Here is a 71019-nt window from a genome sequence, read left to right as displayed (position 1 = left end):
TCAAGAGCACCTTGATCAAACAGAAAACCCCATGGAGAAACACCACTACGGTCAAAAATCTGAAAAGAGAATGCAGGAAAGCTGAACGTAAATGGAGGAAAACAAAGCTTCAGATTCACTATGAGCTATATAAAGAAAGCCTGCGTAGTTATAACAATGAGCTGTGCAAGGCCAGACAGCTGCATTTATCTGAAATGATTAATAAGAATGTCAACAATTCTCGAACTCTGTTTGCTATGGTTGAAAAACTCACAAATCCTCCTAAACAGTCAAACCCAGACCTCCTTTCCACTGAGAAATGCAACGAATTTGCCCACTTTTTCAGCCAAAAAATCAAAACAATTAGACAAAACATTCACGTAACACAGACAAACAAGAAAACTAATCTGTGTCTAAAACCTAGAAATAACTCTGACGTTATGTCACAATTTAATATTGTTAATTTAAAAATCCTAGAGGAAACAGTTCGGCATCTGAAATCAACAACTTGTTCTCTGGACATAATACCATCCGACTTTTTAAAAACTGTTTTTACCTCAGTAGAAAGTGATCTCCTACGAATAGTTAACAGCTCACTGGCATCAGGCATTTTTCCCAAGTCACTAAAGACAGCTGCCATTAAGCCACTCCTAAAGAAGAGAACTCTAGACGCCTCTATGATGAACAACTACAGACCTGTCTCTAACCTCTCTTTTATATCCAAGATTATTGAGAAAGTTGTATTTAACCAGCTCAACGACTTTCTGAAGGAAAGTGGAAGTCTTGATAACTTTCAATCAGGCTTCAGACGTCATCACAGCACTGAAACAGCTCCGGTCAAAGTGTTAAACGACATCAGGTTGAATACTGATTCTGGTAATGTTTCAGTCCTGGTTCTGTTGGACCTCAGCGCTGCGTTTGATACTGTAGATCACAGAATCCTGTTGCACAGGCTGGAAAACTGGGTTGGACTTTCTGGAGCGGTCCTTAACTGGTTCAGGTCCTACTTAGAAGGCCGGAGTTATTTTGTTACTATTGGCAGCTATGAATCTGAGCGAGTGGCCATGACTTGTGGAGTCCCCCAGGGGTCAATTCTTGGAGCTCTTCTGTTTAACTTGTATATGCTCCCTTTGGGTCAGATATTGCAGAATTTTAACATCAATTATCACAGTTATGCAGATAATACACAACTTTATGTGTCTCTGTCACCGGACGACTGCAGCCCAGCAGACGTACTGTGTCAGTGTCTGGAGGAAGTAAACACCTGGATGAGAGAGAATTTTCTACAATTAAATGAAGACAAAACTGAGATCATTCTGTTTGGTAGCAAAGAGAAGAGAACAGCGTTGGTAAATATCTTGAGACTCGGGCCCTTACAATCACTGACCAAGTTGGTAACCTCGGAGTGTTGATAGACTCAGATCTGACTTTCAGCAGCCACATCAAAGCTGTCACCAAGGCAGCTTTTTACCACCTCAGAAACATCAACAGAATTAAAGGTTTCCTCTCCCAAAAAGACCAGGAGAAACTCATCCATGCATTCATCTCCAGTAGACTCGATTACTGTAACGCTCTTTTAACTGGACTTCCCAAAAAGAGCATTAAACATCTGCAGCTCATCCAGAACGCTGCTGCTGGAGTTTTAACCCGGACTAAGAGATCTGAACACATCACAGCAGCTTTAACATCTTTACTCTGGCTTCCAGTCAGTCACAGAATAGATTTTAAAAGTCTGCTGATGGTTTACAATCTGTGATCTGTTCAGAGAATATAAAGCCAGCAGAGCTCTTAGATCCAAGGACTCAGGTCAGCTGGTCCAGTCCAGAGTCCAGACTAAACATGGAGAAGCAGCATTTAGCTGTTATGCTGCCAACAAGTGGAACAAACTGCCAGTGGAGATTAAACTTTCACCAAATGGAGACATTTTTAAATCCAGGTTAAAAACATTTCTGTTCTCATGTGTCTATGCATGAAATCTGCACGATATCTTTGAATTTATCTGGACTGTTGCTTGTTTTTAAATTCATTTAAATGATTTTATTTGTTTCTCTTTATATTATTTTATGTATTTTTGATGCTTCTTGCACTCCCTGCTGCAATGCTTTTATTTTATGTAAAGCTCTTTGAATTGTTTGTACATGAAATGTGCTATATAAATAAATTTGATTTGATGAGTGATGAATGATTGCATGTGCACTGTCCTGTCTGCCGCACATTCAGAGATGAGCTCTGCCCTAATGGGATGGGGTCGGCATCCACAGCATGAGCCGGGCCTTGCACGTAACAGCTGCTTGATCTGGAAGGTGAATAAAAACGAGCCTTTGTGAGTCAATGACACGGCAGCTCTTTACCAAACATGAATGCTTCTGCTAAACGTCTGTACATGGTTGACACGGTCCATCATGCCTCTCTGAGGTTCATCACTAACTGACTCAGTCATTGGTATACTTTTATATATATAAGGCATTACTTGGTCTACTGCCTTCCTATATGTGTTCCCTAATTGCACAGAGAGGTGCTGGTCCTTACTCCTTCTGTTCTCTAGACTACATGTTGCTTTCTGTTCCACGGTCCCATACTGAAGTGGGTAAAAAGGCTTTTGGCTGCTCTGCACCTCCAGCATGGAATATGTTGCAGAATAACTGGAAACTAACCTCTTTGAGCGCCTTCAAATCCAAACTGAGGACACTTGAGGCCGACTCCACTACATGTACTTCTTTTTCATGACCTGCTTGTAAATTCAATTTAATTTCTTTCATTTGTTTGTGTTTTTATCTGTGTAATTTGTATTTGCTGCTGCCTACCTTGGCCAGGTCTCCCTTGAAAAAGAGGTTCTTAATCTCAATGGGACCTTCCTGGTTAAATAAAGGTTATAATAATAATAATAATAATAATAATGATACCATTTTTAACTTTCACATGCTTGGTTGTGTGTACTGTGGTTGTCTTGTCTGTCAGGATGTATTTTACGGGTCATTTTGTCCTGGGATCGCTGAATCCACCAGCTCTGTGCTACGGTACGAATAAAGAAACCTTGAACCTTGAACTTGTAGTTGCTCTCATGGCCAGGAGACATTTTATTTGACCTAATTATCGGACTTCTTCTCTGCCTGAGGCACATTTGTGGAGGTGAGACGGTGTCTGATTAACGCAGGTGAAGTGTCCCTGAGTTCAGAGTAACTGCTCTGCATCCTAATTTAGAAAAACTTTATTTTGTTACCGTTGCACTGCGGACACTCTTCTGTTTTGAATACATTTTTGAGTTTGTGATTTTCTAGCCAAAGTAGAATAAAGAAAGAAAATCTTCTGGAAAAAGTTGCTTGGAGATCTGGGGACCAGCAGGGGAAACATTTTTCTGCAATGCATACTTCGGCAGACCTTTGCAGAAAAATGCATCCCCTGCTTTAAAGAGAGAATGGAATGATACAACTACATTATCATTTGTTTACCTGGTTGAATTAACAGATGTCTTTAAACTTAAAATAATCAAATTTCATTGTTTTAGGTTCATTTTTAGATGATTTAATCTGGGCTATAATACTGAGTAAAGATTGATATTCACAGAAAATGTCTCCAACCGTCTTTCCGGCTTACTATAAAAGTGTTATTCACTGCCTTTACTTTGGAATATTTGCACAATAATATAATAATAGGTGAAAGAGATGCTATAAAATGTGCAATTTGTTCGGATTATCACAAGTGTACATGTATTATTAATCCACATGAAAAAATGAGAAAAAAAGATTAACACCATCGTCAGCTCAATATTATCACTGTAACTTTATTGGATAAATGTAATAATCCACACCTGAAACGCTCCCGCGAATCAGGATGCTTTTCATCAGAAACTGATTATGCTGACTATGCAACAGTGTATCTGGGAATTTTTTTGGGTTAAATTACATGCTAATTCCACAATGTAGATTTAATCAAAAGTAAAAGTACATGACGTAAGAACTGCCGGACAGATACAGTTACATGCAGCAGAACGCTGCAATCAAACAGTGATAAGATGACACAGCTGCGTCACATGTTGTACTTTTTACATCAGTTTAAAATGACAGTTTCAGAGCAAGGACATCTGGTTTGGTTAAACGCCCGTCAGCTCACGTCTGTCCACGCTTTCTCTGCCCACGTCAGCTGGGAAACGAGAGGCCAGACTGCTATAAAGTCCAATCATGATAACATATGTGAGAAGAAGAAACCCCTGAATCTAATCACAAAGGAAAATGTTGATTTCATTGAAAGGTCAGAACAACTTGATAAAAAATGGGTTCAAAACAAGAAGTCTGTTTTTCTCATGAGCTCACAATGCTGATGATAATGTTGTAACACAGACCTCCGAGTGGAAACAGCTCAAATATAGAATAGAAAAATACTTTATTCATTCCCCAATGGGGGAAATTCAAATTAGTCAACTAGATAAAAATATTTACAATGATTGTATATTAACAACAACAATAATAATACCAATTCTAATAAAAATACTACTACTAACTAATAATAATAATAATAATGATAATAATAATAATAATAATAAATGACTAAAAAATAAATAAATAAATAAAAATATAGCTGCTTCTGTGAAAAAATCATTGATTTTTCTATATTTTATGATAAAAACTTCTCTCATGAGGTAATTACCTGGGATGTTTGTCAATTAACAGGTAATCTAAGTAAATTAGATCACCTTTACCTTCTTAATATGAGCGACTACGAGTTGCGCTGATGTACTGTTGGTGGTGCAGAATATGTGACCACATGTGATAATCCAACCAAAACATACGGACGGCTTATCAATGGAGGTTGTTATGTCACAGAGTTTTCTGACAATGTCATTCTTATCAGCCAGAGCCGAGAGGCGTTTCAAGAGAAGGGACATGACCACTTTTAAAAAGCTGAGAGAACAGAGCAGGATCCCTGATTTTCTTCTGCTTGGGTAGCATTCTTCCCCGGGAGCAGCGTCTGATCCAAACCTGCAGCAGCACTCTATGATGAGCCACAATCATGCTCAGCCCCCGCTTTCAACAAAGGAGCTGAGATGGTTGATGTACTTCAGTCACATCATCAGCATCCTCTCTCTGCTGCTTCTGCTGTGGAGCTACAGGTGGGTGAAATAACTCAGATCCAAACACACACACACACACACACACACACACACACACACACACACACACACACACACACACACACACACACACACACACAACCACCACCAAAGATAATGTAGACTTCCATATCAGACGAGGTTTGAACTGAATTTTTCAATGTTTTTGACAGGAAAATGCAGATTTTTCTCCAGAAATTAGGATTGATTTTTTTTTATTAATTGAATTAATTGGATTTTTTAAGTTTAATAGTTGATAAGTAGTATAACAAATGTGTGTAGCAATCAGCAACTAAAACAAGGACAGGGAGCAAAACTAAGGAGCAAGCTCTTACAAGAATAAGAAGTAAACTCAGACCACACAAACAAACAAACTAAGGAAACAAACCTAAAACCACAAACCATGATAACTTCTCAGAGGATTTTCTGACAAATACTGGGCGCTAATTTTGTGATATTTGTTATTAGCCTATCTTTAGCCGGCTCTATACAACCCTCTGTGTCTCCTGGAAGTAAGGATTATTAAAATAAAACTAAAGTTAGAAAACTTCAGCAAGTGGCAGGAGCTGTACGATGAAGTCCATCACTGGGATTGTCTGATGAGAATCAAATGACAAAGTTCACAACAAAACGCTGTAACTTCTTCTGTGACTAAAAGCTGCCAAACAAGAAAAGAAGGAAAATGTTAGTGTAATCTTATCTGTGCTGAGCTGCTCATTTCCTGCCAGCTGAAGGCAGTCTCAGACCATAACACCTAACAGCTCCACAGTACAAAACGGTTATATAATATATATATATTATACAGTTACAAAATAATTACCTACATATACTGTATTTTCAAATTCAAAATTTATTTATATAGCACATTAAAACAACCTCAGCTGACCAAAGTGCTTCACAATAGCAACTGCATCACATATTAAGAGAGTCATCAATAAAATAGCAATAAGAATAACTTCATCACAGATAAAAATAAAATTTGAGATAAAATTAGCAATAAAATAACAATAATAGTAACAACAAAAGTAGCAAGCCAAGGTAAACTCCATTTCAGCTGGTGGAAGGCCAGGGAAAAGAGATGTTTTCAGTCTGTATTTGCCTTCACAAATCTTGACATGTTTAGGGCCTGAAAGATGGGGAATAGGAGAAAAGATTTCATCCTTTTCCTCCTATTTTTATTTTACTTGAAATTTGTTATGACATCTCGCAAATCGAATAATTTGTTGCGGTTCTGCAGGCCCGACAGGAGCTTACAGCTTTGGACCCAGCGCAACCAAACACATGCAAATCTGCAAATCTCAGCCGAACCAACTACACAAATCTCAGCCGAACCAACTACACAAATCTCAGCCGAACCAACTACATTTCCCAAGAAATGTGATCAGGAACTTGCAGGTGGGCTGAGAGAAATGATCCTTTTGATGACCGTTTCCTCCTAAACCCTTAATCAGCTGAAGGGAAACTCTGCTTTATTGAATGTTTTTCACTCTTGCAGCTCTTCAGGAACAATCGGCTTCTCTGGTGAAAGTGAGGTGGACAAAAACACTTCTGGTGTCAGCTTTTCTGGAGCACCGCGGCGAAAGAAAGGTCAACACTGTTCAGTTTCCGCCCTTCAGTGTACGCTCAAAGCAGCTCAGGCAAATGCAACAGCAATGTAACAGACTAACTCTCGTTGGTATTTGAAAGAGGAAAAGCATCGTGTCTGGTCTTGAAGCTGAGTTTCCTATAATCGACAGATATCCTCTGCTTTCCTGACCAACACTATTGTTGAAGCATAAGGGACTGCAACTCTCTCGGATAACTCCTCTTTTCCACAGCTGGCAACACAAATAATGACGATATGTGTTACATGTTGCAGAAAACAACATTTCCAAACCGTTAACTTTAGACATTTTGCAGAATCATCTAATATTTATGTTTTTGCCTGTTAAAATCATCAACTAATTCCTTTTTACGGAAGCCCAGAGCGGCCTTTTTTTAATGTTTTTTTTCGAGATATGAGTTAATTTACCGATGGCTTTCGAGGCCACTTTTTCTCCCCAGTCCGCCCCTGTTTATATGTGTTTATATGTATTTCTGGCAAAGGTTTTTACCCATCTTTACCCCCCTTTCATTGAAAACTGAATAAAGTAGCCTATGAATCAAACATGGAATGTGGAGCGTTTGTGAAAATGCACAAAGAAAATCCTGCTGGTGTGACAAGCATTTAGTTATTTATCTCGTTATCTCGAGAAAACGATAACGGCACCTCTCGTGCATCATTCGGTAACCATGGAGACGGCCTGGTCCCCTCAGCTGGTCTCTGATGAAGTCGACTGTATCAGCAGGATCACTGAGGTGTAAACGCCTGCTGAGCTGCAGTCGAGCCGGCCGTCTGCTTAAAGAACGCGGGCTGATATGAAAGTTATCTCTACAAGACAAACAAACTGCGAACACATGAAACACATACAAACAGGGGCGGACTGGGGAGAAAAAGTGGCCTCGAAAACCATCAGTATATCAACTCGTTATCTCGAGAAAACGATCATTGTTTTCTCGGGATAACCAAATCAAATCAAATCAAATCAAATTTATTTGTACAGCTCATTTCATGTACAAACAGTTCAAAGTGCTTTATATAAAATAAAAGCATTGCAGCAGGGAGTGGAAGAAGCATTAAAATACATAAAAGAATATAAAGAAAAACAAATAAAATCCTTTAAATTAATTTAAAAACGACATCATTATCTCCTTATCTCGAGAAAACCATCAAAAAAAAGTTTATACGTACATGTCCGCTCTGGGCTTCCGTACCTTTTAACGCACAGAACTGTTTGATAATTATCATATAGGCCAGTAGAAAAAGTGTAACAATTCTTCTTTTGGCGGCAGGTTCACGTTCTTGGAATATCTCTGCGGAGTGAAAAGTTAGTCTATCAGTGCTGCTTACGCTGTCAAGGCGAGCTGCACATCACTGATGGTGTCCGGTGGATGCACACGGATCACTTCAACTTTCCCTACGGTACAGCTAGCATCATGTGTCCTATTCCCCAAGGCTGTGAGACGCCCTCTGAAATCACGGTGGCCTCTGCTGGAGATCACTCTGAAGGTAATAAAGGGCTCCACAGAGGTTTTATTCCATGGTGCCAGAAGGTTCTGGTAATATGAAGCGATGGTTGGTTGGGCCACCCCCCCTTTTCTGTTGTGTATTTATGGATTTATTAATCATACTAAAACTTATCTACATATCTATCCTACTGCAGGGTTGGATAACTTTGTCAACCCAAAAAAAAGGGAGTTATATTGAAATATAATTCTCAAACATGCGTCTCTGCGTTCTCTCAGGTAAATTTGAAGATGGGTTCCTGGAGGTGAAGAACCAGGAGGAAAAGACGGACTCCTTTCCTTACAACTTCACTGTCTGCATTTCCACCATGTTTGATTTCACCAATGTGCTTCAGGTAACATCACGTCACGTTTCCTTTAGGCCTGGGCAACAATTAAAATGTTTAATATAATTAATCACATGATTAATCACGATTAAAGCAATACTATGTAACATTTCTACCTTAAAATAACAGCTTGAAAAAAATTGTGCGGCTAGAATGAGTTTTAATATTACGATTGGCCTGTCTCCTATGCCCTTCGGGGGTCTGAGTTGGAAAAACTGCGCTATGTAACTTTGCTGGACCGGCCCGGGAGCTGAGCGGAAGTACTTCGACTTGCTTTCTGGCACACCTACCGCAAAAACAAATAGACCCCTCTCACGCTCCCAGGTACATTTGATTACTCTTACCTTCTCGGTCGACATAGCTTGCACCTTCTGACTCCTCGCCGGTTCGTCAACAAATGTGAAACGTGAAAGCGAAAGGGTGTTGTATTTACGACAGTGTAACCGTACATTACCTCCAAGCCTGTAGGGGGAGCTCCAGAGTGAGCTTTTTGAGAAGTTACATTGTATTGCTTTAATCGCATTTGTACGCAAAATCCAAAAATGAATCCAAAAGTAGTGTATAGCTTTTAGCATTTAGTTTTATTTTAAATGTGCTGCCATATGAATGAAAGTGCCATAACATTTGTTGTGCAAACACACTTTTAACATCAGCATCTTTCTGTAGTTTTTATGTAGAAGCCTCGCTCCACTGTCTGTTTCCTTGAATGACTTGCTGCTATCAGTTGTGTGTTTTGCCTTTAAGTGATATTTTAGACTGGAACTACTACGCTGAGAAGACAATTCAACTTGGCTGTAAATGCAGGAGTTTTTTTTTTTTAATTTATTTTGAAATACGTACTTTTATGTTGAAACGAGTAAAACAGGAAGTAGCGCCGGTTAGCTCCGTTAGCTTCACACAGAGACCGAGGAGCACCAGTAACGGTGTTACCTGCTAGCTTATCATTATTTTGTTACTCCATGCTTCGTGGTGTTTGCTGTAACTGTGTGAATGTGATGCATTCAACAGACTTTTACAATAATAAAACCTGCGTTAATGCTCGATAAAATATTTATCGGCGTTAAATAATTAACAAGTTAACGCGATAATAACGAGTTAACGCGCCCAGCCCTAGTTTACTTACTTTATCACAAAGCAAACAGGATGTGCTCTGTTGAAAGAGCGCTAAAGGATGGAGTGGAATCATAGATTCTTTCTTTTTTTTGTGAGCCTTGAAGCTTAGATTATAGTTGGTTTGGGAGGAAGTATTTCCCCTAATGTTTGCCATGATAAGAAAGAAGAAACTTGGTGCTTTTTTATGATCTAAATACTTCTGTTGCAGCTGGTGCAGAGTTTGGAAATGTTGCAGATCCTGGGGGTGAACAGAGTCGTCATCTATAAGACCAACTGCAGCCCTGACACACAGCGTGTTCTGGACTACTACACACATAAAGGCTGAGTATTGTGCACGTTAGTCCTCATAAGCAGCATAGTCCCTGCCAAAAAACTAAAACTGCCATTTTATCAGGACTGCTTGGCCTTACATAGCAGTGCAGAGGTCATCCTTTAGCATCAGTTTTTAATATGTCTCACCTGTATAAAGTGTGTAGGATTAATGTGACGAAGCAGGGCAAATGTGTAACACAAGTTCATTTCTATTCATAGTACAGTCTAATTTCCAGCTGCCATTTTACATTTTTTGGGGGCCAGAAATATGAACAATGTGCATATTGTATTTTTTTTTTAAAAAAGCTTGCAAACAGTGCCTGCTGAAAAAGCAGATACCTAAATGTAAATGTCTTACGTACTCTCAGCTGTGTGGCTAATTAGCTCCAAGCCATTCAGTAAAGGCAGGTATTTACTTGCCTGATGTGAAACTAAAGGTAAAAACAACCAGCGACAGGTGAAGGTTAAGGAAAGTAGAGAAAAAATGTGAAATGGAAACTTTTTACTGGCTCCATCAATGTTTTTATCTTCTTAAAATAATCCCGATTGTGATTTATAGAGGGCTGAAATGTCAACAATCTGTTCCTTTATTGTCTCCTCAGGTTTAGTGGAGGTGATTCCTTGGTCTCTGTCAGATTATCTGAGAGTATCTCGTGGTTGGTTGCCTAAGCACGGTCCAGGCCAACTCCACTACTTTGGTCAGATTCCTGCTCTCAATGACTGCCTCTACAGATACATGTACCGGTCCAGATATGTGGCCTTCCATGACATCGATGAGCTCATTCTGCCCCAGGCAGTCAACAGGTAGAAGTTTCTTGATCAGTTTTTACAATCTATAATAGATGCAGCCTACAGTCTGTGCTTTAAAGTCCTAAGTTTTGGTGTATTATATGAAATATTCAGTTTCTAAAGTTTTTCACTCATTTTCTCACCAGCTGGTTGGAGTTGATGCCGCGACTGGAGAGAAAATTTGGCCCTGATAGTTGTTACAAGTTTGAGAATAACGTGTTCCCCGTCAACTTTGTCCCGCCTCCCCACAAAGCCAGAACTCTACCCCAACCACAGCGCCTCTGGGAGAAAGTATCCGGCGCCAACATCCTGGCCCACCTGTACCAAGAGCCCATCAATCCGTATGAACGGTACAAAAACTACAAAATCATCGTCAACCCTCGGTCTGTATTCAGCACCAGTGTCCACGGAGTGCTGAAGTCTAAGAAAGACTGCACCTGGGTTTACAGACGCATGGCACGGATATATCACACAAGGTAGGCTGACGCCTTTCTACTTCTTAAAGGGACAGTTCGCCTCTTTTGACATGAAGCTGTATGACATCCCATATTAGCAATATCATTCATGAACATTTTCTTACCCCCTGCTGCGTCCTGTGAGCCGAGTTTCCGCCTCATTTTGGTGTTGATGAAGGTAGTCCGGCTAGTTAAAAAATATACCTGCCATGCTGTCTGGAGCTGCATAACTGGCACACGCTCTTACACTAAATGCATCACATTCTGAGACTAAAAATCTTTACTCAGACAGAGAGATGACACCAGAGTAAGCCTCTCTCTATTTGTCCCGACAGGGAAATCTATAAGGCTTGACAGGCTTTTCCTTCCTGTAGCCCCACATCTGTGGAACAGCTTTGCTGAAGACTGGAGGGCAACAAAAAATGATGTTTCAGTATTTTTTAAATCATACTCAACATCTACTCTTTTGGTCTGGCTCACTGGCATCCAGCGTTGATGAGATGTCTTCTCATTCAATCTTTTGATGATGTTACGATGGAGTTATTGTTTTTGAGAGACTCTGCCTCTCTAAGGTGCTCTCTTTGTACCCACTCATGTTACTGATCTGTTGTCAATTAACCTAATTAGCTGCAACATATTCCTCCAGCTGTTTCTTTTTAATACCCCTTTTAATGCCCCCCGTCCCAACTTTTTTCACACCTGTTGCCACCATCCAATTCGAGATGAGCTAATATTCTTTTAATAATGTTTTTTTTGATGTTCTACTGTTAATAAAACAGAGTTTATTAGCTTTACAAATCAATTGATCAGATTTTTTGACATCCTTTTTATTGTTTCTGCTGGTATTTACTTTTGTGGAGCTCTTCATGCTGTATTTATTCTGCATGAAGCGTACGGATACGTTCTGATTGATTAGTTTTACGTCCCTCCTGCTGAGCACAGCTGCTCGACTGAGATAAGATTTGATGCATTTTTGTTTCAAACATGTATCTGTCAAAGAGGCTGAGGACACTCCGTAACCATTCTGTCTCTGTGTCCTGTGCAGACTCCAGAGACACGCACAGCTGACACCAGACCAGATGATTTATGACGGCAGGCTGCTGAACTACAGTGATCGCCTAATACCGGCTGTCAATACTGTGCTGAGAGAGAGTGGACTTCTACCAGAGGACGGCAAATGTTAGCTTCTTTAAGTCAATGTGTGCCTGGGATTGTATTTTGTGAAATAACTGTCACGGTCTCAGGCTTTTTGTTGTGCTTTTGGTTCAGTTTAGGTATTAAACTGCGCATCGATGACGTCATCCCAGTAGACGCGTGTGTAGAAAGTTTGCTATAAGCCCCCCGATAGTCCCGGATAACAACAACACGGCAGCTCTGAGCTAACAGTGCAATAGTACGCGTTCATTCATTCATTGGTCTTAAAGTATTGGTGAAATAAAGACAGATAATGCCTTATTTAGAGGCTGTATTGTCTCTGCCCTGTTCTCTCCCGTTATATAGATGTACAAGTGATCTAAATATCTTCCGAAGGACGCAGACTTTCACCAAACTGTTATCGGTGAGCAGATGAACGCATTTTATGCCAGAAATAAGGTCCAGGTTTTAAAAAACCGAACTTCTCCTTTAAGTTGATTTTGTGTTTTTTGTGTCTTTTTAATCATTAATTTGTATTCTTGTTCATTTCTTAACAAGCACCAAGGGAGTCTGTACTGCACTGCAGAAACATCTCACTCTTTTAAGAAAGGAAATACAAGAAACTGATTCATGTGCGTGAGCTGAAAGCGTCTCCTGAATAACAAAACATGCTCGTTAATGGACCTAAACTCACTTTGTCTGAGGGAAAAATCCTTCCACAGGCTTTTCTTTTCACTAAGGGCTGACTTCACAAAGGGGATATAATTTAATCTAACTGTAACTAAGCTTATTTATTAAATTTAATAGAATTATTAATGAATATCATGAATTATGGGGCACTGAGTAAACCAGAAACTAATAAATAAACACTAGTATCAGTTTTCAAGGTCTTTTGGTACTGAGCAGACGTGAAGGCAACTCAAACCTGCAGTTATCCCGGTAGACTGATTGTTGTCCGTCTTTTACTGTCGCTTGTATAGTTTGTACATAGTTCCACAGCACAGGAGACAAATTGAAATGTCAATGATTGTGTCTTTGTGCTAAATTTAATCAATTCTGTTGTGCTATATGAAAGGACAAGTTGTTTGTGATTTCTGTGATAAGTGGTCAGTGTTCAGACTCATAGCCTTCATATCTGCTCTGTACGCCTCATATCTGTCCCACAGTGATTGGGCCGCGACATAAAACGGAAACAAGGAGAGTAAAGCCTCGTCCAAAGACACTGTAACTGCAGCTGCAAGGCCAGTGGGGAGGCAGAGGAGCGCAACGGCATTAAAGGGATAGTTCGCCTCTTTTGACATGAAGCTGTATAACATCCCATATCAGCAACATCATTTATGAACATCTTCTTACCCCCTGCTGCGTCCTGTGAGCCGAGTTCCAGCCTCGTTTTGGTGTTGATGAAGGTAGTCCGGCTAGTTGGCTAGGGTCCCGAAAATTAGGGCCCGACCGATATGGTTTTTTCAGGGCCGATACCGATAATTATGGAAATGGAAGGCCAATAACCGATATGTGCAACCGATAAATAGAAACATTATTCACGATAAATTAAAAATAGCATGCCCTGACACAAACTTTCATATCCATTAAGTCTTTTTAATTGTAACAATGAAAAGTGCAGGGAGCTGCCAGCAGCATTTGTAAAATAAAGCCAAACATAACTTAGAATAAAACGGGAAATAAAATAATATAAATACATAATTATCAATAAAAAAATAAATCACTCCCTGCTATGAGAATACTTGAATATATGCTATTTTTATATTAAAAAGTAATAGAAAATGAACTGACTGAGAACTAAAAAGCAAGTGTAGGGAGCTGCTGATAGCATTTTCAAACAGTAAAATAAACATAAACATCCCTCTGAGTCAGGCTTCATGAAGTTGTTTACCTAACACCATGGTTGTTAGCGCAAGCCTGCTAGCTTCTTGGTGGTGGTGTGACAGCCTGTCTGGCTACCCGTAACAAGATGTTACTCCAGATGGCCAAAACTTAATTCTATTAAAGTTAAGTAAGGACGTTAGGACCAGTCACCGTTGGTTCTAACGTGCTGGGTAACCAGTTGTTACGGAACAAGATAGGCTCTCACATCGGCAGGCTACCAAGTAGCTAGCAGGCTTGCGCTAACAAATGGTTAGTCTCAGGAACAAACACAAACACGTTTTATTTGGTCTTCATTGACCATGGCTTTCAGTCCACCTTTCGTGTAGAACTACAGACACGTTCACGTTTCCATGTGGGGGTTTAAAAATCACTGTACACTATGCTGAGACTGCTTTATGGACAACCGTTTCAGTGAGTAGTATTCGCTGTCATTCTGGTTATCCTTACGTGAGCTGAAGGTTTGCGTCGTTACACAGATCAAATGGACCATTTTCACGAGTTGTATACACTAATAAAGACGTTGTGGTGCCGTGCCTTTGCAACGTTGGTGTGTTTGTGACTTATTGCAGGGGATAAGGCTTCGTATATGCTTACCTTGAAGGGAGTTTGTTCTCTGCTTCAAGTTAGTACTGCCACCACCGTGGCCCCACTCGCCACGCAGCCGCCTTGAAACCGCTCACAGCGTTCAGTAGCCACCCCGCCCCCAACTTGCGCCACGGCCGCCTTGAAACCGTTCGCAGCCTAGCGTGTTGATTGGTTGTATTCCGTGTGCCAAACAAATCAGATGCTGTGACGGGCGGGGCAATGCTCATGAACTCAAAGTGGCGAGAGTGAGAGCAGAAGACGCGTTCAGAACGAAACGGCTGCAAAATTTGTTGTGAAAATTATATAAACTTATCAGTGGAAATTTATGGAAAGTATGGCCGATGCCGATATCCCCAAAATGCTAAATATCGGCCCGATATATCGGTGGGGCCGATAATCGGTCGGGCCTTACCGAAAATAAAGCGTCTTGCTTCTCAAAACAATATGCGTTCAAAAGAGTAAAACATTTGCATCACAAGATTCAAATAAATGTCAGTCTGCTGTAGTTCCCCTACAATCCAGTAGAGGGTGCTGTGACTTAGAGGAAGTGAATAAGTGGAATCTGTGAGACGCAGTTTTATCTAAGAAGCAGACGATGTTCTGGTAGAAGAGACATTTACAGACCGGATTCCAAAAAAGTTGGGACACTAAACAAATTGTGAATAAAAACTGAATGTAATGATGTGGAGGTGCCAACATCTAATATTTTATTCAGAATAGAACATGGCGTCAACAAATCCCAAAAAAGAGAGAACAGAGAGAACTTCTGAGGAAAAGCATGAGAAAAGTTAACATCTGACCTTTAATGAATGATTAATTAACTTTGAAACAAATATGTTGAGTATAAAAGAATAAATTGTTGATTTAAGCCAATCATTTCTCTGCAGGGTGACTAAGTTGGTGTGTCTTTAGATTACCTAATTGAGTGAAAGGGTCAACTTTCCCTCGTAACCAAACACATATTTTCTTCAAAAATTTCTGTGTAGCAAGAACAGGAAAAGCATGAGAAAAGTTAACATCTGACCTTTAATGAAATGCAGAACAATAAAATACAAGCAAGTGTAAAGCTCGACTTCACATCAAACTGAAATTAAATATTGCTTCTTCAGAAGTTTACATAAATAAACAAAGCTGGTGCAAAGCTACTTTGTGGATCTTAACTTTAAACAAAACAAATATGTTCAGTATAACAGATTAAACATGTTTCTATTTTCAAACAGACTGCATTTTGTTCTGTCCATCAAATCACAATTGATGCCATGTTTGTCTTCAACGTCAGGAGATCCGTCCCCAGTTAAAGCAATCCCAACAAATTATAAAACACTTTCAATCTTTACTCAAACATGTGCTCCACACAGAACATTCAGAACTAAAGTCCTAACAAGAGAAGGTGGTAATCCACAAAGAACATTTTTAATCTGAACAAATGCAAGGCTTTGTTTGGATTGGTAGTTCCTGTTGCTGATTTAAGCCAATCATTTCTCTGCAGTGTGACTACGTTGGTGTTTCTTTAGACTAGATAATTGAGTGAAAGCTGCCCCACACTGACCACAGCTGAAAGGCTTCTCTCCTGTGTGAATACGTTGGTGTGTCTTTAGACTACCTAATGTAGTGAAAGCTGCCCCACACTGACCACAGCTGAAAGGCTTCTCTCCTGTGTGAATAAGTTGGTGTGTCTTTAGATTAGATAATTGAGTGAAAGCTGCCCCACACTGACCACAGCTGTAAGGCTTCTCTCCTGTGTGTATACGTTGGTGTGTCTTTAGATGAGATGATGTAATGAAAGCTGCCCCACACTGACCACAGCTGAAAGGTTTCTCTCCTGTGTGAATACGTTGGTGTGTCTTTAGATGAGATGATGTAGTGAAAGCTGCCTCACACTGACCACAGCTGTAAGGTTTCTCTCCTGTGTGAATACGTTGGTGTGTCTTTAGATTAAATAATTTAGTGAAAGCTGCCCCACACTGACCACAGCTGAAAGGTTTCTCTCCTGTGTGAATAAGCTGGTGTGTCTTTAGATTAGATAATTTAGTGAAAGCTGCCCCACACTGACCACAGCTGAAAGGTTTCTCTCCTGTATGAATACGTTGGTGTGTCTTTAGATGAGATAATGTAGTGAAAGCTGCCCCACACTGACCACAGCTGAAAGGTTTCTCTCCTGTGTGAATACGTTGGTGTGTCTTTAGATGAGATAATGTAGTGAAAGCTGCCCCACACTGACCACAGCTGAAAGGTTTCTCTCCTGTGTGAATACGTTGGTGTGTCTTTAGATGAGATAATGTAGTGAAAGCTGCCCCACACTGGTCACAGCTGTATGGCTTCTCTCCAGTATGAAGCCTCTGATGATACCTCAGATTTGATCGTTTGATAACTTTCCCACAGTCCTTACAGCAGTGCCATCCGGATCCCTCTTGGGTTCCATGTTTCTGCAATGACAGAGAGGAAGAAGACTTAGATCCTTTTGAAGTTCACCCAAAAGATTTCTCTAAGCTAACCTACGCTAACCAACATATTCTAACTGGACCTGGACAGACCGAGCCACACAGGTCTCAATATCTCAGCTCAAACGTGAACGCTGAGGGTGCGTTTATAAGTGCCCTCAGCTATCAGCACTGTGCTCTGATGTGTTCTGCACACGTTCAGCTTTTTAAGCAGTAAACTCTTGCTTTTTGCTCTTTCACTAATTATTTTTGGCATGATGAAACTCTGAAAAGGAACTTGAGCTACAATATTTCTAAATGATGGAAGGAACCAGAGTCTTGTCCAAGTTGTTCACTTAAACACCATGTAGAGGTTGGGCTGAAAAAGGTTGATGACCACTGGTTTAAACGAATAAAAGTAACAGCGGTGGTAATACATGACATTCTTTACACTAAGGGGCCGTTTACACATACCCGGGTATTTTGAAAAACGAAGACCTTTCCCTTCGTTTGTGCCTCTCGTTTACACACAAACGGAGGTTTTTCCTCCGAAAACGAAGCTGAAAAAAAACTCCGGCAAAAGTGGAGATTTTTTAAAAACTCCGTTTAGCGTTTGTGTGTAAACTGGTTGAAAGACGAAAACGGAGTTTTCAGAATGGAATGCGGAGTTGTCGTCATAGTACAGAGCCCCGCCCGTATCCACCATAGTGGCAGGATAACGCCATTCATTGTTTATCTGGCAAGCATGGAGGTACTAGCAGCATTTCTTTTGTTGAGAGCTATACTCGCTTGTGTGATTTTGAAAATTACACTCAGACAAAGCATTGAACAACAAAGGCGCATTACGGCGCGGAGGGCAGCACTTGCGGAGCTTCTTTTGGCAGACAGAGCCCGGCCATACCACCGCCAGCGACGGCGATTCTGGATTAGACCCGGACGGACTGCTTTATGGTGGGAAAATTTTGAAAATGGCCTTGTTGTCCCGGAGGAATGGAGGGAGAATTTCAGGATGTCACGATTTTCACTCCTTTCCCTAGCAGAACTGCTACGCCCGCACATCCAGGGTGAGAGTACTCACATGCGCGCTTCTGTTGATGTTGTGAAGAAAGTTGCCTGCACATTATATTACCTCTCTGACGAGGGTAGACTGCGCAAGACAGCCAATGCTTTCGGTCTATCTCGGTCAACAGTGTCCATCATCGTGAGAAAAGTATGTCGAGCAATAGCCATCCACATTGGTCCCATGTACATTAAGCTGCCCACATCGTTGGAATCTGTGCAGCAACTCGTGCAGAAATTTGAGGAAGTGCATGGACTCCCCCAATGCCTTGGCGCAGTGGATGGCACGCATGTGGAAATCAAGCAGCCATCTGCCCATTCCACTGACTACATTAACAGGAAGGGAAAATATAGCTTAAACGTCCAAGCTACCTGCAACTTTAACTACGCTTTCATTGATGTGGTAGTTAAGTGGCCTGGTAGCGTTCACGACGCACGCATTTTTTCAAATTCTGCAATAAACGACCTTTTGCGAACTGGCGAAATCCCACCGTGTCCAAAGCAGATTGTAGAGGGCGAGGAGGCCATACCAGTCTATCTACTTGGAGATCCAGCATACCCTCTACTCCCATACTTGATGAAAGAGTATGTGAATGGGGGGAGCAACGCCCAGGAGCAGTACTTTGGACTGTCGTTGTGCCGTGGACGGATGGTGATAGAGTGCGCGTTTGGGAGACTGAAGGCCCGGTTTGGAGCGCTAAAACGCGCAATGGACATTAATCTGAATGACCTGCCATCTGTCATATATGCGTGCTTTGTCCTGCATAACTACTGCGAGGCTGCTAATGACACAGTGGATGCCGTCATGGTTACAGAAGCTATTCAGTACGACCGGAACAACCAACCTGATGACCTTCCACTGGCCAGAGAGGGGATGCCAGCTGAAGGGAAGAGGGTCAGGAGAGTACTGACAACGTTCCTTGACCCTTGAAGAGACCTAGGAGTGTTAAGTGAAAAAGTACTGCATGGAGTTCTGAGTGTGTGACCATTTTTTTCCCATAAAAATATTTTTTTAATGTTCCACATTCTATGACATTGCAAAGTGTAAATATTACTTGTTTTGGATAATGGCATTAAAGAATCATACATTCTGAGAATACCGGTGTTATTGTATATGACAATTTTGTAAGTGAATATAATTGTTAAAGAACCACAGACACATTAATTTCCCCCAAACATTTTACTGTTATGGCAGACTCAAGTAATAGATTAGACCCATACAGTAATGTACAAAATTAACAAAATGAAAAAGCAGCAGTCAACAAATCAACATAGTACAAATCTGCAATCAAAGATAAAGAAAAAAAACAAGTACTCAATGTGAGCAATGAAGCAAACCATGTTGCTAATCCTTTTCATTAAGGGCTTGAATAAGAACTATTATCCAGCCTGTCTTCCTCATGTGTGTCTGCCAAATCAGCAACATTAACTGAGCTGAGTGGCACTAATTTGGGTGCCGTGTAGTACCCATACGATTGTGTGTGTGGTGGTGGTGGTGGTGTGTGCACATAGGCTTGTCCAAAATGATCTCTTCCCTGAAATGGGAAACTGTAATGTGGTGATGGAGGTGTCGGAGGTGGTGGTGGCTGCAAAACTTGTCTCAAGAAAGCAAAGCCATCGGTAATCGAGGCTGTTAACTTATCCAGGGTATCAGTCATTTTTGACATGTTCTCAGCTGCCATTTTTTCACCGGTCTCAATGAGGTCAACAAGCTTTTTCTTCAACATTCTGTCCTCAGCAGCATGGTGGGCCTCGGCAGGCAGCTTTCGCTTGAGGCGGTCGTGCCTGTGTCCCTTCAGTTTAGCCTGTACAGAGTACACAAAAAATGTATTAAAGCATGTTCATTTGCAGACGTTAACATCTTCAAATATAATCACATTTGATATACAGTGCACAGCAAAAATGAGTACACCCCTGTTGTATATGACATTACATTTGGCAGATACTTTTTAACCAAAAGCGGCTTACAATGGAGGACAATCATAGCCAACAAGTGCAGACGCTGAGTGCAAGTGGGGTTAGTGTATAATTATTATTATTATTAAATACTACAGCGTACATTACACACAGTGTACACGCATACACATCATGGCATAGCTTACAACAGTTTACAGTCACAAAACAAACACAATTACATGAACATACCTCCAGTTGTTCTCTCCTCTGCTTCACCGAGGGAGTCATGTCGAGACTGTCGTGTGAATCCTCGGTCTCGTGTGAAGCTTCTGCGGCCGATTCCTCGACCGATACCGATGGGGAGGACGACGCGGAGGACAAGGAGGCAGCGGCGACATCCATCACATCCCGTGTTTCAAAGCCGCTTGGGACGGTCGTAGCGGAAGGCGAGCCTCCCCAAATCTGCTCACAAAGCTCCATGTATAAAAACACCACTCGGCCATGACCACTCCTGCGTCCTGAGTCTAACGCGTTTTTATATTTTCCCCTGATAGCCTTGATTTTCGTTGTGAGGCTTCCCTGCGTGATTTCCTCCCGTGCATGAGGGAAAGCCTCACTAGTCTCCGGCGGGTATTTCTCCCAAAACATAGACAACATGTCCGCGTATTTACACTTACACGACTCCCAGTCGACATTTTTTACGGCTTTAGAAGTTTTGTAGTCCAGCGCTACGTGTAAAAGTAGCTCAGTCTCGCTATCAGTCCACACACATGAGCCTGGCGCCATATTTTCTTCTTGAAAAGGACCCGGAAGTTCTTTTTCTTCAACTTCTTCTTCTGCGGAAGTTCTTACCGTCAGCGGTTCTCTATTAGGCTTCTGATTGGCTTGTGTGGAATTCTCATTGTTCTAACACTGCCACCGTCAGGCTTGGCGTAATTTAACAGCTCCTGATAGCGTATTTCTCCGGGTCAATGTAAACGGGTTTTTTTTTAAAAACGGGGCTGTGTGCACGGGGTTTTTTTTGAAAACGAAGGTTAGAAAATATGCGTTTTTCAAAATACCCGGGTATGTGTAAACGGCACCTAACCCTCTGTTCCAGCTTACAACTCAGAGGTCTGCAGCCATTCAGCTCAACAGCCACCAGGGAAACACAGTCCGTTTTAACTCAACCTCTGTTTCTCTTTGTTAAAACAACTCTACAAACCTGTCATCTAACCATTAAAGACCCAGAATATTACCACCACCAGGTTCAATTCATGTAACCCAGAGACTTTAAACACAAATAATGAAGATTAGCTCCTGAACCTCTGAAAGAATCTCTGAAAATGAAAGGACCGACAAGAATAACTAATACATCAAATACAACAACTGATCTAATATTTACTAATAATCCTGAAAGAATCTCTAAGACTTTTAATCTATTATCAGGCCTGTCAGATCACAATTTTATCTTGTGCTCATGGAAAATTAAGAGGAAGCATTTAATGGCATCCACCAGAGGTCACCAGTTCTACTTCATACCCAAAAGCCAGCAACAATAGGAGGGTTTCAGTTACGTCATTACGGGGCGCGCAAATTTAAGTTGGTGGGCAGGAGGCTTGACTACAGCTTGACTACAGCAGCACCAACATGAGCCCTTTTTCCATCAACGACATGATTCGCTTTAATTTGATGCGCATCAGAAGTTAGTGCGATACATGTGATGGAAAAACGGTTAAATCGCTAGAACGCCTGTTTTGTCGCATTAAATCAATTCGCTCGAAATAGGTGGTTCAGGGCTAAGTTGTATCGCTACAGAAGTGATGGAAAAGGTTAATGCGATTCAGACTAGCCACGCATGCGCAGATGGTATTGGTAAAGCGCAAGGATTCGAATGTTGTTGTTGAGCCGCTCAGCCGCCCCATTTCACCTATCCTGTCGGTATCAAAACAGCAGCAACAACTAGAAACAACAATGTCCGATGTTAAAAGAAACAACTGGTCGAGAGCAGAGACTCTGCTTTTTATAAACACAATTCGGGTGGTCCTGAAGCAGCATAATTAATTCTCCCCTCGCTCTCATCCTCCTTCTTAAATTTCTGACGGCTATTATAAGCTGACATAGCAGCACTAGCAGCATGTTTAGTCCTATCCTACGGTCCATAACTCTAAATAAGTAACTAGCCTAATAAATAAAACGAAAGCCGGTGGTGAAAAGGTACGTAGCCTTGAAAGTTATAGCAACTGTTATAACAGGAGGCTGACAGTAACAGCGCGAGCAATTAAATTCCCGCTACCGAGAAATTCTAATTCGCTACAATTTGCCACTTTTGTAATGGAAAATCATCTGGTCGAGTCAGAATAATGCGCATCAGCACGTTCCGGTGATGTCATTTTATTTCGCTAGAATCGTCCTGTTTGATGGAAAACCAACCGAACGCATCTTATATCGCAACAAAGTAATGCGATATAACTTTTAATTCGCTACAGAATCTGATGGAAAAAGGGCTATGGAGATGAATATTGTAGTGGTTTGGAGCCGGCATATAGGGAAAGGTATTTGGCGTTAGTTGAGAAATACATTGGGCGTGACCCATACTTAATGAAAATGTCCGAATTTTCGCAAGACCGGAACGATTTGCCGAAAATAGAGGCTGTAGACATAACGAGCTACCTGGTTCGTCAGACGTCTAACTACACCAAGCAACAGATGAAGGCCCACAACAGTTTGGAGGCATAAAACTATTACCACAGCGGATGGATCAGCAAACTCGGAGTAAAACGTCTACAGAATGATTGTGTTTTGGTGTTCGCCAGGGTAAGTTTGTTTTCTGTGTTGTTTATGGTGCATTATCCCAATGGAAAATGCAGTGTGTAGTGCAGGGCTGGGCAGTAAAGCAGAACTTAACATGTCGAATGCCGAGCTGTGAATGTTGGCACTCAAATAACAATAAAAAATGTTTATGTTTTGATAAAATGCCGAGATCCAAATATCCAAATGCTGACAGTGTCTTAGCTCTGTGTTTTGGCCAGCAACGCGCTGGGGCAGCCTTCAAAACAAAGCCCAAACGTAGCCCGTATTACATTACTGTTGATTGGCATTTAACAACATAATACTTTACTGCACTACTAGTAAACAGTTCGATTTCGCACATACCTTTGACGAAGTGGTCACCGCAGACACGAGCATTTGCAGATTTAGCTCCTCCAGTCTGTAAACGTAGGTTAGCTATCCACTTTTTGCTGTGTTGTTTTTTCCATTTCTCACCTCTATGGGCGATTACCTTAGGTACTCGATAGTAACCCTTTCCCTTCTCTCGGTTAGACCGATTGCAACATCCAAAAACGGTACAAAACTGAGGCATTTTGGGCAAAAAAGTGGCAGACAAAACACAGGGTTTTCAATGGGACCAGGCTCCAGTTGCCTGAAGTGAAGTTGAAGTGATGTCAAGTGAAACCCTCGTATTCCTGAATGAGGAAATCCAAAATCTAGATTGGTCTAATATTCTGGAAAAGAACGACATTGAGGCTAGCTCAGATAACTTTATTAAAAAAGTCAATGATATTATAACGCACTTCACAAAAAAAAAAGGGTAAATCCAAGAAACATAGAAATAATCTGTCCTGGTTGAACAATGAAATTATAAAATAAATGAAAAATAGAGATAAAGTCTTAAGGATGACCCGTAAGGTGAAAGCAGATTCTATATTGAGGCCATAAATGGGGCAAATGGTAATTAAAAGCTAATATGGAACAATCTAAATGAGTTATCTCCCCTTCTTAGTGATCTACAGCTCCAGGTAAATGATGAGCTAACTGACAATCTGGAGATTACTGCGAGTAATCAATAGATCTTTCATTGGCTCAGTTGAGGACCTTGCGAAGCCCTTTAAATGCTCACATATTTCATCTCTAAGAAGGCCAGAGATTAATTTGGTCTTACTAGTGACCTTTTAAAGATCCACTTCCATCGTTATTTCATTGACAAATATACATATTACTGTGGTCACCACTATGATTGAATGCATTGTGCATCGTTTCTGTCAAAAATATCGTCCTTGTCTCCTTGTTTCAAGCTGTTTTGTGTGAGCTAGAATTGGCCTGTGTGACAAACGACTGGCTTTTCCGGTTTTCCTCATGAATATCCGCGACGTGACAATAAGGCACCTCTGATTGGTTTCTAAAAAAAAAAAGCTCACGGGGCACAACCCTAGACCCCAGCTGAGCTGTGCCACTGCCAGCCCGCAGCACGCTATGTTTGAACTGTGCCCGGAGTTTCTTACTGCACTGCAACGATTGGCAATCATTGCTGTGAATTTGTGAAAGTTGGCGGATAAAATCATGTCTTCATGTATTCGCACCGCTTTACTCGCACGAGTATTGCCGCGGGTGTAAATTGAATTTACTCGCCTTATTTCCTAGCGAGTAAAAAACGAGCGAATAGCTCAAGGGGCTATCCATTTCATTCTCTCATCAACCATGGCTGATATAAGTACCATCGCGTCCTTGTACCTGCTGTGGCAGTCCGACATTTTATTTAGTCAGGGACCATCACTCGTCCCGAGTGATTCGTCACTCGGGACGACCGAGTGACGAATCAAAGTTTCGCCTTCTCTCACGCGCTCATTTGTCTGTGTCTCTAAGTGGGTTGACCCTTTAATGACCAGTGCAGCCCAAGTAGATCGAATTACACTTTGGCGCGGCGCATACTCGTATGACTTGTTGTGACCTACCACATTTTAAAATGAGTGACACAAAAGTGGGTTTCAGCGAAAGTTGGCCTTTAAAGACCAATAAACAGGCTCTTGCTGACCCAGTTGCACATCTTGTAAATCTATCCATAAAACAGGAACGGTACCATCGACATGGAACATTGCTCGGGTCACCCCCGTCTTTAAGGCCGACAAAATCTATCCACCCATAAGTACTTTACCTAGAATTTCCAAAGTAGCGGAGAAATGGGTTACCACAGAACTGACTGAACTCTGAAATAATGGCCATGCCACTCTTCATCCAATGCAGTTTGGATTTAGGAAATTTCATTCAGCAGAGACAGCTCCCTGTTATTTCCTAGAAAACTTAAAGAGCTTGTTGGATCAGGGTGGCTTTGTAGCTGCTGTATTTCTTGATTTAAAGCGTGCTTTTCAAAACCATTAATCATGATGTGCTTATTGGTAGACGTGGGAGGGACCGCTGGCAAGCTGCTGCCGCGCCTCCCCGCTGTATTTGCTATTTTTAACATTGGATTTTAAACCCATCTGCTAGAATCGGCTTGCTTTGAGAAGGTCCAGAGTGCGGGACCCAGCACTCTGCGACACCGAATCAGTAGCCACAGTCTCTACCTGTTTGCTGCCACTGCCTCGCCACTCGTTAGCCAGCAGCTAGCTACACCGGTACAGGGCTCACCTGTACGGGACTCCTGTGGCTCCTCTCCGCACTCTGTGGCTGGATAAGTCTGTACTGGTGCGCCCCTCGAAGCACACCGGTTCGGGCCGGTCCGTTGCCACCCTGCCGGCTCTCCTGGAGCCCCCCTGCTCCTGTGGATTGCTGTCAGCACGGGGGACGCCGCCTCCCTGTAACACCGACGGTGTCCACCTGCTGGCCAGCTAGCCTGCTGCTAATCCCCAACGCCGCCCCCGTTTCCAGTGAAGCTACAACCAGCACGCCCCACTCCTCTGCCTCCGCTCTGTGGCTTCACCATCCACCGTTGGATTACGTTGCTGCCAATCTCACACCATGTGGATTTTTAATCTGTTCCTCTGGATTGCGCTGTGCTTTACTTTGGCGAGCGCATCTCCGACCCCCCCACCCCAGCTTGTATCCCATCACTACATTCTCAAACGACCAAGATACATCCACCGAGGCTCTGGACGGAACTTTCACAACAGTCAACACAAACATTCGCTCCATCTGGTCCACGAGGCTCCGCCCCCTTCCCAGCACTGTACCCGTTGCCACGGCGGCCAGAGTACACAATGAGTAGCCCCGCCCTCCGCCAAAATCACTGTGTACTGTCCCCGCTGCTCAAAGCAACCAAATACATACCACTCACCTGTCAGAAATTCTGTCTGTTGAATATCAGATCCCTCAGTAACAAGGCTCTGTTGATCGCCAACTTTATTGCTGACCACAACCTGAGACCTGGCAACAACCCCATGACCCATCTCAACGCCGCTGTCCCGCCTGGTTTTTCTTTTATTAGTGAAGCCCGTGCTACTGGAAGGGGGGGTGGTCTCACTCTCCTTCACCGCGATAACATCAAAGTCACTTCTGTCACAGTCCCCCATAACTCCTCTTTTGAATGTTTAGCTATAAAACTCACAGGCCCCAAACCCGCTATCATTTGTGACCATCTACAGACCACCAAAACCCTCTGCTGCCTTCCTCACTGAATTCTCATCACTATTAACATCTGTATGTGCAATGTCCCCCACTGTTATCCTCCTCGATGATTTCAATATCCGCATTGACAACCCATCTAGTGTCTTTGCTAAAGACAGAGTCTGGAGTACCACAGGGCTCAATATTGGGTCCTGTTTTATTCAGCCTAAATGTCCATAACTTACCAAATGTCTGTAGAAATATAAAGATGCAACCATATGCTGACGACACTGCATTATACTGTCATGCCAATTCAATTCAAGAAATTCTCTCAGGAGCCACGGTGCCAGTGTCCCATTGGCTCCAAAACTGTTGTTTACATTTGAATAAAAAAATAAACAGTCTGTATGTTTTACAGCCAACAGAGGGACAGCAACCATCAGTCATGGTGGATGCAGAGACACTTCGGCCCTCATTTATCAAGCCGTCGTAGAAAGCATCGTAGATATGAGCGGAGAACTCGTCGTACGCAGAGGTTCAAGTGAGATTTACAGAACATGCGTACCACACCAATCCCATCGTAAAATCGAGCGGCTGTTGATAAATCCGGCGGCCGAAATCCATCGTAATGATCATAACCACGCCTTCTACAAAACGGGGCTGAGAGGCCGCACCTCTAGAGTTTGCGACATGGATAGACGAAAGGCGGCAAAGAAACGCTGCCAACGCTGTTGACAGCCGTCCCAGCTGTCAACAGCGTTGGCGATGTAAATCGCTGACCGGACGAGGTATGTATTTTCCCCTACTGTGATGGTCAATAAAATGTGATAAACTCCAGATTAAATAAAATCTAAAATTGAGCGATGTTTTACCTTTTTTCCAGTAAGATCAGGAAGAAGTGGTCCGATATGAAATTGGCCAAAAAAGAAGGTCGCAGCTCTCCGACGCAGCATGTCACAAACGGGAGGCGGAGGGGGGGGGGGGGGGGGGGGGGGGGGTGTCCAGGTTTGGATTTGAGTGCCTTGGGAGGAGATGGTGGTTGGCGTGATCGGAGCTACGTCCTCATCGGGCGTGCCAGGAAAACTTGACACTGATGCGCCCATGCTAGAGCTCAAGAATGGTAAGAATGACTGCACACCCAAGACGTTTAAATAAAACAGTTGCTTTAATTTTCAACACAAATGAGTTTCCTAATCAAACTAATATTTTTCATTCACAGATGAATCCAAAATGGCATCCGGGCAACCTGACCCGCGCGACGAATACGCGGCCCGTCAACATCCGAAGCGTCTGCCTGCCTCTGCCCCCCGGTCTGCAGCGTCACACCGGCCAGCCGTGTTAACCACAGAGGTCCTAGAAAGACAAACAGAGATCGTGAAGTGGATGATGGCTTTAACACACACCGTGCAATCTATCGACAGTACATTGAAAGACATAAATGAAACACTGAAGTCACAGAATAAATGCTGAAAGAAATCGTTGTTCTCCTTTCCTTTTTCCTTGAATAACAGAATCCTTACCGAAAGTCAGAATCGCTGAATAAGTTCCTCTCTCCTCCTGAGCGCTCTTGGCTGTGCAGCCTGGTGGTAGGGATCTCTGGGTGCGGGGTCCTCTGGATGTACATCTGGAAATGGCACTCCATTTTTTTGGGCAATGTTATGGAGATCCCCGCATGCAATAATAATATTGCATACCTTTTCGGGCGGATAGGGTTCCCCCCACAGCCGAGAGACAGATCCAGCTTTAGGAGCCATATACACCTCTCCACAGGGGTACGCGTGCGCGAATGCGCAGTGTTAAAGCCCCTCTCTTGTTCGGTGTGAGGGTGCACGGTTGAATAATGAGCCATCACTCTCCCAATTACGGAGTTGTACTTGTTTAATTTATTTAATTTGCGTTTATGTTTATATTTATGTGGAAGTCAAATAAAACATGGGCCTTCTTTAAAGTGATAAGTCTGTCATTTTAACCTATTTGTTGCGACTCCTGAGCACGCACTAGTGACGCTGCTGTGTTGCAGTCACCGCAAGTCAAAATGGAAAAGTGCGTACACGGCCTCAGACCTGTCGTGGCGATTTCATCTTTCCTGCGTTCACGATGGATTTGATAAATGCCAACCTTTGCGCAGAAAAGAACGTACACACGACCTACGCACGTTTTTCGTCTTACGCAAGTTTGATAAATGAGGGCCTTGATGTGGTTCAAGACTTTGAGTACCTCGGGGTAATCTTTGATTCTAATCTTAATTTTAAGCAACACGTTAAAAAAGTCACAAATACAATTAAATTTAACTTATCAAATGTTGTTTTCTGTATGTTTTTATGATACCTGCCTGAGGACAACGGATGAAATTTAGCAACTGTGCTAACTCCGGCATATTTACATTGATGCTTTGCTGAAATGTTGATTAATGTGCAGTGTCCTAACCAAATAAATAAGAAATAAAATAAAAACGTCCTACACACTGACCTGTGGCCCGGTGGACCCAGAGGATGAGCGGGCTCGTTTCTTGGTGGAGGGGTTCAGCTCCTGGTTCAGCTCCTGGTCCTGCTCCTGGTTCTGCCCCTGGTTCTGCTCCTGGTTCTGCTCCTGGTTAAGCTCCTGGTTCAGCTCCTGGTTCAGCTCCTGGTTCAGCTCCTGGTTCAGCTCCTGGTTCTGCTCCTGGTTCTGCTCCTGGAAGAGGCATAGCTCTAAAGTCAAGCCCGTGGTTCACCATCGACCTGTCCACGCTTCAAACAGATTTTCCCCACTCAGCGACACACCTGCTGAGGACAAAACCCTGGTAACTGGCAGCTCTATAGTCAGAAACGTGGCATTAGAGGCACCAGCGGCCATAGTCAAATGCATTCCAGGGGCCAGAGCGGGGGACGTAGAATCCTATTTAAAACTGCTGGCTAAGGATTAACGTAAATACGGTAAAATAGTTATGAGTTATCAGTTGTACTTATCTATGAAACCAGATGAACTCAATAGGTTGGTCAGACTACAAGCATGTCTAAAAGACATAAAGACCTGGATGACTCAGAACTGTCTGCTTCTAAATTCAGACAAAACTGAAGTCGTTATCTTTGGACCTGAGCGCTTCAGGGAGAAATTGTCTAGCTATATAGTTACTCCTGATGGCATTTCCTTGGCTTCTAGTTCTACAGTGAGGAACCTTGGAGTTATTTTTTACCAGAATGTATCATTTGACGCTCATATAAAACAGGTTTCTAGGGCTGCTTTCTTTCATCTTCGTAATATTGTTAAAATCAGAAACATCCTGTCTCAGAGTGATGCAGAAAAACTCCTCCATGCATTTGTTACTTCAGGATTGGACTGCTGCAATTCTTTATTATTGGGCTGTCCCATATATTCTCTGAAAAGCCTCCAGCTGATCCAAAATGCTGCAGCCAGAGTTCTGATGAGAACTAACAGCAGAGATCAGAGTTCTCCAGTTTTAGCTTCTCTTCATTGGTTGCATGTTAAATTCAGAATAAAATTTAAGATTCTTCTCCTCGCATATAAAGCTCTTAATGACCGAGCTCCATCATACCTTAAAGATCTCATTATAAGATACCCTCCGCTCAACCTCTGCTGGACTACTAACCATCCCCACGTCACGCCTCAGCACCATGGGTGACCGAGCCTTCAGCTGCTCAGCACCCGGGCTCTGGAACTCCCTCCCCCCACTCATAAGACAGTCAGACTCCATCACATCATTCAAATCTCAACTTAAAACTCACCTATTCAAACTGGCATACTCCCTATAACTGGACGCTGTGCACTTCTGTTTTATGTTGTCTCATGTTTTTATGCTTTTATTATTTTCTATGCTCTTATTTATAATATAAGGTGACCTTGGGTGACCTGAAAGGCGCCTCCAAATAAAATGTATTATTATTATTATTATTATTGCTAAATCTACTCATTTCAACTTTTCAAATAGTGCCCTCTGCTGGATGAAATCATACCTCTCGCACAGGAAACAGGCAGTTCAAATTGGTGATTCGCCATCTTCATACCTCACTTCTTGGGCTGGAGTACCACAGGGCTCAATATTGGGTCCTGTTTTATTCAGCCTAAATGTCCATAACTTACCATGTTGGAGCCATTTTCTATTTTTCTCACTTTATGGTGATATTTAGTTATTTAGATTTGTCTGCTTATTGATAATTATTAATTTAGCAATATCTAGTAAATGTACTATGCATTTGGGAGCGGCACTGGTGCTTGGGCTATAGTGGGCTCTGATTGGTTTCTCCTCCCGACTCTCGCCTATCTAACCGGAGCACAGGTGGCTCACTGATGAATTGGATTTCTGATGACGGGTGTTGGAAGGGAAACAGTTTTTTGACCGTGTAGATGTCGTGTAAACATGCTGAACAGTGTTAATTGAGTTTGAGAAGAAAACAAGAAGATCTGTAACGTAAAGAGACCCGAAAGAAAATAAATTCGAGCACTGAGAAATAAGAACGCGCGTCAGAACTTAACTGGATACTCCCGTCAAAGCGACTCCAGCTGATGCAGCCAGGAGGCCGCTACATACCAAATGTCAGTAGAAATATAAAGATGCAACCATATGCTGACGACACTGCATTATACTGTCATGCCAATTCAATTCAAGAAGCTGCTGCAATTCTCTCAGGAGCCACGGTGCCAGTGTCCTATTGGCTCCAAAACTGTTGTTTATATTTGAATAAAAACCGGCAACCATCAGTCATGGTGGATGCAGAGACACTTGATGTGGTTCAACACTTTAAGTACCTTGGGGCAATCTTTGATTCTAATCTTAATTTTAAGCAACACGTTAAAAAAGTCACAAATACAATTAAATTGAACTTATCAAATTTCAAACATATGAGACCCTTCCTGACTATGGAGTCAGCGAAGACTTCTACGCATGCAGTGATACTTCCTCGTATTTCCTGCTGTTATACAACATGGTCACATACATCACAGTGCAAATGCGAGTGCGAATGTCTCGTTTCTTGGGAGGGGGTCCGTCATCCATTACCAATGTCAAGAAAGAGAGAGAGAGGATGGGGGGGACGGGGGTCGATGGGGTGGGGGTGGTCGATGGGCGGTCGCGGCCACTGTGGGAACTGTGGTGCTTAGTTGGAGTGACAACTCCGGCATAATTACATGGATGCTTTGCTGAAATGTTGATTAATGTGCAGAGTCCTAACCAAATAAATAAGAAATAAAATAAAAACGGCCTCCACACTGACCTGTGGCCCGGTGGACCCAGAGGATGAGCGGGCTCGTTTCCTGGTGGAGGGGTTCAGCTCCTGGTTCAGCTCCTGGTTCAGCTCCTGGTTCTGCTCCTGGTTCAGCTCCTGGTACTGCTCCTGGTTCAGCTCCTGGTTCAGCTCCTGGTTCAGCTCCTGGTTCAGCTCCTGGTACTGCTCCTGGTACTGCTCCTGGTACTGCTCCTGGTTCAGCTCCTGGTTCAGCTCCTGGTTCAGCTCCTGGTTCAGCTCCTGGTACTGCTCCTGGTTCAGCTCCTGGTACTGCTCCTGGTTCAGCTCCTGGTTCAGCTCCTGGTTCTGCTCCTGGTTCAGCTCCTGGTACTGCTCCTGGTTCAGCTCCTGGTTCAGCTCCTGGTTCAGCTCCTGCTTCAGCTCCTGTTTCAGCTCCTGGTACTGCTCCTGGTTCAGCTCCTGGTTCTGCTCCTGCTTCAGTTCCTGGTACTGCTCCTGGTACTGCTCCTGCTTCAGCTCCTGGTACTGCTCCTGGTTCAGCTCCTGGTACTGCTCCTGGTTCAGCTCCTGGTTCAGCTCCTGGTTCAGCTCCTGGTTCAGCTCCTGGTACTGCTCCTGGTACTGCTCCTGTTTCAGTTCCTGGTACTGCTCCTGGTACTGCTCCTGCTTCAGCTCCTGTTTCAGCTCCTGGTACTGCTCCTGGTTCAGCTCCTGGTTCTGCTCCTGCTTCAGTTCCTGGTACTGCTCCTGGTACTGCTCCTGCTTCAGCTCCTGGTACTGCTCCTGGTACTGCTCCTGTTTCAGCTCCTGGTACTGCTCCTGCTTCAGCTCCTGGTACTGCTCCTGGCACTGCTCCTGCTTCAGCTCCTGGTTCTGCTCGTGGTACTGCTCCTGCTTCAGCTCCTGGCACTGCTCCTGCTTCAGCTCCTGGTACTGCTCCTGGTACTGCTCCTGTTTCAGCTCCTGGTACTGCTCCTGCTTCAGCTCCTGGTACTGCTCCTGCCACTGCTCCTGCTTCAGCTCCTGGTACTCCTCCTGGTTCTGCTCCTGTTTCAGCTCCTGGTTCTGCTCCTGTTTCAGTCCCTGGTACTGCTCCTGGTACTGCTCCTGCTTCAGCTCCTGGTACTGCTCCTGGTACTGCTCCTGTTTCAGCTCCTGGTACTGCTCCTGCTTCAGCTCCTGGTTCTGCTCCTGTTTCAGCTCCTGGTTCTGCTCCTGGTACTGCTCCTGCTTCAGTTCCTGGTACTGCTCCTGGTACTGCTCCTGCTTCAGTTCCTGGTACTGCTCCTGTTTCAGTCCCTGGTACTGCTCCTGGTACTGCTCCTGTTTCAGCTCCTGGTTCTGCTCCTGTTTCAGTCCCTGGTACTGCCCCTGATTCTGCTCCTGCTTCAGCTCCAGGTTCTGCTCCTGCTTCAGCTCCAGGTTCTGCTCCTGCTTCAGCTCCTGCTTCAGCTCCTGGTACTGCTCCTGCTTCAGCTCCTGGTACTGCTCCTGCTTCAGCTCCAGGTTCTGCTCCTGGTTCTGCTCCATTCGGGTTCTCCGACTGATGGACTCTGCAACAGTCAGCACATACGATAAGTTCCAGCTGTGGCGTGCAGCGTATTAAACCACACCCACTTTTCTTCTTCTCTTGATAACCTTTCTGCACAGTTTTTAACCATCCAGTCACATTCCATTAAACTCATTATTTTGTTTTTTATTTAAATCCCTGTGAACTTTATGCTTCTTTAAAGACCCACTAAGGTCACAGTTCAAAATATTTGTAGCTTTTTGATCAAATTCAGAAAAAAAATGTAATAATATACTCTGTAAACCGACACCCACTGTGTGCAATATCCCATAAATCTCATCTGAGTCAGTGTAAGGCTTTGCGGTAAGACGTGTTGCATCACTTCCTGTTACCTTGCTTGTGTACTGTGGAATTTCTTGCTCCTCTTGGACTACTGATAATCACTTTATTTCTACCTATAACTTACACAATTTTGCATAGTTAAACTCTATAGCTTACCGTTCTGTTCTAACACACTCCTACAGATCTTTAATCTTTATTCTCACTTTTTAGCGGTGTATCTGGTTCTCTAGCTTAGCATGGCTACCGGTTCTCTCCCTCCATCTCCTGCTTTCACCTGCTCCGTGTGTCAGATGTTCAGTTACTCCTCTGCCTCCTTTAGCGATAACGGTACATGTAACAAATGTAGTCTTTGTGTAGTTTTGGAGGCGAGGTTATCTGAATTGGAAGCTCGGCTCTGCACTGTTGAAAATCAACCGATAGCGAGCCAGGTCCCTTTAGTCAATGCGGAGCCACCTAGCGTAGCTAGCTTCATTAGCCGGCCCCAGGCAGAACCCGAGCAGCCGGGATCACAGGGTGGCTGGGTGACTGTCAGGAAGAGGCATAGCTCTAAAGTCAAGCCCGTGGTTCACCATCGACCTGTCCACGCTTCAAACAGATTTTCCCCAAACCTGTTCTCATTTCCAGAACCTTTTTATCATGTGCTCAGTCCTTGTTGATTCGTGGATAAAAGAAAATATTGGATATGTAAAGGAAACTGAATAATGAAGCTTTCATGAGACACTTCTGAAGAGGACAGTCAGACTGTCTTTTAATGGGCTTCTGAATGTAAATCTGAGAAATCAGACACTGATACTGAGGAGAACTGTATTTCTACTGCTCCTGTGATACTTTCCTGGATCACCCACAAGTCTTTATGATAATGCTATGACTCCTCTTCACACAATTTAAACTCTTAATGTAATTAAAGTATTTATATTGACCATAATTAAATCCCGTTTTAAGGTCTAATCATGAAATATGGCATATTGTGTACGTTAAACACATCAAATCACATGTTTTCGCTGCACACTTCTATCAAATAGCCAAATGATGCTCAGATAAGTCTGGAAAGAACCATTATAAATTTGACATTGATTATCAAACTTTTTAAATCACAAAAGATTTCAGCAAAACTACAGAAATAAGTTAAGAAAACTGCAGCTTTAGTGGAAAATGTGACAGGATGGTCAAAAACTGCCCCAAAAGGTTAGAAAAGAGGAAGAAAAGGGGTCAGAAGTATGTTTCACACACAGCTAAAAGGATAAAGCTCCATTTTATTTGGCGGTTAACGGTTAAAGATCGTTAGCATTAGCATTAGAATTAGCGGGACGTGCTAACTGTGAATAGCAGCCAGGTTATTTGAACGTTTTACTCTCTGCTGCATGTTCTGACTGCCCGTGTCCAGGAGCAGGAATCAAACCAATGACACAGAGCACTTTGAAGACATTTCTGCTAACGTCTGACCGCTAAATTCATTATTTTTCTGGACTCACCTGCTTGTAGCTTTCTGTTGCTATGTTCATAGAGAATGGCGATGTCTCGTCCGCGTTGCTGGGCAACGGAGTCGAACGTCCACAGATGGCCGCCATCTTACCACAGAAAGCTCTCTCGCCGACAACATTGTGTTGATGGTGAAACATTCAAACATTCAAGACATAACTTGCTTAATTCTCAAACGTTTAGGTTATTATAAACATCAAAGTAGTAGCTAATTATCACACTACAGACGAAGTCCATATTTATTTTTTTAAATAAAAACGTAAATATTTCACGTTTATTTGCCCCATGACTCAACTTTATTTATCCCTTGGGATGACTCCCTCAGGGAAATTCAAGTCCCCAGAAGCTCCAAACACACACATAGGATCTCTATAAATCTAAAATACAGTATAATATAGAATAATTAATATAATATATAATTAAAATATAATTAATATAGAAGAATCTACAACAAAGTGTAAAAAAATATATAGGCTATACAAGATATACAAAGTAAAGAGAGTAAAATAAGTTATAGCACTATGGTTGAGTTATTGCCCATATTACACAACACTTGTGTTTGCACGCTTCGACACACCTGGCAGCAGAGAGACTGTTCATCTGCCACCACTTGAGGAGCAATCTCAGGCTCTTGTCCTCCAGCAACTCCAGGTGAGCTTCACCCTGAGGGGGATCAACACAAGAAAAGCTGCAGGACCAGATAAGGTGTCGGCTCGGGTTCTTAAGCTGTGTGCTCATCAGCTGGCTGGAGTTTTAATGGACATTTTCAACCTGTCCCTGCATCTCGCTTCAGTTCCTGCTTGCCTCAAGTCCTCCATCATTGTGCCTGTGCTAAAAAATCTGCTATCAGCAGCCTCAACGATTACCGCCCTGTCGCTCTGACACCGGTGATCATGGAGTGCTTTGAGAGGATTGTCCAGGATAGATCCAGGACATCATTCCTGCTACTCTGGACAGACATTGGTCTACAGGGAGAACCGATCCTCAGAGGACGCAGTCTCACTAGCACTCCACACGGCCCTGACTCACCTGGAGCATCCCAACACCTACGTCAGGATGTTATTTGTGGACTTCAGTTCAGCTTTTAATACTGTGATCCCAGAAAAGCTGACGCTGAAAGTCCACAACCTGGGACCGTCTGACCCCTGTGCTTCTGGATCAAAGACTTTCTCACCAACAGGCCTCAAGTGGTGAGAATTGGGGACTGCACATCGTCCACACTGATCCTGAGCGCAGGCACACCGCAGGGATGTGTGCTCAGCCCGGCACTTTTCACTCTGTTCACACACGACTGTTCTGCTACTCACCCAACAAACATGGCTGTGAAGTTTGCAGACGACACCACCGTAGTGGGTCTCATATCGGACAACGATGAGACTCACTGCAGAGAGGAGATCCAGCACCTGACCGGATGGTGTTCAGACAGCAACCTGGTCCTGAACACCAGCAAGACCAAGAAGGTCATTGTGGACCTCAGGAGATCCAGGAAGACAGAACACACCCCTCTCCTCATTCATGGGGCGGAGGTGGAGCGGGTGGACAACATCAAGTTCCTGAGCATCCACATCACATCTGACCTCACCTGGTCCATGCACATATCCCACCTGGTGAAGAAGGCCCAACAAAGGCTCTTCTTCCTGAAGAAGCTGAAGAGGACTGGACTCTCCCCTCAGCTTCTGACTAACTTCTACAGAGCCACAGCAGAGAGCATCCTCTGTCTCAGTGCAACAGTGTGGGATGGGAGCTGCACTGCACAGGACAGGAAGGACTTGGCCCGTGTGGTCAAGACAGCACAGGGGATCGTGGGGAGTCCTCTCCCACACCTGGACTCAATATACGACGGCCGGGTCCAAAGGAGGGCCAGTCGTATAGCCACAGAGCCCACCCACCCAGGACCTGAACTGTTTGTGCCTCTTCCATCCAGAAAGCGGTACAGGAGTATCAAAACCTACACCAACAGACTGAGACACAGCTTCTTCCCCAGAGCTGTGAAATCCATCACCCCATACCCCCACACATCCACCCCCACCCATAGACTGATTATTATAAACCTCTGCAGACAGAGACTCGCACTGCACTGCACTTTTATTTGACTTATTTGACTTACTTATGCTGCAATATGTACAATACAGTCATACAATAACCGGATTGCACTGTAACTTTTTACTTGTTAACTTTAACTTTTACTATTTTCATTCTCTTGCATACTATTTAGATATCTTTTTATATTTTTTGTGTATACAAAGCCAAGAGCTCCTGAACTAAATTTCATTATGCCTGCATAGTGACAATAAAAGATTCTTGATTCTAAAGTAGTCCGCTGTTATTCCAATCAAGTTTTCTCGACTAAAGGATTGTATATTTAATTACTTTGAAGATATCATAAATAAATATATACATGATACCCCATAGTGATGCTGACATGATTCTGTTTGACCTTAATGATGCACTAACTGAAGGTTAATGTGACTGATGAAAGTGTAAGAGCCAGTTTTTCTTTGTTCCATATCATACCATTATTGTCCACTGGGTGGCACCGTGATGTAATTGGGTTCACACCAATATATGGGGGAACCTTTGTTCAGGTGACAGGTGTTGCATGACGGAGGGGGAACACATACAGTTTTGACCGCTGCACTCTGTGTGTGCATGATATACTTCAGTCGTCTTTAATATGCGTTTAATCGACAAAAGTAACGGATGATTATTGTGGATGTACTAGTACTGGATACACTTCAATATTGCGGTGAGCCACAATAAATTAAGCAAAGAAAAGAAGACGTCAAGTCGTTTATTAGTGCATACAAGTGATTCCACCGGCAGAGCAAGCGCGTCTGATTGGTGTCAAGTCAAGCAATGCCTCAGGGGCTTCAAGAGTATTCTTAGCCTCTACAACTAAAGTCAAAACTGCATCTCGCACCATCGAGACGGTACAATATTTACCAAAGTGGATTTAGCTGTTCATCGTGCGATTGGACGGGAGCTACAGGAAGACCTGACTCGATTACGGAGCCGGGGGCGAGGACCCCGCTTCAGCATCGCAACAGTATCAACTAGCGGAGGATGAAAGTGAAGGCGCCCGACGAGAGGTATGTGTAGCGCTACCTACGAATGAATGGCCATTCAGTTTGTGTGCACACATTGTGGGGTAAAAATCCAATGCATTGGTGACAATCGGGCTGGGCAGTTACGCCGACACATTGTCGCGGATTCGTTCCACGTCGTTGAACTTGTTGTCTTCAGTGCGAACCTTTTGAAACTGCGATTAACCACTCGGATTAATATGCAAGAGGGTAATGTAGTAGACAGGCCCACGGAGCCGTCTTCCAAATCGGACATTGAAAAGGTCGATGCTCAAGATGGCAAACAAAAAAGAGTGATCAAATTAACTGCTAAAGCGCTTGCTGAAAAACTTGAACATTTACAAAATGACAGACGAAATGTTTTGAATAAGGCTTCTAGGTTGAGGGATGCGTTGCAATGTTTTATGAAAAAAAATGACAAAACCCAGGTTGAATGTGTTTTTAATGACTTGTTGAAAAAATGTAATGAAGCAAAGGGTATTCATGCATCTGTAATGAGCATGTTGCCAATTGAAGAAAAGGACAAACATGATGTGTGGTTTAAAGCCAAAATGATTGCTAATCATGATCTTATTTCTAAAGTGCAATTATGGGTGTCAAAGTGTGATGAAAGTGTAACATTTGATGCTGCCACTGGTATTGATGATGTCCATCCTGATGATAGTATTTCAAATGTAGCCAGCAGACGGTCAGGGAAAAGTGGTAATAGTGGAAAACTTAGCACTGCTTCCTCTATGACCAAGGCAAAGGTGGAGAAGGCAGCACTGCTCGCTCGTCTGGGTGCTTTAAAGGATAAGCACGCCCTCGAAGAGCAAGAACAGCAGATAAGGAGGAAAAAGGAGCAACAGGAATTGGAAACCTTGCTTGCTGAATCCACTGCTAAGCTTGCAGTTCTCCAGGCCTCTGACAATCAAAGCTGTGCTAAAGCATCCAATGCAATGAATTCCTACTTGGAGGAAAACACGAGGAAACCACCACAAAGGTTAAACCCAATGGCAGACGAATTTATGTATCCATCCGGAAGGAAATGCACGCACTGTGGAGCTCAGCCCACAGTTAGGCCAAAGCAACGCCCCAACCTCGACATGCAGACTCTACCTACCCTGGACAAAGGACTACAATCCACAAAGGTCACTAACCTGCTAGCACCTGACCTCGTCTCAATAATGCAAAGGCAAAATGAAATAACATCTGCACTGGTCAAACAACAACAGCTAGCATCGCTGCCAGCAAGGGACATCCCTCTGTTTGATGGAGATCCACTTCAGTACATTTCATTTATGCGCGCATTCGAGCAAGGAGTGGAGGAAAAGGCAAGCCAAAGCGACTGCTTGTACTATTTGGAACAGTTCACTAGGGGGCAGCCGAGGGAGCTTGTTCGTAGTTGTCTGCACATGATGCCTGACCAAGGCTATGCAACGGCAAACCATCTGCTACAGGAACACTTTGGCAACAAGTACAAAATCGCCACAGCATACATTGAGAAGGCCTTGTCGTGGGCTCCAATACAGCATGAAGATGTCTCTGCACTAAAGGCCTACTCTCTCTTTCTGAGAGGGTGCTGCAATGTCATGACAGAACTGGACTACATGCAAGAGTTGGAAATGCCAAGTAACATTCGAGCAATTGTCAGCAAACTGCCGTTTAAGCTCAGAGAGCGTTGGAGGACCGTTGCACATGACGCATTGGAAGCAACAGGCAACAGGGCTCTATTTAACGACCTGGTCAAAGTAATTGAAAGACACGTTAGCATCTTGTCTGACCCGTTGTATGGCAACATTAATAACCCACCACCTGGACTGAATGGAGGAAGAATTGCTAGTAGGCCAAAGCCCTACACAGAGCAAAGGGCCAAAGGAAATAGTTTCGCTACAACCATCACACCTGTCGAGTCCGAACAGGCCAGGGGCCTGAGGAACACTTCATTATGGCGTAGCTATGCCACAGCCTCAACTTGTGCATGTTGCGCTCAAAGTCACTCTCTAGGCTGCTGTGAGCAGCTGAAGCGTATGGAGCACAGGGACAAAATAGACTTTCTAAAGCAGAACAACTTGTGCTTTGGCTGCCTGCGTCCTGGGCACATGAGCCGAAGTTGTGAGCAGCGCTTAACCTGTGAGACATGCAGTCAAACACACCCCACTGTTCTTCATGTTGATGCAATAACCAGCAAACACACAGCACAGGTCCAGGCCAGTTCATCCACAGCACCTGATGGGCCTACAGGGTCACGTCCATCTGCAGAGACATGTGGACATACAGGGGCTGGAAGGGATCGCTGTCTGTTGTCCATCCTCCCAGTGCAGGTCAAATCTGCTAAAGGTGACAAAGTAATCCAGACATACGCATTCTTAGACCCGGGCAGTTCAGCCACCTTTTGTTCGGAGCAGCTCATGCGAAAGCTTCACGTCAATGGAAAAAGAACACAGTTTCTACTTCAAACAATGGGGCAAGACCGAGTGGTGCCGTCATACTCACGTGTTGGCTTGGAGGTGTCTAGCATTAATGGCGACGTGTTCTATGAACTACCAGAGACTCTGACACAGAGGAAAATGCCTGTAAGCCCTAACCACATTGTAACTACCAGAGACTTGGTGCAGTGGCCATACCTGGCGAGAGTTGATGTTCCCAAGATAGAGGCTGGCGTCGATTTGCTGATTGGCAGCAACGTACCCAAGATACTGGAGCCATGGGAAGTCATAAACAGCTGTGGGAATGGCCCTTATGCTATAAAAACGGCATTAGGATGGGTCGTCAATGGTCCAGTGCATGAGGACTGCAGTCTTGGTGTTGACCGTACATCTGCATCGGTCAATAGGATTTCTGTGCAAAGGCTAGAGGAAATGCTGGCCAATCAGTACCACCATGACTTCAATGAGAGGGCTACAGAAGAAATGGGGTGGTCAAGAGAGGATAGGAAGTTCATGGAGATTGCGGAAAGGTCAGCAGTTCTCCAAGACAACCACTACCAGTTAAAATTGCCCTTCAAAGGAGACGTGTGTCTTCCCGATAACTATACTGTGGCAAAACAAAGGATAATGGGCTTAAAAAGGAAGTTCCTGAAAAACAAGCAGCTCTTTGAAGAGTACAGTGCCAACATTTCTGAGATGGTGAACCGAGGCTATGCAGAGGAGGTACCTACCAAGCAACTGAGTGGCAGCAGCGGCAGGGTCTGGTACATTCCTCATCACAGCGTTCGTCATCCTAGGAAAAGGACTCTGCGAGTCGTGTTTGACTGTGCTGCAACATTCCAGGGAACCTCACTGAATCAGCAGCTCTTGCAAGGCCCCAACCTCAATAGCACATTGCTTGGAGTGCTTCTGAGGTTCAGACAGCATCCTGTAGCTATCATGGGAGATGTGCAGGCAATGTACCATCAAGTTAGAGTCCCACTGGAGGACAGAGATTGCCTGCGCTTCCTGTGGTGGCCTGAAGGAGATCTTACCACAGATGTGGCAGTGTTTCGCATGACTGTGCATCTGTTCGGTGCTGTCTCCTCTCCGAGCTGCGCCATCTTTGCCCTGAGGAAAACTGCAAATGACAGTCAAGCTGACTTCCCAGAAGAGGTGGTGTCAACAGTGAAGGAGAACTTTTATGTTGACGACTGCCTGAAAAGTGTGGAGTCTGAGGAAGAGGCTCTGTCAATGGTGAAGCATCTGACCACACTCTGTCAAAGGGGAGGATTTACTCTGACCAAATGGACCAGCAACAGCCGCACCATCCTGCAAGCTCTCTCTGAGGACCAGCGAGCTAAGGACCTGAAGGAACTCGACATGGACCGGGATGAACTTCCTGTAGAGAGAGCTCTTGGCCTGAGGTGGTGTGTCGAAGAGGACACTTTTACATTCAAGCTGGACATGCATCAAAGGTCATGCACAAGAAGAGGAATGCTGTCTGTCTCCAGCTCAGTTTATGATCCCCTGGGCCTCCTTGCACCAATCATGTTGCCCGCGAAATGTATGCTGCAAGAGCTATGCCGGAAAAATATTGGATGGGATGACATCATACCTCAAGATCTTCTGCATCGGTGGACAAAGTGGCTGGAGGAGCTGGATATGCTGTCTGAGTTCCACGTCAGCAGATGCATCAAGCCTAAAGGATTCGGGGATATTGTCCAAGCTCAGCTGCATCACTTCTCAGACGCGAGCGAGTCAGGGTATGGTGCAGTCACTTACCTCAGAATGCAGAACAACCAAAATGACATTCATGTTGCATTTCTGATGGGTAAAGCCAGAGTAACCCCATTAAAGGCTGTCACCATTCCTCGCTTAGAGTTGACTGCTTCTGTCCTTGCTGTTCGGGTCGACCTGATGCTGAAAGCTGAGCTCCAGATCCCATTACAAGACTCAGTTTTTTGGACAGATAGCACGTCAGTGCTCAAGTACATCAGAAACGAGGACAGGCGCTTCCACACCTTTGTGGCGAACAGGGTCACAACCATAAGGGAGTCGACCACACCTTCCCAATGGCGTTACATCTGCACTAAGGACAACCCCGCTGACGAGGCATCGAGAGGGATGAGGGTCCGGCCGTTCATCGAGCACAACAGGTGGATACAGGGTCCAGGTCTGCTGCGTCATCCAGAACAGGACTGGCCATGTGATGCGGTGGACACTGTGATGAGGCCGGACGACCCAGAGGTCAAGAAGGAAGCTGTAGTGAATGCAGTCAATGTAAATACAACTTCTGACAGCACCAGCTATCTTATCTCCTATTTCTCAGACTGGAGGAAACTGAAAGCAGCAGTAGCTTGGCTCCTGAGACTGAGGAAGCTACTTCTGTGTAGGGCTCGCAGAAGGAAGGAACCAGATGCTGCCAGCAGCACACAGAATTCTACAGAGCTCAAAGGAAGGTTGACTGTCGAAAATCTGTCCGAGTCTGAGTCTGCTATAATTCGCTTCTGTCAGCGTCAAAGGTTTGACGAAGAAATGGCTGCCTTATCTGCAGGGAAGACAGTCAGCAAACAGAGCGTGCTCTACAAACTGGACCCACGACTGGAGGACGGGCTCATAAGAGTTGGAGGGCGACTCACCAGAGGTTCGCTGCCAGAGGAAGCAAAACACCCACTCATTCTGGCAAAGGATCAACATGTGGCAACTCTTCTATTGCGTGACCTCCATCAGCGGCTTGGCCATAGTGGTCGAAATCACATGCTGTCCACGTTGAGAAGAAAATACTGGGTCACAGGTGCCAACTCTGCAGTGAGGAGAATTGTGGCCGAATGCTGTATCTGCAGGAGATACCATGCTCGGATGATGGGGCAGAAGATGGCAGACTTGCCAAAGGAAAGGATTCTCCCAGACCATCCACCCTTCACAAATGTGGGCCTTGACTACTTTGGACCGATAGAGGTGAGGAAAGGTCGTGGTACAGTCAAACGCTACGGCGTAATACTCACCTGTCTGTCCAGTAGAGCGGTCCATTTAGAAGTTGCAAGCTCCTTGGATACCGATGCATGTATTAACGCCGTTTCATCTGCCGAAGAGGACAGGTTGTCCATATCCAGTCCGATAATGGCACCAATTTCATAGGGGCAGAGAGAGAGCTCAGAGAGGCACTCTCATCGCTCAACCAGTCGCAATGCGACAAAAAGGGATCAAGTGGAGCTTCAATCCTCCAGCAGCATCACACTTCGGCGGTGTCTGGGAGCGTGTGATACGCATGGTGAGGAGGATTCTCAAGTCAGTTCTTCGGCAGCAGAGGCTGGACGATGACGGACTCCACACAGTCATGTGTGAAGCGGAGGCCATATTGAATGACCGGCCCATCACCAAGCTGTCTGATGACCCACACGATTTTGAACCTCTGACTCCAAATCACATCCTCTTAATGAAAGGAAAGACATCTCTACCACCAGGGCTATTTGAGGAACATGACTTGTACATCAAGAGGAGATGGCGACAAATTCAATACATCTCGGACCTGTTCTGGAAACGATGGATACGTGAATACCTTCCAATGCTTCAGGAGCGGCAGAAATGGAACGACCGCAAGGAAAATCTTAAACAAGGAGATATTGTCATCATTATGGATCCCACTGCTCCACGTGGCTCATGGCCACTTGCAAGAGTCTTGGAAACATACCCTGACAAATGGGGACTTGTCCGCTCAGTACGCCTCCAGACAAAGAATAGTAAAATTGAAAGACCTGTTGCCAAGCTCTGTCTGCTGCACGAAGCCTCAGGTTAGCAAGTCTGACAGGGCAAGTAATTAAGTGTCAACTGGGGTAATGTGTACTTCGTGCTAATATTATGTGTCCATTGTTTGTTTGTTTCACTGGCTCTTCTAATTGTTTGTTCGTGAATTGTCATGTTTGTATGCCAACCATTGCAATTAGGGGCCGGGGTGTAAGAGCCAGTTTTTCTTTGTTCCATATCATACCATTATTGTCCACTGGGTGGCACCGTGATGTAATTGGGTTCACACCAATATATGGGGGAACCTTTGTTCAGGTGACAGGTGTTGCATGACGGAGGGGGAACACATACAGTTTTGACCGCTGCACTCTGTGTGTGCATGATATACTTCAGTCGTCTTTAATATGCGTTTAATCGACAAAAGTAACGGATGATTATTGTGGATGTACTAGTACTGGATACACTTCAATATTGCGGTGAGCCACAATAAATTAAGCAAAGAAAAGAAGACGTCAAGTCGTTTATTAGTGCATACAAGTGATTCCACCGGCAGAGCAAGCGCGTCTGATTGGTGTCAAGTCAAGCAATGCCTCAGGGGCTTCAAGAGTATTCTTAGCCTCTACAGAAAGTATCTTGGGAACAAAGACGGAACAGGATGAGACCAAGAGGCTTCAGCTGAAGATGGTGTCATAAGTCTCCCACTAAGAATCTCTGGGGAAAACAGTGAGAACAATAAATATGTAGTTCCACCATCCTGTCCTCACACCACACTGCTAAGATTCAAATAAATGTCAGTCTGCTGTAGTTCCCCTACAGTCCAGCAGAGGGTACTGTGACTAAGAGGAAGTGAATAAGTGGAATCTGTGAGATGCAGTTTTATGTAAGAAGCAGATGATGTTCTGGTAGAAGAGACATTTCCATCTTACTAACATGGCTGCGGGTGATAAAGTCAGAGGGTGGGACATGGTGGAAGATGTTGTTCTGGGAACTACCAAGAAGCTGAAGATGTAAAAATCTACTTTTATGGAGGAGACTAAGAATGACAAAGAGTTGTGTTCCTGAAACTGAGTTTCAGTGATTCAGACCTGATCCCACTCACTGGTGATTGATGGAAATGATCACCATGACGATCTAACCCAACTCCAGCAGAGTCTGGGTCCTCTATGACATGAGAGCTAACAGCATCACAGTGTGAACAAAAAGCAATCAGCCAATCAGCTCAGAGAAGAATCTACTCAATATGTAAACATGTGGGCTGAAAAACACTGTCGGGAACAACTCTGAGACACCTTCTGATTCACATGAGAAGACATTTTAGTTGTTATTTTATTTCATTCAACAAAAACAAAACAATTCAAACATCTCCAGCTTCAGAGTTTTTTTCTGGAGTTTTTTCTGTTCATTTACAGCCAGGGTTTAAATTGGGGTGGAGCGCTCCGGAGCGCAGCTCCGCCTCCTCACTTCGGACGGACCGGCAAACGGAGCTCCGCTCCGCCATCTCCAGTGTTCATATTGTAATGACTCCACGGAGGCTCTGAGACCGGCGATTGCTGAACTGCTCTTTATTAAGTTTTACACTCGCAGTACAATCACAGAACACGGGTGACTCTCAGTCCTGCTCCGCAACCCAACCCCAGGAGAGCACCAGACCTGCACACAGACTGGCCCACGCCCACTCCTCTCCCCCAATCACCAGCCCACACCTGAGTGACATGACCTGCGGTCCAGTGATTGACAGGGAGAGGAGGAAACAAGCCAGTCCGTGTGCTTTTACCTTAATTCTGGGTCGTTACAATATTTTTAAAAAAAAATGTGATTAAATTCATTTTTCAAGTCTTCTAAAAAATATTACAATTGTCAGGGAGGTTTATTCAATAATTACGCTGAAATTAAAACCAAGTTTAGGTGAATTACAGCACTGTGCACATGCGCAGAGCCATGACATCACAGTTAGCATTATCCAGGCAGAAAGTGCAACATGCGCGTCCGAGATTTTCTCATCAAGTCGTGTCATTCTGAGTGAAACGAGTTTGCAGTTGGTAGCTGTCTGTGCTGTATCTTCGCGCTAGTTAAATATCACATCAGAATGTTTCAAAAAAAGGTTGGCTAACTGATTGAACGAATGCCTGCTGCAACGTAGCTTTGCGTTAGCCTGGGAAATCCCATGCTGCTTTGCGCTCGATTTCATTCTCACTGCAAAGTCAGCCTGGAAACCACCGCCCTTATTTTTGCCAGAGTTTGGGAACCAATCACAGAACGGGGGGGGGGGCGTGCGCAGCAAGACGATGACGACGTCCATGCGCTACACCGAAGCTTGTAGAGTGTTAATCCAACATGACAGCGGACACAACGTTACCGTTCGATGCAGCCTTAGAAAGTGTTTCGGAGTAGATTCACCCTGGGGTCATTTGAACCGTGACATCCAGCCAAGTAGCCCACCCGAAGTTTTTCCGATATTGGCTGAACATCAGTTGAGTTACTGAGTTATCCCGAATACCTTAGTACAAGCGCTGACGGACCCTGGCAGTATCTCCAAAATTACCACACTAAAATCACATGTCATGACACCAAACTTCTACAGTAGTACAAATATGGTCTGTACTCACCAAACGATGCATTTGGAAGTTTGTACATAGTCCAGGAGTTTATTATTATCATCAACACAAGCCTGATAGCTTTTCTGCTGCTAAAGCTTTGTTGACGTCACTTCTGGGAGCTTGGAGCTTCAAAGTAAGATGAGGGTTGATCTACTACTGTAGACAACAAAGCAAGGCTGCTCAATTTCTCCATTGATAAAATAAATTCACAACTCTACAACATAAAAATTCATGTAGAATATAGCATATAGGCCTACTTTGTTGTTCATTTAAGTAGCTTAGAGCGCAAGTTTACTTTTATTTTACTTTTTTTTCTTCTTACTCATCGAATTTCTGTCGTCATCTGGTATAAGTGATACAATTGGCTATGAATCGCGCGCAAAGCAGCATGGGAAGAACCTGACGTCATTTGATAGACATTCGTAGCGCCCAATAAACGGCTCTAGGCATTCGTAAACCACGCCTCAAATACGAGAAAATGCACACCTAGTTCCCAGACCACCATCTCATCGAGATTGTGGACGCGTCAGCCAGGCTAGCTTTGCGTATGGAAACTAGCAAACTTCTCTCTTGCTAGTGAGACAACCACCAGCCTGGATAGCGTGCTCGACTCCCAATCCTATGAGTTTGGCCAAAGTTATGAGGTAGCTAAACTTCGTTATTCGTTACAAATTAGTTATTCTAATGGAAAGGATGAGTGGCAGCCTACTTCAGCACACATGGTAAAGGGGTAAATGGCAGTGTTGGTAGGGTAGGCTTTTGAAAGACTTTTTTTTTTTTTTGCTTCGCTTGTTAATAACATCAGATGGATTCAGTGCCACAATGTCTTTAGGAAGCTCAATTCTTTTTCATTCTGTACTGTAGCTCATGTTGATTTTAACTACATTCAAGTTAGTGAGCCAGTGCATAGTGGACCACCCCCACATACATTGGTATTTAACTTTAATGAAGCGGACACTGAGGGACTTTTTCAGTGGATATGTTGAGGTCATTTTGGCAAAAAAAAACAAAAGAAAACCCAGCCATATTTAATACATTGGATTATAAATTCCTAAAACCTGTGTTTAGAATAGGTAACCATCATATTGTATGCATTTAACAGTACCACTGTCAGGAGCAGCAAAGGAGTAAGTGCAGGCCCAGCTGCTAAAAATGTCTATTTCTAGAAATTCAAAATGGTAGACATGGAGAAGATTAGTTTTTTCTTGTATGAAAAGTGCAATTTTCCCAGTCATAATAAATACTTAGAATCTGATAGTGGTGGTGGTAAGTATTTGTGAAAAAGGTAAAAATTGTGAAAGGGCAGCATGAATTCTGGAAAGAAACTGCTAAAAATATTACAAGGTGCACCTTTAAAGTTATGTTATTGAATGCGGAAAACACAGCCGAAGCACACTCCCGCTACGTCATTGGGAATCCCCCCATCCCCCCCGGCTGCTTCACGCTGGTTTGTTTGAGGAAGTCGGGGGGGGGGGGGATTCCCAAAGACGTAGCGGGGAGTGTGCTTCGGCTGTGTTTTCCGCACTGGAAACTAGTTCCCAAACCGACATGAGCAAACCAAGCCTTCCGTGTTGATTTACACAGTCATTTGCACTCGATGTGAAAGTACACCAGTCACACAGTAATTAGAAGGTAAATCAAGTAAATTAATTCACGTTGGGCGAAATATTTCGATTGGCGACGCTGGTGACGCTAGCATGTATGTATTACGCGCAACCAAGCAGTGGTCAGTGCTGTGAGATTCAGACAATGCCTGGGTCGCCAGGAAAACGCTCCCACAAAAATATTAAACATTGTAGCATGTGTTTAGTGCACCAACCCGTGTCAACTTAGTTAGCATTTATAGAGAGTTATAGGATTAGTTTATTGAATGTCCCATCTTGTAGACTCTCCTCAGTGTTTCCAGTCCAGTCTGCTGACCAGGTGAACCTTCACAGGTTGGAGTAAGTTTTCCACTGACTTGCTCTTTTCCTTTTTTCTTCACACTCCTCCTTAACTCCCCGTTTCCCTTCTTCTTTATGCTTAATGAGTTTCTTTTCAACGACTTCCAATATGCTGTGATGAGACATGACTGTGAGAGCTGGGAACAGATTTGTGTTAACCTGCTGTCTCCGTTTAACAGATGAACAATGGTATGATGGTGTATGTTTGTCCCATCCAGCTGCTGATGTTTCATGTTTGTGCCACTAAGTGTCATCACAGAGATTAAAGAGCTTCTGCAGGACTTTGAACCTTTAAAATGGACATGCCATGATAATGTCCAGTTATTTCATTCTTAATCTTGGGCAGCTGTAGATAAGCTCTGCATCCATTCTAACAACACATAGTTTGCAATTATTTAAGAAAGAGGAAGATATTTTTTCTTGAGGGAAGTCTCTTACTGAAAACAAGACGATTTGGGGGAGAGAGTGTCTTCTAATTGGTCGAATTCCTCTAAGTTATACTGGTTAGAAAACTACAACTCATTAACAAAGAAGAAACTTTGAAAAGCACACTATGTTTGTGGGAAGTGTGGATAAATGGCAGCTGAAGCAGAAAACATGTCCTGCCAAGATCAAAAGGTGATGATGCTTACGGACTCTCCCATTGTCAACCGAGGCTAAGTTGCTAAGGGCTTTTCTATCAACACAATATGTGAAGTGACTATGTTTGCTTATGTGAGCGCCTTCATGTTTCTGAGTGATGGCAGAAGCAACAAATGGATACTTTCGCAATCAAAAACACATTTTCTTGAAGAGGTCTACAGAACAAAAACTAAGTCCTGTCCTTTCAGAGGTAGTGGTGGTTCATTTGTCCCTTGTGGAGCAAAAACGTTCCTTTTACAGGATGGATAACGCACACGCCTCTAACTCAGGCACACTACCTGGAGAATTTAACCATATACGGTGAGAAGACAATTCAACTTGGCTGTAAATGCAGGATTTAAAAAAAAAAAAATTATTTTGAAATACGTGCTTTTATGTTGAAACAAGTAAAACAGGAAGTAGCTCCGGTTAGCTCCGTGAGCTTCACACCTGTAGCCGTGATGTTAGCTGCTAGTTTATCTTTATTTTATTACTCCATGCTTCGTGGTGTTTGCTGTAACTGTGTAAATGTGATGCATTCAACAGACTTTTACAATAATAAAATCTGCGTTAATGGCCATAAAATATTTATTGGTGTTAAATAATTAACAAGTTAACGCGATAATAACGAGTTAACTCGCCCAGCCCTATCAGGACGTGCTCTGTTGAAAGAGCGCTAAAGGATGGGGTGGAATCATAGATTCTTTCTTTTTTTGTGAGCCTTGAAGCTTAGATTATAGTTGGTTTGGAAGGAATATCATTTATGAACATTTTCTTACCCCCTGCTGCATCCTGTGAGCCGAGTTCCAGCCTCGTTTTGGTGTTGATGAAGGTAGTCCGGCTAGTGTGGGAGAGGAATGTCATGACATGTCCTAATTACATCGTGTGCCTTGTTGACTGGTTCATATGAATATTGTTGATAGTTAGAATGAGCTTGTTTATGATTACGGCGAAAGATAGGCGCCTCCAGAGAGGGCCACGTACGCTTGTTATGATCGAGTAAACATGGTGAAATGTCTTCAAGAACCAAGAAGTCCAGTTTCACTCATCCAAGTTTGTAGAATTACCAAGAGCTGAATGACTAATAATCTAGGCTCAAATATCTTTGATAGCTATTAAGTAGTGCAATGTCTTGGATAGAGAAAGTGACTCTGTAGAGTATGACAAACCGTCTTCAATTACCAGCTAAGACATCAATCAACAACTTTGTTTGGTTTTGAAGATGATACTAAAGTTTCATCACCTGAACAGGGACTTGAACCCTGGACCCTCAGATTAAAAGTCTGATGCTCTACCGACTGAGCTACCCAGGCTCTGGAAGCAGAGAAAAATGCTTACATTTTTCGATATACTCGGTTGTAACCATTGTTCAAGGGATTGAAATCAGCAATTTCATCATGAAACGGTGAAAAGCGTAACACTGCAGGTGACATAGCAAGTCTTGACACCTTGTGACAGAGTTTGACTAGATTCTGTAGTTGTTGATGCTGTAACCAACACATGTTCTTTCAGACGGGTAAACGTGGTGAAATATCTACAAGAACCAAGAAGTCGAGATTCCCTCATCCAAGTTTGTAGGATTACCAAGAGCTGAATGACAAATAATCTAGGCTCAACTAGCTTTGATAGCTAGCAACTAGTGCAATGTCTTGGATTAGAGAAAGTGACTCTGTAGAGTATGACTTGCCATCTACAATAGCCAGCTAAGACATCAAGCAACATCTTAGTTTGGTTTTGAAGATGGTATTAAAGTTGAATCGCCTGAACAGGGACTTGAACCCTGGACATAGATTAAAAGTCTGATGCTCTACCGACTGAGCTACCCAGGCTCTGGATGCAGAAAAACATGCTTACATTTTTCGATATACTCGTTTGTTACCAGTGTTCAAGGGATTGAAATCAGCAATTTCATCATGAAACTGTTAATAGCGTAAGACTGCAGGTGACATAGCAAGTCTTGACACCTTGTGACAGAGTTTGACTAGATTCTGTAGTTGTTGATGCTGTAACCAACACATGTTCTTTCAGACGGGTAAACGTGGTGAAATATCTTCAAGAACCAAGAAGTCCAGTTTCCCTCATCCAAGTTCGTAGGATTACCAAGAGCTGAATGACTAAGAATCTAGGCTCAACTAGCTTTGATAGCTAGCAACTAGTGCAATGTCTTGGATAGAGAAAGTGACTCTGTAGAGTATGACTTGCCATCTACAATAACAAGCTAAGACATCAAGCAACATCTTAGTTTGGTTTTGAAGATGGTATTAAAGTTGAATTGCCTGAACAGGGACTTGAACCCTGGACCCTCAGATTAAAAGTCTGATGCTTTACCGACTGAGCTACCCAGGCTCTGGATGCAGAAAAACATGCTTACATTTTTCGATATACTCGTTTGTTACCAGTGTTCAAGGGATTGAAATCAGCAATTTCATCATGAAACTGTTAATAGCGTAAGACTGCAGGTGACATAGCAAATCTTGACACCTTGTGACAGAGTTTGACTAGATTCTGTAGTTGTTGATGCTGTGACCAACACAAGTTCTTTCAGACGGGTAAACGTGGTGAAATATCTACAAGAACCAAGAAGTCGAGTTTCCCTCATCCAAGTTTGTAGGATTACCAAGAGCTGAATGACAAATAATCTAGGCTCAACTAGCTTTGATAGCTAGCAACTAGTGCAATGTCTTGGATTAGAGAAAGTGACTCTGTAGAGTATGACTTGCCATCTACAATAACCAGCTAAGACATCAAGCAACATTTTAGTTTGGTTTTGAAGATGGTATTAAAGTTGAATTGCCTGAACAGGGACTTGAACCCTGGACCCTCAGATTAAAAGTCTGATGCTCTACCGACTGAGCTACCCAGGCTCTGGAAGCAGAGAAACATGCTTACATTTTTCGATATACTCGTTTGTTACCAGTGTTCAAGGGATTGAAATCAGCAATTTCATCATGAAATGGTTAGAAGCGTAACACTAAAGGTGACATAGCAAGTCTTGACACCTTGTGACAGAGTTTGACTAGATTCTGTAGTTGTTGATGCTGTAACCAACACATGTTCTTTCAGACGGGTAAACGTGGTGAAATATCTACAAGAACCAAGAAGTCCAGTTTCCCTCATCCAAGTTTGTAGGATTACCAAGAGCTGAATGACAAATAATCTAGGCTCAACTAGCTTTGATAGCTAGCAACTAGTGCAATGTCTTGGATTAGAGAAAGTGACTCTGTAGAGTATGACTTGCCATCTACAATAACCAGCTAAGACATCAAGCAACATCTTAGTTTGGTTTTGAAGATGGTATTAAAGTTGAATCGCCTGAACAGGGACTTGAACCCTGGACCCTCAGATTAAAAGTCTGATGCTCTACCGACTGAGCTACCCAGGCTCTGGAAGCAGAGAAACATGCTTACATTTTTCGATATACTCGTTTGTTACCAGTGTTCAAGGGATTGAAATCAGCAATTTCATCATGAAACGGTGAAAAGCGTAACACTGCAGGTGACATAGCAAGTCTTGACACCTTGTGACAGAGTTTGACTAGATTCTGTAGTTGTTGATGCTGTAACCAACACATGTTCTTTCAGACGGGTAAACGTGGTGAAATATCTTCAAGAACCAAGAAGTCCAGTTTCCCTCATCCAAGTTTGTAGGATTACCAAGAGCTGAATGACTAAGAATCTAGGCTCAACTAGCTTTGATAGCTAGCAACTAGTGCAATGTCTTGGATAGAGAAAGTGACTCTGTAGAGTATGACTTGCCATCTACAATAACAAGCTAAGACATCAAGCAACATCTTAGTTTGGTTTTGAAGATGGTATTAAAGTTGAATTGCCTGAACAGGGACTTGAACCCTGGACCCTCAGATTAAAAGTCTGATGCTCTACCGACTGAGCTACCCAGGCTCTGGATGCAGAAAAACATGCTTACATTTTTCGATATACTCGTTTGTTACCAGTGTTCAAGGGATTGAAATCAGCAATTTCATCATGAAACTGTTAATAGCGTAACACTGCAGGTGACATAGCAAGTCTTGACACCTTGTGACAGAGTTTGACTAGATTCTGTAGTTGTTGATGCTGTAACCAACACATGTTCTTTCAGACGGGTAAACGTGGTGAAATATCTTCAAGAACCAAGAAGTCGAGTTTCCCTCATCCAAGTTTGTAGGATTACCAAGAGCTGAATGACTAAGAATCTAGGCTCAACTAGCTTTGATAGCTAGCAACTAGTGCAATGTCTTGGATAGAGAAAGTGACTCTGTAGAGTATGACTTGACATCTACAATAACAAGCTAAGACATCAAGCAACATCTTAGTTTGGTTTTGAAGATGGTATTAAAGTTGAATTGCCTGAACAGGGACTTGAACCCTGGACCCTCAGATTAAAAGTCTGATGCTCTACCGACTGAGCTACCCAGGCTCTGGATGCAGAAAAACATGCTTACATTTTTCGATATACTCGTTTGTTACCAGTGTTCAAGGGATTGAAATCAGCAATTTCATCATGAAACTGTTAATAGCGTAAGACTGCAGGTGACATAGCAAGTCTTGACACCTTGTGACAGAGTTTGACTAGATTCTGTAGTTGTTGATGCTGTAACCAACACATGTTCTTTCAGACGGGTAAACGTGGTGAAATATCTTCAAGAACCAAGAAGTCCAGTTTCCCTCATCCAAGTTCGTAGGATTACCAAGAGCTGAATGACTAAGAATCTAGGCTCAACTAGCTTTGATAGCTAGCAACTAGTGCAATGTCTTGGATTAGAGAAAGTGACTCTGTAGAGTATGACTTGCCATCTACAATAACAAGCTAAGACATCAAGCAACATCTTAGTTTGGTTTTGAAGATGGTATTAAAGTTGAATCGCCTGAACAGAGACTTGAACCCTGGACCCTCAGATTAAAAGTCTGATGCTCTACCGACTGAGCTACCCAGGCTCTGGAAGCAGAGAAACATGCTTACATTTTTCGATATACTCGTTTGTTACCAGTGTTCAAGGGATTGAAATCAGCAATTTCATCATGAAACTGTGAAAAGCGTAACACTGCAGGTGACATAGCAAGTCTTGACACCTTGTGACAGAGTTTGACTAGATTCTGTAGTTGTTGATGCTGTAACCAACACATGTTCTTTCAGACGGGTAAACGTGGTGAAATATCTTCAAGAACCAAGAAGTCCAGTTTCCCTCATCCAAGTTCGTAGGATTACCAAGAGCTGAATGACTAAGAATCTAGGCTCAACTAGCTTTGATAGCTAGCAACTAGTGCAATGTCTTGGATAGAGAAAGTGACTCTGTAGAGTATGACTTGCCATCTACAATAACAAGCTAAGACATAAAGCAACATCTTAGTTTGGTTTTGAAGATGGTATTAAAGTTGAATTGCCTGAACAGGGACTTGAACCCTGGACCCTCAGATTAAAAGTCTGATGCTCTACCGACTGAGCTACCCAGGCTCTGGAAGCAGAGAAACATGCTTACATTTTTCGATATACTCGGTTGTAACCAGTGTTCAAGGGATTGAAATCAGCAATTTCATCATGAAACTGTTAATAGCGTAAGACTGCAGGTGACATAGCAAATCTTGACACCTTGTGACAGAGTTTGACTAGATTCTGTAGTTGTTGATGCTGTGACCAACACAAGTTCTTTCAGACGGGTAAACGTGGTAAAATATCTACAAGAACCAAGAAGAAGTCCAGTTTCCCTCATCCAAGTTTGTAGGATTACCAAGAGCTGAATGACAAATAATCTAGGCTCAACTAGCTTTGATAGCTAGCAACTAGTGCAATGTCTTGGATAGAGAAAGTGACTTTGTAGAGTATGACTTGCCATCTACAATAACCAGCTGAGACATAAAGCAACATCTTAGTTTGGTTTTGAAGATGGAATTAAAGTTGAATTGCCTGAACAGGGACTTGATCACTGGACCCTCAGATTAAAAGTCTGATAATCTACCGACTGAGCTACCCAGGCTCTGGATGCTGAAAAACATGCTTACATTTTTCGATATACTCGTTTGTTACCAGTGTTCAAGGGATTGAAATCAGCAATTTCATCATGAAACTGTTAATAGCGTAAGACTGCAGGTGACATAGCAAGTCTTGACACCTTGTGACAGAGTTTGACTAGATTCTGTAGTTGTTGATGCTGTAACCAACACATGTTCTTTCAGACGGGTAAACGTGGTGAAATATCTTCAAGAACCAAGAAGAAGTCCAGTTTCCCTCATCCAAGTTTGTAGGATTACCAAGAGCTGAATGACAAATAATCTAGGCTCAACTAGCTTTGATAGCTAGCAAATAGTGCAATGTCTTGGATAGAGAAAGTGACTCTGTAGAGTATGACTTGCCATCTACAATAACAAGCTAAGACATCAAGCAACATCTTAGTTTGGTTTTGAAGATGGTATTAAAGTTGAATTGCCTGAACAGGGACTTGAACCCTGGACCCTCAGATTAAAAGTCTGATGCTCTACCGACTGAGCTACCCAGGCTCTGGATGCAGAAAAACATGCTTACATTTTTCGATATACTCGTTTGTTACCAGTGTTCAAGGGATTGAAATCAGCAATTTCATCATGAAACTGTTAATAGCGTAAGACTGCAGGTGACATAGCAAGTCTTGACACCTTGTGACAGAGTTTGACTAGATTCTGTAGTTGTTGATGCTGTAACCAACACATGTTCTTTCAGACGGGTAAACGTGGTGAAATATCTTCAAGAACCAAGAAGTCCAGTTTCCCTCATCCAAGTTTGTAGGATTACCAAGAGCTGAATGACTAAGAATCTAGGCTCAACTAGCTTTGATAGCTAGCAACTAGTGCAATGTCTTGGATTAGAGAAAGTGACTCTGTAGAGTATGACTTGCCATCTACAATAACCAGCTAAGACATCAAGCAACATCTTAGTTTGGTTTTGAAGATGGTATAAAAGTTGAATTGCCTGAACAGGGACATGAACCCTGGACCCTCAGATTAAAAGTCTGATGCTCTACCGACTGAGCTACCCAGGCTCTGGATGCAGAAAAACATGCTTACATTTTTCGATATACTCGTTTGTTACCAGTGTTCAAGGGATTGAAATCAGCAATTTGATCATGAAACTGTTAATAGCGTAAGACTGCAGGTGACATAGCAAGTCTTGACACCTTGTGACATAGTTTGACTAGATTCTGTAGTTGTTGATGTTGTGACCAACACAAGTTCTTTCAGACGGGTAAACGTGGTGAAATATCTACAAGAACCAAGAAGAAGTCCAGTTTCCCTCATCCAAGTTTGTAGGATTACCAAGAGCTGAATGACAAATAATCTAGGCTCAACTAGCTTTGATAGCTAGCAACTAGTGCAATGTCTTGGATTAGAGAAAGTGACTCTGTAGAGTATGACTTGCCATCTACAATAACCAGCTAAGACATCAAGCAACATCTTAGTTTGGTTTTGAAGATGGTATTAAAGTTGAATCGCCTGAACAGGGACTTGAACCCTGGACCCTCAGATTAAAAGTCTGATGCTCTACCGACTGAGCTACCCAGGCTCTGGAAGCAGAGAAACATGCTTACATTTTTCGATATACTCGGTTGTAACCAGTGTTCAAGGGATTGAAATCAGCAATTTCATCATGAAACTGTTAATAGCGTAAGACTGCAGGTGACATAGCAAATCTTGACACCTTGTGAGAGAGTTTGACTAGATTCTGTAGTTGTTGATGCTGTGACCAACACAAGTTCTTTCAGACGGGTAAACGTGGTGAAATATCTACAAGAACCAAGAAGAAGTCCAGTTTCCCTCATCCAAGTTTGTAGGATTACCAAGAGCTGAATGACAAATAATCTAGGCTCAACTAGCTTTGATAGCTAGCAACTAGTGCAATGTCTTGGATAGAGAAAGTGACTCTGTAGAGTATGACTTGCCATCTACAATAACCAGCTGAGACATAAAGCAACATCTTAGTTTGGTTTTGAAGATGGTATTAAAGTTGAATTGCCTCAACAGGGACTTGAACCCTGGACCCTCAGATTAAAAGTCTGATGCTCTACCGACTGAGCTACCCAGGCTCTGGAAGCAGAGAAACATGCTTACATTTTTCGATATACTCGGATGTAACCAGTGTTCAAGGGATTGAAATCAGCAATTTCATCATGAAACGGTTAAAAGCGTAACACTGCAGGTGACATAGCAAGTCTTGACACCTTGTGACAGAGTTTGACTAGATTCTGTAGTTGTTGATGCTGTGACCAACACATGTTCTTTCAGATGGGTAAACGTGGTGAAATATCTACAAGAACCAAGAAGAAGTCCAGTTTCCCTCATCCAAGTTTGTAGGATTACCAAGAGCTGAATGACAAATAATCTAGGCTCAACTAGCTTTGATAGCTAGCAACTAGTGCAATGTCTTGGATTAGAGAAAGTGACTCTGTAGAGTATGACTTGCCATCTACAATAACAAGCTAAGACATCAAGCAACATCTTAGTGTGGTGTTGAAGATGGTATTAAAGTTGAATCGCCTGAACAGGGACTTGAACCCTGGACCCTCAGATTAAAAGTCTGATGCTCTACCGACTGAGCTACCCAGGCTCTGGAAGCAGAGAAACATGCTTACATATTTCGATATACTCGTTTGCTACCAGTGTTCAAGGGATTGAAATCAGCAATTTCATCATGAAACGGTTAAAAGCGTAACACTGCAGGTGACATAACAAGTCTTGACAACCTTGTGACAGAGTTTGACTAGATTCTGTAGTTGTTGATGCTGTAACCAACACATGTTGTTTCAGACGGGTAAACGTGGTGAAATATCTTCAAGAACCAAGAAGTCGAGTTTCCCTCATCCAAGTTTGTAGGATTACCGAGAGCTGAATGACTAAGAATCTAGGCTCAAATATCTTTGATAGCTAGCAACTAGTGCAATGTCTTGGATAGAGAAAGTGACTCTGTAGAGCAGAGGTCTTCAACAAGGGGTACTGCAGGGGGGTCGCGAAATCTTTGGTTGATTAGACGATTTTTAACAATTAAAAAAAAAAAAAAAAAAAAAAAAAATTTTTATTGTCACAAATTGTGTGCAAACGTGTGCCATCCACAGATGGTTTGAGGATTCATTGTCCCATCCACATGCATGTTTAAATTTAAAATCTCTGGATTATTTGAATAGCTCAGTGTTGTATGCAAGATGTTTGTTTATAAATGGCAGTGGCACGGCCACCCTGTACCTTGCACATGTTTAAAATAAAAACACGAATATATTAACCTGTGTATTATTTCAATAGCTTAGTATTGAATTTACAATAACAGAGTAGCTATGTTTATACACGGCACTAGGCCCCGTTAAATTTAAAACACAATTGTATGCCATATAAATAGTAGGGGGGTCCCTGCTCCAACTCTCCATCAGTTTGGGGGTCCCTGGCCTGAAAAACGTTGAAGACCCCTGCTGTAGAGTATGACTTGCCATCTACAATAACCAGCTGAGACATCAAGCAACATCTTAGTTTAGTTTTGAAGATGGTATTAAATGGTAGATGGTATTGTCACAATTTTGGGCGCCAAATTGTGACAATACCATGTTTTCCCTTGTGGACCAACGTAGCTATTACACGTTTTTCTGTCAGACTGGGTTTGAACATAATCTGCTTCTTAGATAAAACTGCATCTCACAGATTCCACTTGTTCACTTCCTCTTAGTCACAGCACAGCTGGATTGTAGGGGAACTACAGCAGACAGACATTTATTTGAATCTTAGCAGTGTGGTGTGAGGACAGGATGGTGGAACTACATATTTATTGTTCTCACTGTTTTCCCCAGAGATTCTTAGTGGGAGACTTATGACACCATCTTCAAATGAAGCATCTTGGTCTCATCCTGTTCCGTCTTTGTTCCCAAGATACTTTCATCTTTCTGGATGGAAGAGGCACAAACAGTTCATGTCCTGGGTGGGTGGGCTCTGTGGCTATACGACTGGCCCTCCTTTGGACCCGGCCGTCGTATATTGAGTCCAGGTGTGGGAGAGGACTCCCCACGATCCCCTGTGCTGTCTTGACCACACGGGCCAAGTCCTTCCTGTCCTGTGCAGTGCAGCTCCCATCCCACACTGTTGCACTGAGACAGAGGATGCTCTCTGCTGTGTAGAAGTTAGTCAGAAGCTGAGGGGAGAGTCCAGTCCTCTTCAGCTTCTTCAGGAAGAAGAGCCTTTGTTGGGCCTTCTTCACCAGGTGGGATATGTGCATGGACCAGGTGAGGTCAGATGTGATGTGGATGCTCAGGAACTTGATGTTGTCCACCCGCTCCACCTCCCCCCCATGAATGAGGAGAGGGGTGTGTTCTGTCTTCCTGGATCTCCTGAGGTCCACAATGACCTTCTTGGTCTTGCTGGTGTTCAGGACCAGGTTGCTGTCTGAACACCATCCGGTCAGGTGCTGGATCTCCTCTCTGCAGTGAGTCTCATCGTTGTCCGATATGAGACCCACTACGGTGGTGTCGTCTGCAAACTTCATAGCCATGTTTGTTGGGTGAGTAGCAGAACAGTCGTGTGTGAACAGAGTGAAAAGTGCCGGGCTGAGCACACATCCCTGCGGTGTGCCTGCGCTCAGGATCAGTGTGGACGATGTGCAGTCCCCAATTCTCACCACTTGAGGCCTGTTGGTGAGAAAGTCTTTGATCCAGAAGCACAGGGGGCCAGACGGTCCCAGGTTGTGGACTTTCAGCGTCAGCTTTTCTGGGATCACAGTATTAAAAGCTGAACTGAAGTCCACAAATAACATCCTGACGTAGGTGTTGGGATGCTCCAGGTGAGTCAGGGCCGTGTGGAGTGCTAGTGAGACTGGGTCCTCTGAGGATCGGGCAGGAATGATGTCCTGGATCTATCCTGGACAATCCTCTCAAAGCACTTCATGATCACCGGTGTCAGAGCGACAGGGCGGTAATCGTTGAGGCTGCTGATAGCAGATTTTTTAGCACAGGCACAATGATGGAGGACTTGAGGCAAGCAGGAACTGAAGCGAGATGCAGGGACAGGTTGAAAATGTCCATTAAAACTCCAGCCAGCTGATGAGCACACAGCTTAAGAATCCGAGCCGACACCTTATCTGGTCCTGCAGCTTTTCTTGTGTTGATCCCCCTCAGGGTGGAGCTCACCTGGAGTTGCTGCAGGACAAGAGCCTGAGATTGCTCCTCAAGTGGTGGCAGATGAACAGTCTCTCTGCTGCCAGGTGTGTCGAAGCGTGCAAACACAAGTGTTGTGTAATATGGGCAATAACTCAACCATAGTGCTATAACTTATTTTACTCTCTTTACTTTGTATATCTTGTATAGCCTATATATTTTTTTACACTTTGTTGTAGATTCTTCTATATTAATTATATTTTAATTATATATTATATTAATTATTCTATATTATACTGTATTTTAGATTTATAGAGATCCTATGTGTGTGTTTGAAGCTACTGGGGACTTAAATTTCCCTGAGGGAGTCATCCCAAGGGATAAATAAAGTTGAGTCATGGGGCAAATAAACGTGAAATATTTACGTTTTAATTTAAAAAAAATAAATATGGACTTCGTCTGTAGTGTGATAATTAGCTTACTACTTTGATGTTTATAATAACCTAAACGTTTGAGAATTAAGCAAGTTATGTCTTGAATGTTTGAATGTTTCACCATCAACACAATGTTGTCTGCGAGAGCGCTTTCTGCAAGATGGCGGCCATCTGCGGACGTTCGACTCCGTTGCCCAGCAACGCGGACGAGACATCTAGCCATTCTAGCCATATCTATGAACATAGCAACAGAAAGCTACAAGCAGGTAAGTCCATAAAATAATGAATTTAGCGGTCAGACGTTAGCAACAATATTTTCAAAGTGCTCTGTGTCATTGGTTTGAGTCCTGCTCCTGGACACGGGCAGTCAGAACATGCAGCAGAGAGTAAAACGTTCAAATAACCTGGCTGCTATTCACAGTTAGCACGTCCCGCTAATTCTAATGCTAATGCTAGCGATCTTTAACCGTTAACCGCCAAATAAAATGGAGCTTTATCCTTTTAGCTGTGTGTGAAACATACTTCTGGCCCCTTTTCTTCCTCTTTTCTAACCTTTTGGGGCAGTTTTTGACCATCCTGTCACATTTTCCACTAAAGCTGCAGTTTTCTTAACTTCTTTCTGTAGTTTTGCTGAAATCTTTTGTGATTTAAAAAGTTTGATAATCAATGTCAAATTTATAATGGTTCTTTCCAGACTTATCTGAGCATCATTTGGCTTTTTGATAGAAGTGTGCAGCGAAAACATGTGATTTGATGTGTTTAACGTACACAATATGCCATATTTCATGATTAGAGCTTAAAACGGGACTTAATTATGGTCAATATAAATACTTTAATTACATTAAGAGTTTAAGCTGTGTGAAGTGGAGTCATAGCATTATTATAAAGACTTGTGGGTGATCCAGGAAAGTATCACAGGAGCAGTAGAAATACAGTTCTCCTCAGTATCAGTGTCTGATTTCTCAGATTTACACTCAGAAGCCCATTAAAAGACAGTCTGAATGTCCTCTTCAGAAGTGTCTCATGAAAGCTTCATTATTCAGTTTCCTTTACATATCCAATATATATTTTTTTTTTAATCGACGAATCAACAAGGACTGAGCACATGATAAAAAGGTTCTGGAAATGAGAACAGGTCTGGGACCTGGCTCGCTATCGGTTGATTTTCAACAGTGCAGAGCCGAGCGTCCAATTCAGATAACCTCGGCTCCAAAGCTACAAAAAAACTACATTTGTTACATGTCGCATTATCGCTAAAGGAGGCAGAGGAGTAACTAAACATCTGACACACGGAGCAGGTGAAAGCAGGAGATGGAGGGAGAGAACCGGTAGCCATGCTAAGCTAGAGAACCAGATACACCGCTAAAAAGTGAGAATAAAGATTAAAGATCTGTAGGAGTGTGTTAGAACAGAACGGTAAGCTATAGAGTTAACTATGCAAAATTGTGTAAGTTATAGGTAGAAATAAAGTGATTATCAGTAGTCCAAGAGGAGCAAGAAATTCCACAGTACACAAGCAAGGTAACAGGAAGTGATGCAACACGTCTTACCGCAAAGCCTTACACTGACTCAGATGAGATTTATGGGATATTGCACACAGTGGGTGTCGGTTTACAGAGTATATTATTACATTTTTTTTCTGAATTTGATCAAAAAGCTACAAATATTTTGAACTGTGACCTTAGTGGGTCTTTAAAGAAGCATTTTAAAGTTCACAGGGATTTAAATAAAAACCAAAATAATGAGTTTAATGGAATGTGACTGGATGGTTAAAAACTGTGCAGAAAGGTTATCAAGAGAAGAAGAAAAGTGGGTGTGGTTTAATACGCTGCACGCCACAGCTGGAACTTATCGTATGTGCTGACTGTTGCAGAGTCCATCAGTCGGAGAACCCGAATGGAGCAGAACCAGGAGCAGAACCTGGAGCTGAAGCAGGAGCAGAACCTGGAGCAGTACCAGGAGCAGTACCAGGAACTGAAACAGGAGCAGAACCAGGAGCTGAAACAGGAGCAGAACCAGGAGCAGTACCAGGAGCTGAAGCAGGAGCAGAACCAGGAGAAGAACCAGGAGCTGAAGCAGGAGCAGAACCAGGAGCAGTACCAGGAGCTGAAGCAGGAGCAGTACCAGGAGCTGAAGCAGGAGCTGAAGCAGGAGCAGAACCTGGAGCTGAAACAGGAGCAGAACCAGGAGCAGTACCAGGAGCTGAAGCAGGAGCTGAACCAGGAGCTGAAGCAGGAGCAGAACCTGGAGCTGAAACAGGAGCAGAACCAGGAGCAGTACCAGGAGCTGAAGCAGGAGCTGAACCAGGAGCTGAAGCAGGAGCAGAACCTGGAGCAGTACCAGGAGCAGTACCAGGAACTGAAACAGGAGCAGAACCAGGAGCTGAAACAGGAGCAGAACCAGGAGCAGTACCAGGAGCTGAAGCAGGAGCAGAACCAGGAGAAGAACCAGGAGCTGAAGCAGGAGCAGTACCAGGAGCTGAAGCAGGAGCAGTACCAGGAGCTGAAGCAGGAGCTGAAGCAGGAGCAGAACCTGGAGCTGAAACAGGAGCAGAACCAGGAGCAGTACCAGGAGCTGAAGCAGGAACAGAACCAGGAGCTGAAACAGGAGCAGAACCAGGAGCAGTACCAGGAGCTGAAGCAGGAGCAGTACCAGGAGCTGAAGCAGGAGCTGAAGCAGGAGCAGAACCTGGAGCTGAAACAGGAGCAGAACCAGGAGCAGTACCAGGAGCTGAAGCAGGAACAGAACCAGGAGCTGAAACAGGAGCAGAACCAGGAGCAGTACCAGGAGCTGAAGCAGGAGCAGTACCAGGAGCAGTACCAGGAGCTGAAGCAGGAGCAGTACCAGGAGCAGTACCAGGAACTGAAGCAGGAGCAGTACCAGGAGCAGTACCAGGAGCAGTACCAGGAGCTGAAGCAGGAGCAGTACCAGGAGCAGTACCAGGAACTGAAGCAGGAGCAGTACCAGGAGCTGAACCAGGAGCTGAAGCAGGAGCTGAACCAGGAGCTGAACCAGGAGCTGAAGCAGGAGCTGAACCAGGAGCAGAACCAGGAGCAGAACCCCTCCACCAGGAAACGAGCCCGCTCATCCTCTGGGTCCACCGGGCCACTGGTCAGTGTGGAGGCCGTTTTTATTTAATTTCTTATTCATTTGGTTAGGACTCTGCACATTAATCAACATTTCAGCAAAGCATCCATGTAATTATGCCGGAGTTGTCACTCCAACTAAGCACCACAGTTCCACAGTGGCCGCGACTGCCCATCGACCACCCCCACCCCATCGATCCCCGTCCCCCCCGTCCTCTCTCTCTCTTTCTTGACATTGGTAATGGATGACGGACCCCCTCCCAAGAAACGAGACATTCGCTCTCGCATTTGCACTGTGATGTATGTGACCATGTTGTATAACAGCAGGAAATACGAGGAAGTATCAATGCATGCGTAGAAGTCTTCGCTGACTCCATAGTCAGGAAGGGTCTCATATGTTTGAAATTTGATAAGTTCAATTTAATTGTATTTGTGACTTTTTTAACGTGTTGCTTAAAATTAAGATTAGAATCAAAGATTGCCCCGAGGTACTTAAAGTGTTGAACCACATCAAGTGTCTCTGCATCCACCATGACTGATGGTTGCCGGTTTTTATTCAAATGTAAACAACAGTTTTGGAGCCAATGGGACATTGGCACCGTGGCTCCTGAGAGAATTGCAGCAGCTTCTTGAATTGAATTGGCATGACAGTATAATGCAGTGTCGTCAGCATATGGTTGCATCTTTATATTTCTACTGACATTTGGTAAGTTATGGACATTTAGGCTGAATAAAACAGGACCCAATATTGAGCCCTGTGGTACTCCAGCCCAAGAAGTGAGGTATGAAGATGGCGAATCACCAATTTGAACTGCCTGTTTCCTGTGCGAGAGGTATGATTTCATCCAGCAGAGGGCACTATTTGAAAAGTTGAAATGAGTAGATTTAGCAATAATAATAATAATAATAATAATAACAATAATAAATTTTATTTGGAGGCGCCTTCCAGGTCACCCAAGGTCACCTTACATTATAAATAAGAGCATAGAAAATAATAAAAGCATAAAAACATGAGACAACATAAAACAGAAGTGCACAGCGTCCAGTTATAGGGAGTATGCCAGTTTGAATAGGCGAGTTTTAAGTTGAGATTTGAATGATGTGATGGAGTCTGACTGTCTTATGAGTGGGGGGAGGGAGTTCCAGAGCCTGGGTGCTGAGCAGCGGAAGGCTCGGTCACCCATGGTGCTGAGGCGTGACGTGGGGATGGTTAGTAGTCCAGCAGAGGTTGAGCGGAGGGTATCTTATAATGAGATCTTTAAGGTATGATGGAGCTCGGTCATTAAGAGCTTTATATGCGAGGAGAAGAATCTTAAATTTTATTCTGAATTTAACATGCAGCCAATGAAGAGAAGCTAAAACTGGAGAACTATGATCTCTGCTGTTAGTTCTCATCAGAACTCTGGCTGCAGCATTTTGGATCAGCTGGAGGCTTTTCAGAGAATATGTGGGACAGCCCAATAATAAAGAATTACAGCAGTCCAATCCTGAAGTAACAGATGCATGGAGCAGTTTTTCTGCATCACTCTGAGACAGGATGTTCCTGATTTTAACAATATTACGAAGATGAAAGAAAGCAGTCCTAGAAACCTGTTTTTATATGAGCGTCAAATGATACATTCTGGTAAAAAATAACTCCAAGGTTCCTCACTGTAGAACTAGAAGCCAAGGAAATACCATCTGGAGTAACTATGTAGCTAGACAATTTCTCCCTGAAGCGCTCAGGTCCAAAGATAACGACTTCAGTTTTGTCTGAATTTAGAAGCAGACAGTTCTGAGTCATCCAGGTCTTTATGTCTTTAAGACATGCTTGTAGTCTGACCAACCTATTGGGTTAATCTGGTTTCATAGATAAGTACAACTGATAACTCATAACTATTTTACCGTATTTACGTTTATCCTTAGCTAGCAGTTTTAAATAGGATTCTACGTCGCCCGCTCTGGCCCCTGGAATGTATTTAACTATGGCCGCTGGTTCCTCTAATGCCACGTTTCTGACTATAGAGCTGCCAGTTACCAGGGTTTTGTCCTCAGCGGGTGTGTCGCTGAGTGGGGAAAATCTGTTTGAAGCGTGGACAGGTCGATGGTGAACCACGGGCTTGACTTTAGAGCTATGCCTCTTCCAGGAGCAGAACCAGGGGCTTAACCAGGAGCAGAACCAGGAGCAGAACCAGGAGCTGAACCAGGAGCAGAACCAGGAGCTGAACCAGGAGCTGAACCAGGAGCTGAACCAGGAGCTGAACCAGGAGCAGAACCAGGAGCAGAACCAGGAGCTGAACCAGGAGCTGAACCAGGAGCTGAACCAGGAGCAGAACCAGGAGCAGAACAAGGAGCAGAACCAGGAGCTGAACCAGGAGCTGAACCAGGAGCTGAAACAGGAGCAGAACCAGGAGCTGAACAAGGAGCTGAACAAGGAGCAGAACCCCTCCACCATGAAACGAGCCCGCTCATCCTCTGGGTCCACCGGGCCACAGGTTAGTGTGGAGGACGTTTTTATTTTATTTCTTATTTATTTGGTTAGGACTCTGCACATTAATCAACATTTCAGCAAAGCATCCATGTAATTATGCCGGAGTTATTACAGTTGCTAAATTTCATCCGTTGTCCTCAGGCAGGTATCATAAAAACATACAGCAAACAACATTTGATAAGTTAAATTTAATTGTATTTGTAACTTTTTTAACGTGTTGCTTAAAATTAAGATTAGAATCAAAGATTACCCCGAGGTACTCAAAGTGTTGAACCACATCAAGTGTCTCTGCATCCACCATGACTGATGGTTGCTGTCCCTCTGTTGGCTACCGGGAGTAAAACATACAGACTGTTTAATTTTTTATTCAAATATAAACAACAGTTTTGGAGCCAATGGGACACTGGCACCGTGGCTCCTGAGAGAATTTCTTGAATTGAATTGGCATGACAGTATAATGCAGTATCGTCAGCATATGGTTGCATCTTTATATTTCTACAGACATTTGGTAAGTTATGGACATTTAGGCTGAATAAAACAGGACCCAATATTGAGCCCTGTGGTACTCCAGACTCTGTCTTTCGCAAAGACACTAGATGGGTTGTCAATGCGGATATTGAAATCATCGAGGAGGATAACAGTGGGGGACATTGCACATACAGATGTTAATAGTGATGAGAATTCAGTGAGGAAGGCAGCAGAGGGTTTTGGTGGTCTGTAGATGGTCACAAATGATAGCGGGTTTGGGGCCTGTGAGTTTTATAGCTAAACATTCAAAAGAGGAGTTATGGGGGACTGTGACAGCAGTGACTTTGATGTTATCGCGGTGAAGGAGAGTGAGACCACCCCCCCCTTCCAGTAGCACGGGCTTCACTAATAAAAGAAAAACCAGGCGGGACAGCGGCGTTGAGATGGGTCATGTGGTTGTTGCCAGGTCTCAGGATGTGTTCAGCAATAAAGTCGGCGATCAACAGAGCCTTGTTACTGAGGGATCTGATATTCAACAGACAGAATTTCTGACAGGTGAGTGGTATGTATTTGGTTTCTTTGAGCAGCGGGGACAGTACACAGTGATTTTAGCGGAGGGCAGGGCTACTCATTGTGTACTCTGTGGCCGCCGTGGAAACAGGTACAGTGCTGGGAAGGGGCGGAGCCTAGTGGACCAGATGGAGCGAATGTTTGTGTTGACTGTTGTGAAAGTTCCGTCCAGAGCCTCGGTGGATGTATCTTGGTCGTTTGAGAATGTAGTGATGGGATACAACAAGCTGGGGTGGGGGGGGTCGGAGATGCGCTCGCCAGAGTAAAGCACAGCATAATCCAGAGGAACAGATTAAAAATACACATGGTTTGAGATCGGCAGCAACGTAATCCAACGGTGGATGGTGAAGCCACAGAGCCAGCGCAGCGGAGGCAGAGGAGTGGGGCGTGCTGGTTGTAGCTTCACTGGAAACGGGGGCGGCGTTGGGGATTAGCAGCAGGCTAGATGGCCGGCAGGTGGACACCGTTGGTGTTACAGGGAGGCGGCGTCCCCCGCACTGACAGCAATCCACAGGAGCAGGCGGGCTCCCAGGAGAGCCGGCAGGGTGGCAACGGACCGGCTCGAACCGGTGTGCTTCGAGGGGCGCACCAGTACAGACTTATCCAGCCACAGAGTGCGGAGAGGAGCCACAGGAGTCCCGTACAGGTGAGCCCTGTACCAGTGTAGCTAGCTGCTGGCTAACGAGTGGCGAGGCAGTGGCAGCAAACAGGTAGAGACTGTGGCTACTGATTCGGTGTCGCAGAGTGCTGGGTCCCGCACTCTGGACCTTCTCAAAGCAAGCCGATTCTAGCAGATGGGTTTAAAATCCAATGTTAAAAATAGCAAATACAGCGGGGAGGCGCGGCAGCAGCTTGCCAGCGGTCCCTCCCACGTCTACCAATAAGCACATCATGATTAATGGTTTTGAAAAGCACGCTTTAAATCAAGAAATACAGCAGCTACAAAGCCACCCTGATCCAACAAGCTCTTTAAGTTTTCTAGGAAATAACAGGGAGTAGGGGTGGAACGGTACAAAAAACTCACGGTTCGGTACGTACCTCGGTACGGACCCTACGTTTCGGTACATTTTCGGTACAGTGCCGAAGGAGGCGTGTAGCGAGGTTCGAGCACATGTAATAGATATCTGAATCCTGCCTCTTCTACAGTGGAATATGTGCGCTTAGCAGATGCGATGTAAATTCCAATTGCTTCGGTAATTTGTTTTGCTCTGCATGTATTCATAGGGTTGTTGTAATACATTTGGGAGACGTAATTGGTCGGGTCTTTTCATGGTTCTATAGCAACGCATCTGACGGAGGTGTGTGGTGGTCGGTAGCTACACCACGTCATGCTATCACGGCTGAAATGTTTCATCATACCACACAGAAAGAACCGGCGCGTGTTTAATAAGTTAAACTTACACGTTGTCTCCTCTGTCTGCGGCACGCTGCTCTCCTTTCTTCCTTCATGAAACGAAGTAGTATCGCCTGCGCTTGATCCTGACTCTGTGTGCTTTTCCAGCCTCGATATTAGACGCCTGATGTGATCGTTCATGATTAATATCACCGTCATGCATACCATGAACACGGAGGTCTCCCCGCTCTCCATATTAGCTTCTTTGTGGTCCTTTCGTCTCTCGGGTTTTGTTTTGTTCCGTTTTGTTGTTGAATGTGGCGCTAAACGGCTAACGGCTAACAGGTCACTGACGCGGACGGCTGCGCGCGGCGCATCAGTCCCGACTCATGTGCGAATGCAGACTGAAACAGCTCCGCTGGGGAAGGACAGTTATCAGAACGAAATTCGAGTAGGACAGTTCTGATAACTGCGTTCTTATAACTACTCTGTCCGAAAGCGTATATCTCTACGGACCAATCAGACCTTGCATGTGGCAGTGTTTAAATGGGTCCTGAAGGAAACTGTTGCAAAATAACAGTTCCGCGTTCAGAAAACTTCCGTACCGTGTGTATTCTGCGTGGAAATGCGCGTACCGAACCGTGACCCCCGTACCGTGACGGTTCGGTACGAATACATATACCGTGCCGGCCCTAACAGGGAGCTGTCTCTGCTGAATGAAATTTCCTAAATCCAAACTGCATTGGATGAAGAGTGGCATGGCCATTATTTCAGAGTTCAGTCAGCTCTGTGGTAACCCATTTCTCCGCTACTTTGGAAATTCTAGGTAAAATACTTATGGGTGGATAGATTTTGTCGGCCTTAAAGACGGGGGTGACCCGAGCAATCTTCCATGTCGATGGTACCGTTCCTGTTTTATGGATAGATTTACAAGATGTGCAACTGGGTCAGCAAGAGCCTGTTTATTGGTCTTTAAAGGCCAACTTTCGCTGGAACCCACTTTTGTGTCACTCATTTTAAAATGTGGTAGGTCACAACAAGTCATATGAGTATGCGCCGCGCCAAAGTGTAATTCGATCTACTTGGGCTGCACTGGTCATTGAAGGGTCAACCCACTTAGAGACATAGACAAATGAGCGCGTGAGAGAAGGCGAAACTTTGATTCGTCACTCGGTCGTAAGCCTCGCCCATAGCCTTGTATGGCATGGCCACAGCTAATCTGATGGACAGGCGCTCCGCAGCTGAAATGGAGTCGTGTCTGTGACATGCAGATGGGACTGCAGATGGAAATTAGCTTCTAAACTACAATCTGGTGCAGCTCATCTCTTTACTTTGTAATTAATGTACTTTGCACATGGTCCCTGACTAAATAAAATAAAAAAATGTCGGACTGCCACAGCAGGTACAAGGACGCGATGGTACTTATATCAGCCATGGTTGATGAGAGAATGAAATGGATAGCCCCTTGAGCTATTCGCTCGTTTTTTACTCGCTAGGAAATAAGGCGAGTAAATTCAATTTACACCCGCGGCAATACTCGTGCGAGTAAGGCGGTGCGAATACATGAAGACGTGATTTTATCCGCCAACTTTCACAAATTCACAGCAATGATTGCCAATCGTTGCAGTGCAGTAAGAAACTCCGGGCACAGTTCAAACATAGCGCGCTGCGGGCTGGCAGTGGCACAGCTCAGCTGGGGTCTAGGGTTGTGCCCCGTGACCTTTTTTTTTTTAGAAACCAATCAGAGGTGCCTTATTGTCACGTCGCGGATATTCATGAGGAAAACCGGAAAAGCCAGTCGTTTGTCACACAGGCCAATTCTAGCTCACACAAAACAGCTTGAAACAAGGAGACAAGGACGATATTTTTGACAGAAACGATGCACAATGCATTCAATCATAGTGGTGACCACAGTAATATGTATATTTGTCAATGAAATAACGATGGAAGTGGATCTTTAAAAGGTCACTAGTAAGACCAAATTAATCTCTGGCTTTTTAGAGATGAAATATGTGAGCATTTAAAGGGCTTCGCAAGGTCCTCAACTGAGCCAATGAAAGATCTATTGATTACTCGCAGTAATCTCCAGATTGTCAGTTAGCTCATCATTAACTGGAGCTGTAGATCACTAAGAAGGGGAGATAACTCATTTAGATTGTTCCATATTAGCTTTTAATTACCATTTGCCCCATTTATGGCCTCAATATAGA

At 43.7% G+C, this 71019-nt stretch overlaps 1 protein-coding gene and 15 non-coding genes across 16 annotated transcripts; 1 reads left to right on the top strand and 15 right to left on the bottom strand.

The window, feature by feature from the left end:
• Positions 1-4948: 4948 nt before the first annotated feature.
• On the top strand, positions 4949-12370 carry LOC142389007 (uncharacterized). The gene is made up of 9 exons (XM_075474558.1): positions 4949-5086; positions 6324-6481; positions 6582-6673; positions 7958-8174; positions 8411-8526; positions 9839-9950; positions 10545-10746; positions 10878-11207; positions 12232-12370. Exons 1-9 carry the CDS (start codon positions 4971-4973, stop codon positions 12368-12370), a joined length of 1482 nt encoding a protein of 493 aa, XP_075330673.1. The 5' UTR covers positions 4949-4970.
• Positions 12371-50596: 38226 nt separating this feature from the next.
• trnak-uuu (transfer RNA lysine (anticodon UUU)) lies at positions 50597-50669 on the bottom strand. Its single transcript has one exon. It is a non-coding gene; the product is annotated as a tRNA-Lys (tRNA).
• A 445-nt stretch (positions 50670-51114) lies between these two features.
• trnak-uuu (transfer RNA lysine (anticodon UUU)) lies at positions 51115-51185 on the bottom strand. The gene has a single exon. It is a non-coding gene; the product is annotated as a tRNA-Lys (tRNA).
• Positions 51186-51629: 444 nt separating this feature from the next.
• Positions 51630-51702, bottom strand: trnak-uuu (transfer RNA lysine (anticodon UUU)). The gene has a single exon. It is a non-coding gene; the product is annotated as a tRNA-Lys (tRNA).
• Positions 51703-52147: 445 nt separating this feature from the next.
• On the bottom strand, positions 52148-52220 carry trnak-uuu (transfer RNA lysine (anticodon UUU)). The gene has a single exon. It is a non-coding gene; the product is annotated as a tRNA-Lys (tRNA).
• Positions 52221-52665: 445 nt separating this feature from the next.
• On the bottom strand, positions 52666-52738 carry trnak-uuu (transfer RNA lysine (anticodon UUU)). The gene has a single exon. It is a non-coding gene; the product is annotated as a tRNA-Lys (tRNA).
• A 444-nt stretch (positions 52739-53182) lies between these two features.
• On the bottom strand, positions 53183-53255 carry trnak-uuu (transfer RNA lysine (anticodon UUU)). The gene has a single exon. It is a non-coding gene; the product is annotated as a tRNA-Lys (tRNA).
• Positions 53256-53699: 444 nt separating this feature from the next.
• On the bottom strand, positions 53700-53772 carry trnak-uuu (transfer RNA lysine (anticodon UUU)). The gene has a single exon. It is a non-coding gene; the product is annotated as a tRNA-Lys (tRNA).
• A 445-nt stretch (positions 53773-54217) lies between these two features.
• trnak-uuu (transfer RNA lysine (anticodon UUU)) lies at positions 54218-54290 on the bottom strand. Its single transcript has one exon. It is a non-coding gene; the product is annotated as a tRNA-Lys (tRNA).
• A 444-nt stretch (positions 54291-54734) lies between these two features.
• On the bottom strand, positions 54735-54807 carry trnak-uuu (transfer RNA lysine (anticodon UUU)). Its single transcript has one exon. It is a non-coding gene; the product is annotated as a tRNA-Lys (tRNA).
• A 447-nt stretch (positions 54808-55254) lies between these two features.
• trnak-uuu (transfer RNA lysine (anticodon UUU)) lies at positions 55255-55327 on the bottom strand. The gene has a single exon. It is a non-coding gene; the product is annotated as a tRNA-Lys (tRNA).
• Positions 55328-55774: 447 nt separating this feature from the next.
• trnak-uuu (transfer RNA lysine (anticodon UUU)) lies at positions 55775-55847 on the bottom strand. Its single transcript has one exon. It is a non-coding gene; the product is annotated as a tRNA-Lys (tRNA).
• A 445-nt stretch (positions 55848-56292) lies between these two features.
• Positions 56293-56365, bottom strand: trnak-uuu (transfer RNA lysine (anticodon UUU)). The gene has a single exon. It is a non-coding gene; the product is annotated as a tRNA-Lys (tRNA).
• Positions 56366-56813: 448 nt separating this feature from the next.
• trnak-uuu (transfer RNA lysine (anticodon UUU)) lies at positions 56814-56886 on the bottom strand. Its single transcript has one exon. It is a non-coding gene; the product is annotated as a tRNA-Lys (tRNA).
• A 447-nt stretch (positions 56887-57333) lies between these two features.
• Positions 57334-57406, bottom strand: trnak-uuu (transfer RNA lysine (anticodon UUU)). Its single transcript has one exon. It is a non-coding gene; the product is annotated as a tRNA-Lys (tRNA).
• A 448-nt stretch (positions 57407-57854) lies between these two features.
• trnak-uuu (transfer RNA lysine (anticodon UUU)) lies at positions 57855-57927 on the bottom strand. The gene has a single exon. It is a non-coding gene; the product is annotated as a tRNA-Lys (tRNA).
• Between the last annotated feature and the right edge of the window lie 13092 nt (positions 57928-71019).

Source organism: Odontesthes bonariensis, chromosome 9, assembly GCF_027942865.1.
Source record: "Odontesthes bonariensis isolate fOdoBon6 chromosome 9, fOdoBon6.hap1, whole genome shotgun sequence".
In the NCBI taxonomy this organism is placed as follows: domain Eukaryota; kingdom Metazoa; phylum Chordata; class Actinopteri; order Atheriniformes; family Atherinopsidae; genus Odontesthes; species Odontesthes bonariensis.
Note: the sequence above shows the minus strand (reverse complement) of the source record. Positions and strands in the feature narration are given on the sequence as shown.

Bases quoted from the DNA above. Each gene is read 5' to 3' on its own strand.
- LOC142389007 (XM_075474558.1), top strand. From the start codon at position 4,971: ATGATGAGCCACAATCATGCTCAGCCCCCGCTTTCAACAAAGGAGCTG. The intron at 8,175-8,410 runs GTAATAAAGGGC...GCGTTCTCTCAG, and splicing joins TGCTGGAGATCACTCTGAAG to GTAAATTTGAAGATGGGTTC. The intron at 10,747-10,877 runs GTAGAAGTTTCT...TTTTCTCACCAG, and splicing joins CTGCCCCAGGCAGTCAACAG to CTGGTTGGAGTTGATGCCGC.